Below are 72,089 nucleotides of genomic sequence, written 5' to 3'. Positions count from 1 at the left end.
ATGACAGAAGGTCAAGTTGAATGGCAGTGGGATATGCAAGCAATGCAAGGGAAGTACGAGATGAGCTGGCTGATTATGTTATGACTGAAGGTCAAGTTGCATGGCAGTGGGATATGCAAGCAATGCAAGGGAAGTACGAGATGAGCTGGCTGATTATGTTATGACTGAAGGTCAAGTTGAATGGCAGTGGGATATGCAAGCAATGCAAGGGAAGTACGAGATGAGCTGGCTGATTATGTTATGACAGAAGGTCAAGTTGAATGGCAGTGGGATATGCAAGCAATGCAAAGGAAGTACGAGATGAGCTGGCTGATTATGTTATGACAGAAGGTCAAGTTGAATGGCAGTGGGATATGCAAGCAATGCAAGGGAAGTACGAGATGAGCTGGCTGATTATGTTATGACAGAAGGTCAAGTTGAATGGCAGTGGGAAATGCAAGCAATGCAAAGGAAGTACGAGATGAGCTGGCTGATTTTGTTATGACAGAAGGTCAAGTTGAATGGCAGTGGGATATGCAAGCAATGCAAGGGAAGTACGAGATGAGCTGGCTGATTATGTTATGACTGAAGGTCAAGTTGCATGGCAGTGGGATATGCAAGCAATGCAAGGGAAGTACGAGATGAGCTGGCTGATTATGTTATGACTGAAGGTCAAGTTGCATGGCAGTGGGATATGCAAGCAATGCAAGGAAAGTACGAGATGAGCTGGCTGATTATGTTATGACTGAAGGTCAAGTTGAATGGCAGTGGGATATGGTTGTGTAAACATGTGGAGGCTGAAGTAAGTTAGGTGAAATGTAAATTGGGCCACAACCCTCTGACACACGTTACAGCCGAGAGGTTTGTTTTGTCAACGCTAAATATTAGTTTTCTACTTGACATACATTGTTTGAATTGCCACTATGATGGCTTGTATAAGAATTTCAAGTAATCACCAATACGTTTGTCAAAAACAAAGTACAATTAATTTTGGCAAATAACAGTTATTTTATTTTTATTAACCAGAAGGTGATGTGCATTACAAAATAAGTGCATAAAATATTGTTGAAAGTGTAAGAACCGGAGGAAAACATAAGAAATCAAAACCCCTTTATACATCATGGAGACACATTCCATATATGGAATTAATAACAGATCGCAGTACTAAATTCCTAACATGTCAAATAATGGATGAAAGATAATTTCCATTGTATGCGAGTCATATACCTCACACATGAAGCATTGATGAAATATGTATTTGCATTGGACTAAGCATGTTCGGAATAATTGTGCCTCATTTTCAAACTCACAATACATCAATATTTGCCCTTTCACTTCTGAACACATAGAAAAATGAACATTTATATTTGAACACAACTTGTGACAAGGTAATACTTCAGTTATCCGAAAATAAACAGATTTATAAAAACTGGATAATCTCTGAATGTTTTTTTCATTTTTATTTTTATTTGAAGGAGTAAATTATTTATTATGAAAGGAGCCATGAAGAACTTTCAGCTTTAAAGTGAATCTAGACTTGCTAAATGTAAAGATTTGTGAATCGGGACAGACTACTAATCAATCAAAAGACAAAATTATTTATTGAACATGCAAGGTAAGTACTTTACAATGAAATTGCTATGCCTCATTTTCAAACTGACACCCTATATTAGGGTTTGAATTCTTAATTTTAGTTCTTGTCTCCTTCTTAGGTTTTCTACTCTCTTTATTTCCAACCTAACTTGCTGTCCAAAAAGTAAATCAGGGTCATTTAAAAAGTCATTCTTTTTCCTGTTCTTTTGATCAATTAAACTCAAGGTCTTATGCATAAGACTTTCCATGTCTGAACCTTCTGTTGACCTTCGCCTTTTTGACACGTTTCCTGCACTCTCAAGACGGCAAGAATTCTGCAAATACAGAAAATGAAGTTTGTATTGTACATTAAAGTAAATCAATTTAAATCATTTTTTATTGTTTAGTTAAACATGTATCGTAAAAATTCTAAGTTTGGCTTGAATACTCTGGCACATATTTCAGGTCAGAGTTTTGTATTGTCAAGGCCAAATAGTTGTTTTCTACTTGACATATATTGTTTGAATCTTTAATAAGTATATATTAGATGTACAGATATAAGTATTGACAAATCACTCACTCTGTAACTTATTGAAAACACTAACCGCTTGACTGCAGCAATTGTCAGTGGAGGCTGTGGTGCACTCCGTGTTGCCTGTGCATTCAGTGTTGGTGTCAGTATCAGCATCATTGATGGGTGCTGCTCTGCTGGGGATGGACATTGTCAGTGGAGGCTGTGGTGCACTCCGTGTTGCCTGTGCATTCAGTGTTGGTGTCAGTATCAGCATCATTGATGGGTGCTGCTCTGCTGGGGATGGACATTGTCAGTGGAGGCTGTGGTGCATTCAGTGTTGGTGTCAGTATCAGCATCATTGATGGCTGCAGCTCTGCTGGGGATGGACATTGTCAGTGGAGGCTGTGGTGCATTCAGTGTTGGTGTCAGTATCAGCATCATTGATGGCTGCTGCTCTGCTGGGGATGGACATTGTCAGTGGAGGCTGTGGTGCACTCAGTGTTGGTGTCAGTATCAGCATCATTGATGGCTGCAGCTCTGCTGGGGATGGACATTGTCAGTGGAGGCTGTGGTGCATTCAGTGTTGGTGTCAGTATCAGCATCATTGATGGCTGCTGCTCTGCTGGGGATGGACATTGTCAGTGGAGGCTGTGGTGCATTCAGTGTTGGTGTCAGTATCAGCATCATTGATGGGTGCTGCTCTGCTGGGGATGTACATTGTCAGTGGAGGCTGTGGTGCACTCAGTGTTGCCTGTGCATTCAGTGTTGGTGTCAGTATCAGCATCATTGATGGGTGCTGCTCTACTGGGGATGTACATTGTCAGTGGAGGCTGTGGTGCACTCAGTGTTGCCTGTGCATTCAGTGTTGGTGTCAGTATCAGCATCATTGATGGGTGCTGCTCTGCTGGGGATGTACATTGTCAGTGGAGGCTGTGGTGCACTCAGTGTTGCCTGTGCATTCAGTGTTGGTGTCAGTATCAGCATCATTGATGGGTGCTGCTCTACTGGGGATGGACATTGTCAGTGGAGGCTGTGGTGCATTCAGTGTTGGTGTCAGTATCAGCATCATTGATGGGTGCTGCTCTGCTGGGGATGGACATTGTCAGTGGAGGCTGTGGTGCACTCAGTGTTGCCTGTGCATTCAGTGTTGGTGTCAGTATCAGCATCATTGATGGGTGCTGCTCTACTGGGGATGGACATTGTCAGTGGAGGCTGTGGTGCACTCAGTGTTGGTGTCAGTATCAGCATCATTGATGGGTGCTGCTCTGCTGGGGATGGACATTGTCAGTGGAGGCTGTGGTGCACTCAGTGTTGCCTGTGCGTTCAGTGTTGGTGTCAGTATCAGCATCATTGATGGCTGCTGCTCTGCTGGGGATGGACATTGTCAGTGGAGGCTGTGGTGCATTCAGTGTTGCCTGTGCATTCAGTGTTGGTGTCAGTATCAGCATCATTGATGGCTGCAGCTCTGCTGGGGATGGACATTGTCAGTGGAGGCTGTGGTGCATTCAGTGTTGGTGTCAGTATCAGCATCATTGATGGCTGCTGCTCTGCTGGGGATGGACATTGTCAGTGGAGGCTGTGGTGCATTCAGTGTTGGTGTCAGTATCAGCATCATTGATGGCTGCTGCTCTGCTGGGGATGGACATTGTCAGTGGAGGCTGTGGTGCATTCAGTGTTGGTGTCAGTATCAGCATCATTGATGGCTGCTGCTCTGCTGGGGATGGACATTGTCAGTGGAGGCTGTGGTGCATTCAGTGTTGGTGTCAGTATCAGCATCATTGATGGCTGCTGCTCTGCTGGGGATGGACATTGGTTCCCTCATCTGAATGAAATGTAAATTAACACAAATGGTAATTGGCAACATGATGATTATTGTTATTCATGAACATTTCATACAGACCACATTCACTGCTTCATAATCATTGTACATGGCAAGAAATAATACAATTTAAATCCAATTTGTTACTTGATGTGCTTATGTCACATTAGTTTTCAATTTGTCATGTGAACTTAATTTCCATATCTAATCAGAATAGATAAATATACTATGTTATTATCATATATAAATAAAGGAATTGCACAACCCTCTAAAATGCATCAAAACACCAGCCAGTGTATGGTTCCTTTCACTATTTATTCGGCATTTACTCAGATGAATCAAAGCCCAGAAACAGAAAATCACAAGCACCTTAAATTTATTATAGTTTGTATCATTGTTGCAAAACTTAAAGGCGTAGATCTATCATAATAACATCATTTTCGCCAAATCGAAATCGGTGACGTTTGGCGGAGGTGCCGGTTTTTAGCCTGCATATGCTATAGATCTAAATATGCTATGAAACAACTTAGGGAGACCACCAGATCACTGACAATTACCAGATTGTTAGCCGAAGGTCTTTGCTGCATGACATCTCAAGAATGGGTCGAGGACTGCGAAGAACTCCCACGGTGATTGATAAACGTCATCAACACCAGTTCCACCTCTCTCCGACTGCGTGATCTTACGTAGCTCACGGCCATAGTAAGTCCGAAGACTGGCAATTTTTGAAGCAACTTGTTCCACTGAAACACAAATTGTCAGACATTAGGAGGGTAAAGGAATTACTTACGGTTGTAAATCACTGCCAAAAATTTGTCATTATAATTTCATTACTCGTAGAGAAAACCTACAACCTGCATGTAAACAAAACGCACATGTCGTCTGCTAGGTCAGTGTGACCGTGGCTGAACTCACCTGCCATTTCGCTCCCGTGGCATGACATCTGCTGCGCGATCATTGACTGCGCCGCTAGCCTATTGTCCCGCTCGGAATAGGTGACATGTCGGACATTCCATAGGCAGTCCTGTGACAAGTAAAAGCTGATGAACCGTTCAGTTTCTTCTGTCGTGGCTCGGACATGATGTCAACACAAACAAAGGGACGTCACTCTGGGCGTCACAGATCTACGCGATTTGATTGGTAGAGAGCTTGCGACTTGTAGTAAGAATTAGGACAAGTTCCATGTCTTTAATTACTACTCGGCTTCAACTAGTTGTATGCGATTAAAATCGTTACGATTAGGGTGTTCAGACGTTGCAACTGTGTTGCATTCTACAAGTTGTTACTACAAATCGCACCGTGTGAACGCACCCCACGTCAACAATGATGAGTGTTTGACGTCAACAATGGTATATGACATCAAGAAAGGTGAATTTTTCACGTCATTTATGGCGAGCCTGTCACGTCAACAATTATGTGTGTATCAAGTCAACAGTGATGAGTGTTTGACGTCAACAATGGTATATACACGATATACGGCTTTTCCATTGGACGAGAGGTCGGTCACATAACCGCGAAATTGACGTTCATAAGTGCATGAACGACACAATTTGACGTTCACACGTTTTTAACGAGACCGTGTTCTGGAAATGACACTGTCGGACTACTTCCACATTCCTGGGGAAACCCCTGGGAATTCCCTACCACGAAAACATACATAAGCGTTCTTTCTGGTCATTTAGAAGCTTTATTTTATACATATGAATGAAATACTGGAATTTATCAGTGACGATAGATCCAGTTATCAGACACTAGTGACTGATATTTATAAACAAGGTGCCGGAACTACTTTCTCCTGAATCAAAACATTACGTTGACGTCAGATGCCGACTGTCTCAGCCGCGGGTGCATATATAACTTATCCTCAACTTTTTGACGAGTCTGATGTCTGGAAATAACATCTATGGCAATGTTAATATCACTCTTGCGCCGGACATGCTTCGCCAGACATTAGGCACAACTGGTGGCAGCGAGATGTACCGCCGCAGCGAGAAACGCCCGCTTGAATTTTCCGGGAATTGAACTCTCCTAATTTAATTCACGACAGCAAGCAACAATGTTTCAGTTAAAATGTTCGGGGTTCTATAAATATGTTTATGTCAACTTTCATACTTATCTGTGAGAAAATTTGATCAAATTTTGCGGATTTTGTAAGCCTGGAGAGCGCCCAGCTGATCGTTCGACATGGTCACAGTACTAACTGTTTATGTATTCCTACGCCAATAAGATAATCGCTGTTTGAAAATGATTCCTGTTTTCATTTTAAACAGGAATGTTTAATTATGACAAACAAAAATGTCCACGGAGCTTAATACTCGATATGAAATAATATATTTCGCATAACATATGTTAACAGGGCTATTTTATTCACGAACTATATTCTTTTCGCAAATCCCCTTTATACGGCGGTGGTAATGGGGCGACAGGGAGAACTTAGTAATTTATCAGACACTGTTTTCGAAAAAATATATAAATTGAAATTAATAAAAATAAAACATGTATATAATAAATAGAAAATTCAATGTGTTTTCTCAAATACCACTTTTATCTCATCTCGTGAAGTGGGGAGAGTCTAATATTTTCACGAGTGAAAATATTAGACTCTCCCCACTTCACTCGATGAGATAAAAGTGGTATTTGAGAAAACACATTAAATATCCTCTATTTATTCTTGGTCTCAGCGTTTCAGTATACATTGAGACATGTCAGAGAGCGTGACTGCATCATTGTTCACGAATATCCTCGCTACGGCCTATCCCAATGAACAAACGAAGAAATGCACATCTAAACTATCGTAGTATTGACTCGATCCATGTCTCGGCTGACTTTGACCGTCTCCAGCAATCTAGGAAGTTACCTTAGTGTCTGTTTGACGCATCTTTATTCACCTTTCAATGATCGGTCAGTTAATCAATGATGACTTACACATGTAACCGCCACAGGTTCATTAACAACTTCGGAAATCCTCCCGTCACGTTTATCGTGTCGGCCATTTTGACGTCTTGTACTTGATGTAAATGTATTACGACGCGCTGTCATTGTGACTGACTTACTGAGGTAGTTCTTTACAGACCTTTCTCATCTAATGGGGATGGTCACAATGCTGTCAAAAGTGTGAAATATGTTTATTACTCGCCCGCTGAAAATACCACTGTCCAATAACTATAAGCCCGTATTAAGCAGTGTTTACTTCCTAGGCGCGTGCTTATACCGCGGGAACTGGTTTTAGCGACAAATATTGTACAATTCTCAACATCCCTGAGCTCATTCAATGACATGTAGAGATTATATAGATCACTGAGAAATTACGTCATAGAGTATTGTGACGTGTTGGGTTAGGGTTAGACCCTGATTATGTTTCTAGGTTTGTCAGGACCATGCCCGTGCTCGTAGTAAACGTCTGAGACCTGCATCACTTCGGGCTTTCCTCCCACATTAAGCTGACACGCTGTGATGTAACTGTTAATAGTGGCGTTAAACCCAACTCACTCACTCACTTGTGATTTGGTTGCTTTACGTTCAACGAAACGAACAGATAGAAAAGAAATTACTATGATCTTGTTGAGGGCTACGCTTGCTCATAATAGGCGCATCAATATGGCCATATAGAAGTTGGTTGATTGATAAATATGCTCGAGTTGGTCCAAATTGAATGGTAGCGTTGCCGCGGGTCATGCAGTTCATAACCCGGGTCGGCAAAGTGCGAGGTGCACGTGCTTCATGAAGACTCGGGGAACATATTTCACGTGCTGCACACAGGGCCGTTTCACGCAGTGTTCACAGTTGGGCATATTCTGAATATCTTTGAAAATTCCTTTAACTAAACAATGTTTTTTAAGCATTTTAAGTGATATAAATGTTGGACATGGTTTAAGTATGGTAGACCACACGGGCCCCAGTGTCTAATCGTTGAAATGGTTAATTAAACGATTAGACACTAGGTTCTCGTGGTCAAACCTACACATATCACACGTGAATAATTAGTATAATTAACTCGCTCATCAAGATCCTACACAAAATACCCCGAATATCACATAAGTCTTCTGATCACAGGAAATATATACTGTGATCTATGTTTCTCGATGAATGCCAGGACACTGCCAGATCCGAGAAAGATGGCGGACACAGGGCGGTGTGTTGAAGACAGAGACCTACACGCCGTTCTCGCTTGCGGCTAAGAACTCGGGCGGCGAGAAATCAATATCGCTCCTGTACGTCGCATTACCACGTCAGCTATATTAAAACGTACTTCGAATAGCTGCATTAGTTATTAACGCAGTCGGCTTAATTGCGGGGGCGAGCTGGTGTGGATATGTGACCCCCTTCGTGACGTCATGTGACCCCTGAGTGACGTCGTGTGACCCCTGCGTGATGTGACCCCTGCATGACGTCGTGTGACCCCTGCGTGATGTGACCCCTGCATGACGTCGTGTGACCCTTGCGTGACGTCATAGGTTATCATTGGACGGTAGTGCCACTAGTATAGCCGTTTCGTAAATAAATAAGCACTTGGTGGTAAAAGCATGAAACTTGGCACTGTTGGTGGAAATAACATTCCAAATATTTTCAGAAATATTTTCGAAATTCAATATGGCCGCCATCGAGGAATGACACTCCAGACTTAAAGTATATCTCGTATGAAAATGACCCAGAACCTAAATATATATTATGGAAAATGAACATTTAGGAATGGATTTACCCAACGCTACATCTGTAAAGTAAATAACTATATTAAGGTAGACTATTTGTTTTGATTTAGGTAATCTAAAGTGTGAAAAACAAATTCCTTCTTTTTCAGCATGTCTTTAAGACATATTTCATTAAAGCCAATTAACTATACCAATATTGTTTTCTCATGTGCTAAATAACAGAATACACGGATTTAAAGAAAATTTGTATTTATTGAAAAATGCTTGTACATGGCTAATGTTTTGGTTGGCTAGTGACAATTAAATGTGATCACATTTGAAAAATGGTGTACTGATCAAATGTGGGCCCAGTGAAGATCCGGGGTAGAACAGGTCTTCAGAAACCCATGCTTGTCTCCCCAGTGAAGATCCGGGGTAGAATAGGTCTTCAGCAACCCATGCTTGTCTCCCCAGTAAAGATCCGGGGTAGAATAGGTCTTCAGCAACCCATGCTTGTCTCCCCAGTGAAGATCCGGGGTAGAATAGGTCTTCAGCAACCCATGCTTGTCTCCTCCGGTGAATATCCGGGGTAGAATAGGTCTTCAGCAACCCATGCTTGTCTCCTCCGGTGAATATCCGGGGTAGAAAGGTCTTCAGCAACCCATGCTTGCCTTAAAAGGCGACTGTGTTTGTAGCAGCGGATGTAGAGGAATAGAATCAACTAGTCAACCTTTGTCAGTGTAAGTCTTTGCGTGCCACGTCAACCTTTGTCAGTGAATAAGTCTTTGCGTGCCACGTCAATTTACTCTTGAACAGATACCGGCCCAATCATCCATTAAGACCACAAAACGCTGACTGCTGATGGTTGTTGTTTAACGATGCACCCAGCAATATTCCAGCTATATGGCGGCAGTCTGTGAATAATCCAGTCTGGACCAGACAATCCAGTCAATTGGGATACGATTACATGCATCAACCAAGTCAGCAGCCTGACCACCCGATCCTGTGATCGCCTCTTACGACAAGCATAGTCGCCTTTTACGGCAAGCATAGTCGCCTTTTACGGCAAGCATAGTCGCCTTTTACGGCAAGCATAGTCGCCTTTTACGGCAAGCATAGTCGCCTTTTACGGCAAGCATGGGCTGCTGACAAAACCACGGCCACGGAATCCGACAAGGACATCAATGTTTGCCAGTTCCAAACGTAGGTGAGCCATATCTGTTCTGTCAAACAATGCAATGACCAGGACAATGGCATCAGTATCAACTGTTCTGTCAAACAATGCAATGACCAGGACAATGGCATCAGTATCAACTGTTCTGTCAAACAATGCAATGACCAGGACAATGGCATCAGTATCAACTGTTCTGTCAAACAATGCAATGACCAGGACAATGGCATCAGTATCAACTGTTCTGTCAAACAATGCAATGACCAGGACAATGGCATCAGTATCAACTGTTCTGTCAAACAATGCAATGACCAGGACAATGGCATCAGTATCAACTGTTCTGTCAAACAATGCAATGACCAGGACAATGGCATCAGTATCAACTGTTCTGTCAAACAATGCAATGACCAGGACAATGGCATCAGTATCAACTGTTCGACTCCAACTCCTATCATGACCCTGTCTGGCAGTATGTGACGTGTGCAAAAAGACGAGAGAGTCGAAGTGTGACACGGCTTGTGAGGCGGTCCTCCATGGCCACATCTCGACAGGACGAGAGAGTCGAAGTGTGACACGGCTTGTGAGGAGGTCCTCCATGGCTACATCTCGACAGGACGAGAGAGTCGAAGTGTGACACGGCTTGAAAGACGGCCACCTCTCCCTGACAGTCGCTAACAGTCTCTATGGCTCATGGGCCGGTCTTGTAAACTTCCAGGAAACATTGAAGATGAATGATTGCAGATGAATGATTGCAGATGAATGAGTGCAGATGAATGATTGCAGATGAATGATTGAAGATGAATGATTGCAGATGAATGATTGAAGATGAATGATTGAAGATGAATGATTGCAGATGAATGATTGCAGATGAATGATTGCAGATGAATGATTGAAGATGAATGAGTGCAGATGAATGATTGAAGATGTATGATTGCAGATGAATGATTGCAGATGAATGATTGAAGATGAATGATTGAAGATGAATGATTGAAGATGAATGAGTGCAGATGAATGATTGAAGATGTATGATTGCAGATGAATGATTGCAGATGAATGATTGCAGATGAATGATTGAAGATGAATGAGTGCAGATGAATGATTGAAGAATGATTGAAGATGAATGAGTGCAGATGAATGATTGAAGATGAATGATTGAAGATGAATGAGTGCAGATGAATGATTGAAGATGAATGATTGAAGATGAATGATTGCAGATGAATGATTGCAGATGAATGATTGCAGATGAATGATTGAAGATGAATGATTGAAGATGAATGAGTGCAGATGAATGATTGAAGATGTATGATTGCAGATGAATGATTGCAGATGAATGATTGAAGATGAATGATTGAAGATGAATGATTGAAGATGAATGAGTGCAGATGAATGATTGAAGATGTATGATTGTAGATGAATGATTGCAGATGAATGATTGCAGATGAATGATTGAAGATGAATGAGTGCAGATGAATGATTGAAGAATGATTGAAGATGAATGATTGAAGATGAATGATTGAAGATGAATGAGTGCAGATGAATGATTGAAGATGAATGATTGCAGATGAATGATTGCAGATGCCAATAGGTGTGGACACATACAAGACTATACAATAACCGAATAACTGTGGACAATGTAACAAAATCATACAAACTACTAAATAACATAATAAAACATGTAAATAAAACCTACATAAGTCGTTCGTTAAAACTAGAGGTGCCGTTTCGCTGGGGTGCCCTTTTAGCCTTCACCCTCACCTGCAACTGTGCCAACTTGCCAAGTTTCATATTTTATCACAACGTGTACAATTGATCTAGGGCTGGGATGAGTCCAAATTTACTACCCGGGTACCCCCCCCCCCAAAAAAAAAAAATTTAAAAAAAATTAAAAATTATCCTACCCTACCCAGGTACCCACCGTAGGTCTCAAGAGATACAAAATGTCCGATTGGGAATAATTTTTACCACAGCACTTGCAAAACGTATTTAGATACATGTATTAAACGATCTGGTCATGCATACGCTGAATTTGACTTAAGTTATATCTATATTCAACAATAGGAAATGTCAGAAGGAATGGGTGCATAGTCAGCCATTAGTGACTTGTTGTGTAACTATAGAGTTCTAGATAATTTTTGTCATAAAACAATATATCACGTGACTAACCACGGATCCGGGTAGTCCTGTGGGTACCCACCCGACCCGGGTGACCGAGTTACCCGTCCCAGCCCTAAATTGACCATATGTCACGAAACGGCTCCACTACACCTAACGGTGACAAATAAAACACGTGACAGGTTCTTGCCAAGGATCAATTTGATCAACTACTGGCAACTTGGCAACCGCCGAACCACGTGTTCACTCAAGCGTGACGCCACACCTGCACCCAGGTGGGCTCGCTACAGGGTAGTAGTACAGGTTATCTCCTGATGACATTTTCAAATGTTCAAATGACAGATGTCTTCGTTTTGTCTAAATTTACCAACATCTGCCTTTTTATATACAGGGAGCTACATTAGCGATCATAACGTTTCCAGAGCGCTCTTCGCTTGACAGGTTTTGGTATTGAGGTCAAGGACGAATTACTTACTCTCCTGGAAAGGAGAGCACAAAACTGGGTAAAAATGGCGGCGGTATATTTTGATGTACCGTGGGTGAACGCAGTTGTATTAGCCGCACTATTGTAACACACGGAATACCGTTATCAACACAACCAACAAACGGGCGACATCTTCGTCGACGACTGTGGGCGACTGTCAGCAATGGAGTCGCCTGGAGCGGAGGTAGGTTCACATCAGTGTATCGTGATGTTATACAATGTTAGAACTGGACAGTGTTGCTCGCCTCGTTCTGTCGGCGAGTCGGACATGGTCATGGTGGGGAAGGCGGGGTACAGGGCACGTGCTGGCGGGGTACAGGGCACGTGCTGGCGGGGTACAGGGCACGTGCTTGCTACTGGCTCATGGTGTTTACTGTTGTTGTAATAAACACACGCATTCATATTTGTCAAACGGTAACACGCACGCACACAAACACCAACACACATACACACACCAGCACACACATACACACACATACACCAACACACATACACATACACCAACACACATACACATACACACACACACACACACATACACCATACACACTCACACCAGCTAACACACACAAACACCAACACACACACACCAGCACACACATACACCAACACATACACCAACACACATACACACACACACATACACCAACACACATACTCACACACACACACACATACACCAACACACATACACCAACACACACACACACACACACACATACACACACACACATACACCAACACATACACCAACACACATACACCAACACACACATACACCAACACACACATACACCAACACATACACCAACACATACACCAACACACATACACACACACACACATACACCAACACACATACACCAACACACATACACCAACACATACACCAACACACACATACACCAACACACATACACACACACACACATACACCAACACACATACACCAACACATACACCAACACACATACACCAACACATACACCAACACACATACACACACACACACATACACCAACACACATACACCAACACACACATACACCAACACACATACACACACACACACACATACACCAACACACATACACCAACACACACACATACACCAACACATACACCAACACACATACACCAACACATACACCAACACACATACACACACACACACACATACACCAACACACATACACCAACACATACACCAACACACATACACACACACACACACATACACCAACACACATACACCAACACACACACATACACCAACACATACACCAACACACATACACCAACACATACACCAACACACATACACACACACACACACATACACCAACACACATACACCAACACACACATACACCAACACACATACACACACACACACACACATACACCAACACACATACACCAACACACACATACACCAACACACATACACCAACACACACATACACCAACACATACACCAACACACACATACACCAACCCATACACCATACACACTCACACCAGCTAACACACACATACACCAACACACATACACACACATACACACATACACCAACACACATACACACACCAGCACACACACACATACACCAACACACATACTCACACAGACACATACACCAACACACATACACACACCGGCACACACACACATACACCAACACACATACTCACACACACCAGCACACACACACCAGCACACACACATACACCAACATACATACACACACATACACCAACATACATACACACACATACACACATACACCAACACTAACACATACTCACACACACCAGCACACACACACATACACCAACACACATACTCACACACACCAACACACATACTCACGCACACCAACACACATACTCACGCACACCAACACACATACTCACGTATACCAACACTCACACACTAACATACACCAGCACCATCACACACACCAACACACATACTCACGCATACCAACACCCATACTCACGCACACCAACACTCACACTAACACCTTTACACACATCAACACCAACACACATACTCACGCACACCAACACCCATACTCACGCACACCAACACACACACTAACATACACCAGCACCAACACACATACTCACACACACCAACACCCATACTCACACACACCAACACACACACTAACATACACCAGCACCAACACACATACTCACACACACCAACACCCATACTCACGCACACCAACACACACACTAACATACACCAGCACCAACACACATACTCACACACACCAACACCCATACTCACGCACACCAACACTCATACTCACGCACACCAACAAACACACTAACATACACCAGCACCAACACACATACTCACACACACCAACACCAACACACACACTAACATACACCAGCACCAACACACATACTCACACACATACTCACGCATACCAACACACACACTAACATACACCAGCACCAACACACATACTCACACACACCAACACCCATACTCACGCACACCAACACTCATACTCACGCACACCAACACACACACTAACATACACCAGCACCAACACACATACTCACACACACCAACACCAACACACACACTAACATACACCAGCACCAACACACATACTCACACACACCAACACCCATACTCACGCACACCAACACACACACTAACATACACCAGCACCAACACACATACTGACGCACACCAGCACCAATACTCACGCACACCAACACTCATACTCACGCACACCAACACACACACTAACATACACCAGCACCAACACACATACTCACACACACCAACACCAACACACACACTAACATACACCAGCACCAACACACATACTCACACACATACTCACGCATACCAACACACACACTAACATACACCAGCACCAACACACATACTCACACACACCAACACCCATACTCACGCACACCAACACTCATACTCACGCACACCAACACACACACTAACATACACCAGCACCAACACACATACTCACACACACCAACACCAACACACACACTAACATACACCAGCACCAACACACATACTCACACACACCAACACCCATACTCACGCACACCAACACACACACTAACATACACCAGCACCAACACACACACTAACATACACCAGCACCAACACACATACTCACACACACCAACACCCATACTCACGCACACCAACACACATACTCACGCACACCAACACACACACTAACATACACCAGCACCAACACACGCACTAACATACACCAGCACCAACACACATACTCACACACACCAACACCCATACTCACGCACACCAACACACATACTCACGCACACCAACACACACACTAACATACACCAGCACCAACACACACACTAACATACACCAGCACCAACACACATACTCACACACACCAACACCCATACTCACACACACCAACACCCATACTCACGCACACCAACACACATACTCACGCACACCAACACACATACTCACGTATACCAACACTCACACACTAACATACACCAGCACCATCACACACATCAACACACATACTCACGCATACCAACACACATACTCACGCATACCAACACTCACACACTAACATACACCAGCACCATCACACACACCAACACACATACTCACGCATACCAACACACACACTAAAATACACCAGCACCAACACACATACTCACACACACCAACACCCATACTCACGCACACCAACACTGACACTAACATACACCAGCACCATCACACATACTCACACACACCAACACCCATACTCACGCACACCAACACACACACTAACATACACCAGCACCAACACACATACTCACACACACCAGCACACACACACATACACCAACACACATACTCACACACACCAACACACATACTTACACACACCAACACAAATACTTACTCACACTAACACCTTTACACACATCAACACCAACACACATACTCACGCACACCAACACACATACTCACGCATACCAACACTCACACACTAACATACACCAGCACCATCACACACACCAACACACATACTCACGCATACCAACACACACACTAACATACACCAGCACCAACACACATACTCACACAAACCAACACCCATACTCACGCACACCAACACTCACACACTAACATACATACTCAAGCACACCAACACACATACTCATTCACACCAACGCACATACGCAAAGCACACTAACACACACACATCAACATACATACTCACTCATACCAACACACACATCAACACACACTCACACCAACACATGCACACGAACATACACAAACCAATACACACACACACACACACACACACACACACACACACACACACACACACACACACACACACACCAACATACAAACACCAACACACACACACACACCAACACACACACACACACACCAACACACACTCACACCAACACACATACTCACTCACACCAACACACACACATCAACACACATACTCACACCAACACACACACATCAACACACATACTCACTCACACCAACACACACACATCAACACACATACTCACTCATACCAAAACACACACCAACACACACACATCAACACACATACTCAAGCACACTAACACACACACCAACACACACTCACACCAACATACATACTCACTCATACCAACACACACACCAACACACATTCACACCAACACACACACACCAACATACACACACCAACATACACCAGCACCAACACACATACTCACACACACCAACACATACGCACCAACACACATACTCACTCACACCAACATACACACACCAACACACATACTCACGCACACCAACACTCACACACTAACATACACCAGCACCAACACACATACACCAGCACCAACACACATACTCACTCACACCAATATACACACACCAACCACATACTCACTCACACCAACATACATACACCAACACATACTCAAGCACACTAACACACACACCAACACATACGCACCAACACACATACACACACCAACACACATACTCAAGCACACTAACACACACACCAACACAAAACGTGATTTATTTCATGTTAAAACATTTTTCTTTGATGACATCATTGTGGAGAATCAAACATGCACCAGCAGCTAGATGACGTCATACGTGGGATGATGTTAGTTTATAGAGAGAAGTGTCTGGTGGGATGTTCCCCGTTGATGTAGCTGAACAACGTAGGTAAACGCAATGGCCGACCCACTGCACTAGAAGTGGGAGAGATATGACAATAAGTTTTGCGAGAGATGATCGATGTGAAAATGGGAAGAATATCCGAGAAACCAAACCTGATCTGTTTATAAATGGGCTTTGCTGAGGTCGGATTTTATTCAGGGAGTCATCATTATTGAAATACAAGTAAATATTTTTAAAGCATGTACATTTTATTAGCATCCTTAAAGAGGTTGTACATAATATTGATATCTCATGTAAGAATTTATTGTGCAATAAAACACTGCAGGGAGAAGAACCCACTCAGAGCTGCACCTCTGATGATGTATGGAGCTATCATACCTTCAGCATGTTCATGTCAGAATGATGAGATCTGACTGGTCCACATGATCTTGATAAAATACTATATCCCACCTTGGAGGGAGGTATCAGGGTTAGAAATTGGCACTAGTCCTGTAGTCCTGGCCAAACTGCCCAATAGTAAAGGTATCATAAGGACTAGTAGAAATTTGCCCTTTTTAAGGGTTTTGCTATATGTTATCATTATAAGGACTAGTGGACTGAAACTGTTAGTTTCTACCGCTGGGTATATTAGTCAGCGTGGAGTAAACTTTGTATGCCCTGCCATGGGCAAAACGGGCTGCACCTGGATTTCTGAGAGGCAGAATAAATCCTTTATACCTTGCTTCCAAGCTGCACGCGTGTCACAAGTCAGAAAGTAACGTGTCAGCACAAGTGAACCTCAGCTCAGTCCAACAGCTGTCATACTAAAACATGTCGGTAAGATACACTTGTTACAACTTATAATAATTATGTGATACAGATGTTTGATATGTAGTGATATATGTTACAATATACCAGTCCATGTTTGGCAGAAAGACTTTAATCATGTTAATAATCTGCTAAACCAACAGATGAACAAGGTGGCAACAGAGTAGAGTCTGGAGGTGGGGAGTTTCTCATCAATACATGTACATAGTACTACATTGACATGTACGTAGTCCTACATTTACTGATGGTGGACAGTGTCTGCAGCCTGATGACTTGCCATCAGAGATCACCTTTTGTGAAGTATCATACGCAATAGATAATCTGACAGTTGATGACCCTCCAGGAGATGATGGTATTCCCTCAGATGTCAAAGATACATGTATATTAATTCCATATCTCAAGGTGCTGTTTTACCAAGTATTGATCACAGGTAACTCTCCGAGTCCATTATACACCCATACATGGGGAAGGTATCACAGGTAACTCTCCGAGTCCATTATACACCCATACATGGGGAAGGCATCACAGTTAACTCTCCGAGTCCATTATACACCCATACATGGGGAAGGCATCACAGGTAACTCTCCGAGTCCATTATACACGCATACATGGGGAAGGCATCACCGGTAACTCTCCGAGTCCATTATACATCCATACATGGGGAAGGCATCACAGGTAACTCTCCGAGTCCATTATACACCCATACATGGGGAAGGCATCACAGGTAACTCTCCGAGTCCATTATACACCCATACATGGGGAAGGCATCACAGGTAACTCTTCGAGTCCATTATACACCCATACATGGGGAAGGCATCACAGGTAACGCTCCGAGTCCATTATACACCCATACATGGGGAAGGCATCACAGGTAACCCTCCGAGTCCATTATACACCCATACATGGGGAAGGCATCACAGGTAACCCTCCGAGTCCATTATACACCCATACATGGGGAAGGCATCACAGGTAACTCTCCGAGTCCATTATACACCCATACATGGGGAAGGCATCACAGTTAACTCTCCGAGTCCATTATACACCCATACATGGGGAAGGCATCACAGGTAACCCTCCGAGTCCATTATACACCCATACATGGGGAAGGCATCACAGGTAACTCTCCGAGTCCATTATACACGCATACATGGGGAAGGCATCACAGACGACCCTAATAACTACCATGACTACAGGGGAATCTCATTACTTACACCTTCTGGAAGATATTTACCTGATGTACTAAACAAGAGACTGACTACTTTCCTGGAAGATATTTACTTGATGTACTAAACAAGAGACTCACTACTTTCCTGGAAGATATTTACTTGATGTACTAAACAAGAGACTGACTACTTTCCAGGAAGATATTTACTTGATGTACTAAACAAGAGACTGACTACTTTCCTGGAAGATATTTACTTGATGTACTTAACAAGAGACTGACTACTTTCCTGGAAGATATTTACTTGATGTACTAAACAAGAGACTAACTACTTTCCAGGAAGATATTTACTTGATATACTAAACAAGAGACTGACTACTTTCCTGGAAGATATTTACTTGATGTACTAAACAAGAGACTGACTACTTTCCTGGAAGATATTTACTTGATGTACTAAACAAGAGACTGACTACTTTCCAGGAAGAAATTTACTTGATGTACTAAACAAGAGACTGACTACTTTCCAGGAAGATATTTACTTGATGTACTTAACAAGAGACTGACTACTTTCCAGGAAGATATTTACTTGATGTACTAAACAAGAGACTGACTACTTTCCTGGAAGATGAAGATATTATTGGAGAATACCAAGGTGGGATGACCAAACGCCATTCCACTGCAGACAACCAATTCATTTACTTGCATCAGAACAGAGACACATTACACAGGCAAAAGGTCAATTGTATTTGTGATTTAGACGATATGTATGACAGTCGTATCTTCCCGTATTCACCAAGTCTCACGTTCTGTCAGGGTGTGTGTAATATTCACCCACTCATGCAAGGATAATTCACTTCCTAAAGAATTGAAAGTAAAGATAGGTGTTGTATTCACTGGAGATTCTGACATATTATCTTCCTTGTGGTGAGTTGTGGATCAACCAATCACAGACAAGAGTGTACTTACCTGCCGATGTAGTTGGGATGTATCTGTGTGACTGATGTACGATATTCTATGGTGCACTTGTTGGGAGTGGCTAATATCATAACAAGATTTTCAGTATCTGCCACCGTGTATATTTCACTCACTCACTCACTCACTCACTCACTCACTCACTCACTCACTCACTCACTCACTCACTCACCCACTCACCCACTCACTCACTCACTCATTCACTCAATCACTCACTCACTCACTCACCCACTCACTCACTCATTCACTCAATCACTCACTCACTCACTCACTCACTCACTCACTCACCCACTCACCCACTCACCCACTCACTCACTCATTCACTCAATCACTCAATCACTCAATCACTCAATCACTCACTCACTCACCCTGTTACCACCTGCATTTATTAGGATGTTGAGTGTATGGGACTAATTAGACCATGGTTTGGGTCAGGTCGGCCTCCGTGCTGACAGTATCCTGACAATTGCCTCCCAGTCCGTGCTCCATCCCTGAAACAATGGCCTCCCAGTCTGCTTTCACAGGGGACCAGGGCCATTTCCATCATTGTCTGAAAATAACCTGTTCTGCTCCACTGGTGCTACAATGTTCCGCCTTGTTGCCATGGTAACATAAGACAGTTCTCATGATGATCGTACTCTTTGGCCCCTGGCTGCATCAATGAACGCTGAGTGCACGGCCCAGTGCATGCTGGGTACACGGCCCAGTGAATGCTGGGTACGTTACGCCTAACAAGCTCACAGTTGTATATCGACTCAACCCTGCTGACATCACCCTACTTTCTACAGCACGATACAGGATATATCTCTATACAGCACGATACAGGATATATCTCTGTACAGTTCTACAGTTATACACTCATACATTCCACCATGTAGGGTAATGACACAGTGTACAGTTTATACTGATACATTCCACCATGTAGGGTAATTACACAGTGTGTGTACAGTTTATACTGACACATTCCACCATGTAGGGTAATTACACAGTGTACAGTTTATACTGATACATTCCACCATGTGGGGTAATTACACAGTGTACAGTTTATACTGACACATTCCACCATGTGGGGTAATTACACAGTGTACAGTTTATACTGATACATTCCACCATGTAGGGTAATTACACAGTGTACAGTTTATACTGATATATTCCACCATGTGGGGTAATTACACAGTGTACAGTTTATACTGATACATTCCACCATGTGGGGTAATTACACAGTGTACAGTTTATACTGATACATTCCACCATGTGGGGTAATTACACTGTGTACAGTTTATACTGATATATTCCACCATGTGGGGTAATTACACAGTGTACAGTTTATACTGATACATTCTACCATGTGGGGTAATTACAGTGTACAGTTTATACTGATATATTCCACCATGTAGGGTAATTACACAGTGTACAGTTTATACTGATACATTCCACCATGTGGGGTAATTACACAGTGTACAGTTTATACTGATACATTCCACCATGTGGGGTAATTACACAGTGTACAATTTATACTGATACATTCCACCATGTGGGGTAATTACACTGTGTACAGTTTATACTGATACATTCCACCATGTGGGGTAATTACACAGTGTACAGTTTATACTGATATATTCCACCATGTGGGGTAATTACACAGTGTACAGTTTATACTGATACATTCCACCATGTGGGGTAATTACACAGTGTACAGTCTATACTGATACATTCCACCATGTGGGGTAATTACACAGTGTACAGTTTATACTGATACATTCCACCATGTGGGGTAATTACACAGTGTACAGTTTATACTGATACATTCCACCATGTAGGGTAATTACACAGTGTACAGTTTATACTGATACATTCTACCATGTGGGGTAATTACAGTGTACAGTTTATACTGATATATTCCACCATGTAGGGTAATTACACAGTGTACAGTTTATACTGATATATTCCACCATGTGGGGTAATTACACAGTGTACAGTTTATACTGATACATTCCACCATGTTGGGTAATTACACAGTGTACAGTTTATACTGATACATTCCACCATGTGGGGTAATTACACAGTGTACAGTTTATACTGATACATTCCACCATGTTGGGTAATTACACAGTGTACAGTTTATACTGATACATTCCACTATGTGGGGTAATTACACAGTGTACAGTTTATACTGATACATTCCACCATGTGGGGTAATTACACAGTGTACAGTTTATACTGATATATTCCACCATGTAGGGTAATTACACAGTGTACAGTTTATACTGATACATTCCACCATGTGGGGTAATTACACTGTGTACAGTTTATACTGATATATTCCACCATGTAGGGTAATTACACAGTGTACAGTTTATACTGATACATTCCACCATGTGGGGTAATTACACAGTGTACAGTTTATACTGATACATTCCACCATGTAGGGTAATTACACAGTGTACAGTTTATACTGATACATTCCACCATGTGGGGTAATTACACAGTGTACAGTTTATACTGATATATTCCACCATGTAGGGTAATTACACAGTGTACAGTTTATACTGATACATTCCACCATGTGGGGTAATTACACTGTGTACAGTTTATACTGATATATTCCACCATGTAGGGTAATTACACAGTGTACAGTTTATACTGATACATTCCACCATGTGGGGTAATTACACAGTGTACAGTTTATACTGATACATTCCACCATGTAGGGTAATTACTCAGTGTACAGTTTATACTGATACATTCCACCATGTAGGGTAATTACACTGTGTACAGTTTATACTGACACATTCCACCATGTAGGGTAATTACACAGTGTACAGTTTATCCTGATACATTCCACCATGTGGGGTAATTACACAGTGTACAGTTTATACTGATACATTCCACCATGTAGGGTAATTACACAGTGTACAGTTTATACTGATACATTCCACCATGTGGGGTAATTACACAGTGTACAGATTATACTGATATATTCCACCATGTGGGGTAATTACACAGTGTACAGTTTATACTGATATATTCCACCATGTTGGGTAATTACACAGTGTACAGTTTATACTGATACATTCCACCATGTAGGGTAATTACACAGTGTACAGTTTATACTGATACATTCTACCATGTAGGGTAATTACACAGTGTACAGTTTATACTGATACATTCCACCATGTGGGGTAATTACACAGTGTACAGTTTATACTGATATATTCCACCATGTTGGGTAATTACACAGTGTACAGTTTATACTGATACATTCCACCATGTGGGGTAATTACACAGTGTACAGTTTATACTGATATATTCCACCATGTAGGTTAATTACACAGTGTACAGTTTATACTGATACATTCCACCATGTGGGGTAATTACACAGTGTACAGTTTATACTGATACATTCCACCATGTGGGGTAATTACACTGTGTACAGTTTATACTGATACATTCCACCATGTGGGGTAATTACACAGTGTACAGTTTATACTGATATATTCCACCATGTGGGGTAATTACACAGTGTACAGTTTATACTGATACATTCCACCATGTGGGGTAATTACACAGTGTACAGTCTATACTGATACATTCCACCATGTGGGGTAATTACACAGTGTACAGTTTATACTGATACATTCCACCATGTGGGGTAATTACACAGTGTACAGTTTATACTGATACATTCCACCATGTAGGGTAATTACACAGTGTACAGTTTATACTGATACATTCCACCATGTAGGGTAATTACACTGTGTACAGTTTATACTGATACATTCCACCATGTGGGGTAATTACAGTGTACAGTTTATACTAACACATTCCACCATGTGGGGTAATTACACAGTGTACAGTTTATACTGATACATTCCACCATGTAGGGTAATTACACTGTGTACAGTTTATACTGATACATTCAAATTAGGGGGGTAATTACACAGTGTACAGTTTATACTGACATATTCCTCCATGTGGGGTAATTACACATTGTACAGTTTATACTGATATATTCCACAATGTGGGGTAATTATAGTGTACAGTTTATACTGATATATTCCACCATGTGGGGTAATGACACAGTGTACAGTTTATACTGATATATTCCACCATGTAGGGTAATTACACTGTGTACAGTTGATACTGATACATTCCACCATGTGGGGTAATTACACAGTGTACAGTTTATACTGATACATTCCACCATGTAGGGTAATTACACTGTGTACAGTTGATACTGATATATTCCACCATGTGGGGTAATTACACAGTGTACAGTTTATACTGATACATTCTACCATGTGGGGTAATTACAGTGTACAGTTTATACTGATATATTCCACCATGTAGGGTAATTACACAGTGTACAGTTTATACTGATATATTCCACCATGTGGGGTAATTACATAGTGTACAGTTTATACTGATACATTCCACCATGTTGGGTAATTACACAGTGTACAGTTTATACTGATACATTCCACCATGTAGGGTAATTACACAGTGTACAGTTTATACTGATACATTCCACCATGTGGGGTAATTATAGTGTACAGTTTATACTGATATATTCCACCATGTGGGGTAATGACACAGTGTACAGTTTATACTGATACATTCCACCATGTGGGGTAATTACACAGTGTACAGTTTATACTGATACATTCCACCATGTAGAGTAATTACACAGTGTACAGTTTATACTGATACATTCCACCATGTGGGGTAATTACACTGTGTACAGTTTATACTGATATATTCCACCATGTGGGGTAATGACACAGTGTACAGTTTATACTGATACATTCCACCATGTGGGGTAATTACACAGTGTACAGTTTATATTGATACATTCCACCATGTGAGGTAATTACACAGTGTACAGTTTATACTCATACATTCAAACTAGGGGGGTAATTACACAGTGTACAGTTTATACTGATACATTCCACCATGTAGGGTAATTACACAGTGTACAGTTTATACTGATACATTCCACCATGTGGAGTAATTATAGTGTACAGTTTATACTGATATATTCCACCATGTGGGGTAATGACACAGTGTACAGTTTATACTGATACATTCCACCATGTAGGGTTATTACACAGTGTACAGTTTATACTGATACATTCCACCATGTAGGGTAATTACACTGTGTACAGTTTATACTGATACATTCCACCATGTGGGGTAATTACACTGTGTACAGTTTATACTGATATATTCCACCATATGGGGTAATGACACAGTGTACAGTTTATACTGATATATTCCACCATGTGGGGTAATGACACAGTGTACAGTGTAATCTGATACATTCCACCATGTGGGGTAATTACACAGTGTACAGTTTATACTGATACATTCCACCATGTAGGGTAATTACACAGTGTACAGTTTATACTGATACATTCCACCATGTGGGGTAATTACACAGTGTACAGTTTATACTGATACATTCCACCATGTGGGGTAATTACACAGTGTACAGTTTATACTGATACATTCCACCATGTAGGGTAATTACACAGTGTACAGTTTATACTGATACATTCCACCATGTGGGTTAATTACACAGTGTACAGTTTATACTGATACATTCCACCATGTAGGGTAATTACACAGTGTACAGTTTATACTGATACATTCCACCATGTAGGGTAATTACACAGTGTACAGTTTATACTGATACATTCTACCATGTGGGGTAATTACACTGTGTACAGTTTATACTGATATATTCCACCATGTAGGGTAATTACACAGTGTACAGTTTATACTGATATATTCCACCATGTGGGGTAATTACACAGTGTACAGTTTATACTGATACATTCCACCATGTTGGGTAATTACACAGTGCACAGTTTATACTGATACATTTCACCATGTAGGGTAATTACACAGTGTACAGTTTATACTGATACATTCCACCATGTGGGGTAATTACACAGTGTACAGTTTATACTGATACATTCGACCATGTAGGGTAATTACACAGTGTACAGTTTATACTGATATATTCCACCATGTAGGGTATTTACAGTGTGTACAGTTTATACTGATATATTGAACCATGTAGGGTAATTACACAGTGTACAGTTTATACTGATACATTCCACCATGTAGGGTAATTACACAGTGTACAGTTTATACTGATACATTCCACCATGTAGGGTAATTACACAGTGTACAGTTTATACTGATACATTCCACCATGTAGGGTAATTACACTGTGTACAGTTTGTACTGATACATTCCACCATGTGGGGTAATTACACTGTGTAGAGTTTATACTGATATGTTCCACCATGTGGGGTAATTACACAGTGTACAGTTTATACTGATACATTCCACCATTTAGGGTATTTACAGTGTGTACAGTTTATACTGATATATTCCACCATGTGGGGTAATTACACAGTGTACAGTTTATACTGATACATTCCACCATGTAGGGTAATTACACAGTGTACAGTTTATACTGATACACTCCACCATGTAGGGTAATTACACAGTGTACAGTTTATACTGATGCATTCCACCATGTGGGGTAATTACACAGTGTACAGTTTACACTGATACATTCCACCATGTGGGGTAATTACACAGTGTACAGTTTATACTGATACATTCCACCATGTGGGGTAATTACACAGTGTACAGTTTATACTGATACATTCCCCCATATTGTTAAGGTACATGGCATGTAATAAGTTCCTATGGATATTGTTAAGGTACAAGGCATGTAATAAGTTGCTATGGATATTGTTAAGGTACATGGCATGTAATAAGTTGCTATTGATATTGTTAAGGTACATGGCATGTAATAAGTTGCTATGGATATTGTTAAGGTACATGGCATGTAATAAGTTGCTATGGATATTGTTAAGGTACATGGCATGTAATAAGTTGCTATGCATATTGTTAAGGTATATGGCATGTAATAAGTTGCTATGGATATTGTTAAGGTACATGGCATGTAATAAGTTGCTATGGATATTGTTAAGGTACATGGCATGTAATAAGTTGCTATGGATATTGTTAAGGTACATGGCATGTAATAAGTTGCTATGGATATTGTTAAGGTACATGGCATGTAATAAGTTGCTATGCATATTGTTAAGGTACATGGCATGTAATAAGTTGCTATGGATATTGTTAAGGTACATGGCATGTAATAAGTTGCTATGGATATTGTTTAGGCACAGGGCATGTAATTTGTTGCTATGGATATTGTTAAGGTACATGGCATGTAATAAGTTGCTATGGATATTGTTAAGGTACAAGGCATGTAATAAGTTGCTATGGATATTGTTAAGGTACATGGCATGTAATAAGTTGGTGTGGATATTGTTAAGGTACATGGCATGTAATAAGTTGCTATGGATATTGTTAAGGTACATGGCATGTAATAAGTTGCTATGGATATTGTTAAGGTACATGGCATGTAATAAGTTGCTATGGATATTGTTAAGATACATGGCATGTGATAAGTTGCTATGGATATTGTTAAGGTACATGGCATGTAATAAGTTGCTATGGATATTGTTAAGGTACATGGCATGTAATAAGTTCCTATGGATATTGTTAAGGTACATGGCATGTAATAAGCTGATATGGATATTGTTAAGGTACATGGCATGTAATTTGTTGCTATGGATATTGTTTAGGTACAGGGCATGTAATTTGTTGCTATGGATATTGTTAAGGTACATGGCATGTAATAAGTTGCTATGGATATTGTTTAGGTACAGGGCATGTAATTTGTTGCTATGGATATTGTTAAGGTACATGGCATGTAATAAGTTGCTATGGATATTGTTTAGGTACATGGCATGTAATAAGTTGCTATCGATATTGTTAAGGTACATGGCATGTAATAAGTTGCTGTGGATATTGTTTAGGTATATGGCATGTAATAAGTTGATATGGATATTGTTAAGGTACATGGCATGTAATAAGTTGCTATGGATATTGTTAAGGTACATGGCATGTAATAAGTTGATATGGATATTGTTAAGGTACAGGGCATGTAATAAGTTGCTATGGATATTGTTAAGGTACATGGCATGTAATAAGTTGCTATGGAAATTGTTAAGGTACATGGCATGTAATAAGTTGCTATGGATATTGTTAAGGTACATGGCATGTAATAAGTTCCTATGGATATTGTTAAGGTACAGAGCTATAAAGGAAGTCTACTAGAGGGCCTGATGTGATGTGTCTACATGCTATAATGTGTGTGATGTGTCTACATGTTATATCGTGTGTGATGTGTCTACATGTTATAACGCGTGTGATGTGTCTACATGCTGTAACGTGTGTGATGTGTCTACATGTTATAACGTGTGTGATGTGTCTACATGTTATATCGTGTGTGATGTGTCTACATGCTGTAACGTTTGTGATGTGTGTACATGCTATAACGTGTGTGATGTGTGTACATGCTATAACGTGTGTGAAGTGTCTACATGTTATAACGTGTGTGATGTGTCTACATACTATAACGTGTGTGATGTGTCTACATGCTATAACATGTGTGATGTGTCTACATGCTATAACATGTGTGATGTGTCTACATGCTATAACGTGTGTGATGTGTCTACATGCTGTAACGTGTGTGATGTGTCTACATGCTGTAACGTTTGTGATGTGTCTACATGCTGTATTGTGTGTGATGTGTCCACATGCTATAACGTGTGTGATGTGTGTACATGTTATAACATGTGTGATGTGTCTACATGCTGTATTGTGTGTGATGTGTCTACATGCTATAACGTGTGTGATGTGTCTACATGCTATAACGTGTGTGATGTGTCTACATGCTATAACATGTGTGATGTGTCTACATGCTGTATTGTGTGTGATGTGTCTACATGCTATAACGTGGGTGATGTGTCTACATGTTATAACGTGTGTGATGTGTCTACATGCTATAACGTGTGTGATGTGTGTACATGCTATAACGTGTGTGATGTGTGTACATGTTATAACATGTGTGATGTGTGTACATGCTATAACATGTGTGATGTGTCTACATGTTATAACGGGTGTGATGTGTCTACATGCTATAACGTGTGTGATGTGTCTACATGCTATAATGTGTGTGATGTGTGTACATGCTATAACATGTGTGATGTGTCTACATGTTATAATGTGTGTGATGTGTCTACATGCTATAACGTGTGTGATGTGTCTACATGCTATAACGTGTGTGATGTGTGTACATGTTATAACATGTGTGATGTGTGTACATGCTATAACGTGTGTGATGTGTGTACATGCTATAATGTGTGTGATGTGTCTACATGCTATAACATGTGATGTGTCTACATGTTATAACATGTGTGATGTGTGTACATGCTATAACGTGTGTGATGTGTCTACATGCTATAACGTGTGATGTGTGTACATGCTATAACGTGTGTGATGTGTGTACATGCTATAACGTGTGTGATGTGTCTACAAGCTATGACGTGTGTGATGTGTCTACATGCTATAACGTGTGTGATGTGTCTACATGTTATAACGTGTGTGATGTGTCTACATGTTATAACGCGTGTGATGTGTCTACATGCTGTAACATGTGTGATGTGTCTACATGTTGTAACGTGTGTGATGTGTCTACATGTTATATCGTGTGTGATGTGTCTACATGCTGTAACGTTTGTGATGTGTGTACATGCTATAACGTGTGTGAAGTGTCTACATGTTATAACGTGTGTGATGTGTCTACATACTATAACGTGTGTGATGTGTCTACATGCTATAACATGTGTGATGTGTCTACATGATATAACATGTGTGATGTGTCTACATGCTATAACGTGTGTGATGTGTCTACATGCTATAACGTGTGTGATGTGTGTACATGTTTTAACGTGTGTGATGTGTCTACATGCTATAACGTGTGTGATGTGTCTACACGCTATAACGTGTGTGATGTTTCTACATGCTATAATGTGTGTGATGTGTCTACATGCTATAACGTGTGTGATGTGTCTACATGTTATAACGTGTGTGATGTGTCTACATGCTATAACGTGTGTGATATATCTACATGCTATAACGTGTGTGATGTGTGTACATGCTATAATGTGTGTGATGTGTCTACATGCTATAACGTGTGATGTGTGTACATGCTATAACGCGTGTGATGTGTCTACATGCTATAACGTGTGTGATGTGTCTACATGCTATAACATGTGTGATGTGTCTACATGCTATAACGTGTGTGATGTGTCTACATGCTATAACGTGTGTGATGTGTGTACATGTTATAACGTGTGTGATGTGTCTACATGCTATAACGTGTGTGATGTGTCTACATGCTATAACGTGTGTAATGTGTCTACATGCTATAACGTGTGATGTGTGTACATGCCATAACGTGTGTGATGTGTCTACATGCTATAACGTGTGTGATGTGTCTACATGCTATAACGTGTGCGATGTGTGTACATGCAATAATGTGTGTGATGTGTGTACATGTTATAACGTGTGTTATGTGTCTACATGCTATAACGTGTGTGATGTGTCTACATGCTATAACATGTGCGATGTGTCTACATGCCATAACGTGTGTGATGTGTGTACATGTTATAACGTGTGTGATGTGTCTACATGCTATAACGTGTGTGATGTGTCTACATGCTATAACGTGTGCGATGTGTCTACATGCCATAACGTGTGTGATGTGTGTACATGTTATAACGTGTGTGATGTGTCTACATGCTATAACGTGTGTGATGTGTCTACATGCTATAACGTGTGCGATGTGTGTACATGCAATAATGTGTGTGATGTGTCTACATGCTATAACGTGTGATGTGTGTACATGCTATAACGTGTGTGATGTGTGTTCTTGCTGTAACGTGTGTGATGTGTCTACATGCCATAACGTGTGTGATGTGTCTACATGCTATAACGTGTGTGATGTGTGTACATGCTATAACGTGTGTGATGTGTCTAGATGCTATAACGCGTGTGATGTGTCTACATGCTATAACGTGTGTGATGTGTCTACATGCTATAACGTGTGTGATGTGTGTACATGCTATAACATGTGTGATGTGTCTACATGCTATAATGTGTGTGATGTGTCTACATGCTATAACGTGTGTGATGTGTCTACATGCTATAACGTGTGTGATGTGTGTACATGCTATAACGTGTGTGATGTGTCTACATGTTATAACGTGTGAGATGTGTGTACATGCTATAACGTGTGATGTGTCTACATGCTATAACGTATGTGATGTGTGTACATGCTATAACGTGTGTGATGTGTCTACATGCTATAACGTGTGTGATGTGTCTACATGCTATAACGTGTTTGGTGTGTCTACATGCTATAACATGTGTGATGTGTCTACATGCTGTAACGTGTGTGATGTGTGTATAACGTGTGTGATGTGTGTACATGCTATAACGTATGTGATGTGTCTACATGCCTTAACGTGTGTGATGTGTGTACATGCTATAACGTGTGTGATGTGTGTACATGCTATAACGTGTGTGATGTGTGTACATGCTATAATGTGTGTGATGTGTCTACATGCTATAATGTGTGATGTGTGTACATGCTATAATGTGTGTGATGTGTCTACATGCTATAATGTGTGATGTGTGTACATGCTATAATGTGTCTACATGCTATAACGTGTGATGTGTGTACATGCTATAACGTGTGTGATGTGTGTTCTTGCTGTAACGTGTGTGATGTGTCTACATGCTGTAACGTGTGTGATGTGTCTACATGCTATAACGTCTGTGATGTGTCTACATGCTATAACGTGTGTGAAGTGTCTACATGCTGTAACGTGTGTGATGTGTGTACGTGCTATAACTTGTGTGATGTGTCTACATGCTATAACGTGTGTGATGTGTGTACATGCCATAACGTGTGTGATGTGTCTACATGCTATAACGTGTGTGATGTGTGTATAACGTGTGTGATGTGTGTACATGCTATAACGTGTGTGATGTGTGTACATGTTATAACGTGTGTGATGTGTCTACATGCTATAACGTGTTTGGTGTGTCTACATGCTATAACGTGTGTGATGTGTCTACATGTTATAACATGTGTGATGTGTGTATAACATGTGTGATGTGTGTACATGCTATAACGTGTGTGATGTGTCTACATGCCTTAACGTGTGTGATGTGTGTACATGCTATAACGTGTGTGATGTGTCTACATGCTATAACGTGTGTGATGTGTGTACATGCTATAATGTGTGTGATGTGTCTACATGCTATAACGTGTGATGTGTGTACATGCTATAATGTGTGTGATGTGTCTACATGCTATAACGTGTGATGTGTGTAGATGCTATAACGTGTGTGATGTGTGTTCTTGCTGTAACGTGTGTGATGTGTCTACATGCTATAACGTGTGTGATGTGTGTACATGCTATAAGATGTGTGATGTGTCTACATGCTATAACGTGTGTGATCTGTCTACATGCTATAACGTGTGTGATGTGTGTACATGCCATAACGTGTGTGATGTGTGTACATGCTATAACGTGTGATGTGTCTACATGCTATAACGTGTGTGGTGTGTCTACATGATAAAACGTGTGTGATGTGTCTACATGCTAATACGTGTGTGATGTGTCTACATGCTATAACGTGTGTGATGTGTCTACATGCTATAACGTGTGTGATGTGTGTACATGCTATAACGTGTGTGATGTGTCTACATGCTATAACGTGTGTGATGTGTCTACATGCTATAACGTGTGTGATGTGTCTACATGCTATAACGTGTGCGATGTGTGTACATGCTATAACGTGTGTGATGTGTCTACATGCTATAACGTGTGTGATGTGTGTTCTTGCTGTAACGTGTGTGAGGTGTCTACATGCTGTAACGTGTGTGATGTGTCTACATGCTATAACGTGTGTGATGTGTGTACATGCTATAACGTGTGTGATGTGTCTACATGCTATAACGTGTGTGATGTGTGTTCTTGCTGTAACGTGTGTGATGTGTCTACATGCCTTAACGTGTGTGATGTGTCTACATGCTATAACGTGTGTGATGTGTGTACATGCTATAACGTGTGTGATGTGTCTACATGCTATAACGTGTGTGATGTGTCTTCATGCTATAACATGTGTGATGTGTCTACATGCTGTAACATGTGTGATGTGTGTACATGTTATAACGTGTGTGATGTGTCTACATGCTATAATGTGTGTGATGTGTCTACATGCTATAATGTGTGTGATGTGTGTACATGCTCTAACGTGTGTGATGTGTCTACATGCTATAACGTGTGTGATGTGTGTACATGCTATAATGTGTGTGATGTGTGTACATGTTATAACGTGTGTGATGTGTCTACATGCTATAACGTGTGTGATGTGTCTACATGCTATAATGTGTGTGATGTGTCTACATGCTATAACGTGTGTGATGTGTCTACATGCTATAATGTGTGTGATGTGTCTACATGCTATAACGGGTGTGTTGTGTGTACATGCTATAACATGTGTGATGTGTCTACATGCTATAACGTGTGTGATGTGTCTACATGCTATAACGTGTGTGATGTGTCTACATGCTGTAACGTGTGTGATGTGTGTACATGCTATAACGTGTGTGATGTGTGTACATGCTATAACGTGTTTGATGTGTGTACATGCTATAACGTGTGTGATGTGTCTACATGCTATAACGTGTGTGATGTGTCTACATGCTATAACGTGTGTGATGTGTCTACATGCTGTAACGTGTGTGATGTGTGTACATGCTATAACGTGTGTGATGTGTGTACATGCTATAACGTGTTTGATGTGTGTACATGCTATAACGTGTGTGATGTGTCTACATGCTATAACGTGTGTGATGTGTGTACATGCTATAACGTGTGTGATGTGTCTACATGCTATAACGTGTGTGATGTGTGTACATGCTATAACGTGTGTGATGTGTCTACATGCTATAACGTGTGTGATGTGTCTACATGCTATAACGTGTGTGATGTGTCTACATGTTATAACATGTGTGATGTGTGTACATGTTATAACGTGTGTATGTGTGTACATGCTATAACGTGTGTGATGTGTCTACATGTTATAACATGTATGATGTGTGTACATGTTATAACGTGTGTGACGTGTGTACATGCTATAACGTGTGTGTTGTGTGTACATGCTATAACGTGTGATGTGTGTACATGCTATAATGTGTGTGATGTGTCTACATGCTGTAACGTGTGTGATGTGTGTACATGCTATAACATGTGTGATGTGTGTATAACGTGTTTGTTGTGTGTACATGCTATAACGTGTGATGTGTGTACATGCTATAACGTGTGTGATGTGTCTACATGCTGTAACGTGTGTGATGTGTCTACATGCTATAACGTGTGTGATGTGTCTACATGCTGTAACGTGTGTGATGTGTCTATATGCTATAACGTGTTTGGTGTGTCTACATGCTATAACTTGTGTGATGTGTCTACATGCTATAACGTGTGTGATGTGTGTACATGCTATAACGTGTGTGATGTGTCTACATGCTATAACGTGTTTGGTGTGTCTACATGCTATAACGTGTTTGGTGTGTCTACATGCTATAACGTGTGTGATGTGTCTACATGCTATAACGTGTGTGATATGTCTACGTGCTATAACGTGTGTGATGTGTCTACATGCTGTAACGTGTGTGATGTGTCTACATGCTATAACGTGTGTGATGTGTCTACATGCTGTAACGTGTGTGATGTGTCTATATGCTATAACGTGTTTGGTGTGTCTACATGCTATAACGTGTGTGATGTGTCTACATGCTATAACGTGTGTGATGTGTGTACATGCTATAACGTGTGTGATGTGTCTACATGCTATAACGTGTTTGGTGTGTCTACATGCTATAACGTGTTTGGTGTGTCTACATGCTATAACGTGTGTGATGTGTCTACATGCTATAACGTGTGTGATATGTCTACGTGCTATAACATGTGTGATGTGTCTACATGCTATAACGTGTGTGATATGTCTACGTGCTATAACGTGTGTGATGTGTCTACATGCTATAACGTGTGTGATATGTCTACGTGCTATAACGTGTGTGATATGTCTACGTGCTATAACGTGTGTGATGTGTCTACATGCTGTCACATATATCTGGGGGTGTAGTAGTGTCTACATGCTATAACGTGTGTGATGTGTCTACATGCTATAACGTGTTTGGTGTGTCTACATGCTGTCACATATATCTGGGGGTGTAGTTGTGGGTATCAGATATCTGATGGTATACCTGTGCAGTGTGATGGATCCCTCTGTTGCGTGTTCTAATATCATTATCATTGATCAGATTGCTCCCGTTGCCTTGGCGTACCTCATAAACAATTTACTAGTCTCTAATTGTTCATGTTCTCACATTCAGACTCTATCAGCTGCTTACCACGTCCCAAAGGGTTGGTTCACCTCTATATATAGCCAGACCCCCTAGTGGATCTCCTTTATAGCCAGACCCTTTAGTGCATCTCCTTTATAGCCAGACCCTTTAGTGGATCTCCTTTATAGCCAGACCCTCCAGTGGACCCCCTTTATAGCCAGACCCTCTAGTGCATCTCCTTTATAGCCAGACCCTCTAGTGGATCTCCTTTATAGCCAGACCCTCCAGTGCATCTCCTTTATAGCCAGACCCTCTAGTGGATCTCCTTTATACCCAGACCCTTCAGTGCATCTCCTTTATAGCCAGACCCTCCAGTGCATCTCCTTTATAGCCAGACCCTCCAGTGCATCTCCTTTATACCCAGACCCTCCAGTGCATCTCCTTTATAGCCAGACCCTCCAGTGGATCTCCTTTATAGCCAGACCCTTCAGTGCATCTCCTTTATAGCCAGACCCTTCAGTGCATCTCCTTTATACCCAGACCGTCTGGTGCATCTCCTTTATAGCCAGACCCTCCAGTGCATCTCCTTTATAGCCAGACCCTTCAGTGCATCTCCTTTATACCCAGACCGTCTGGTGCATCTCCTTTATAGCCAGACCCTCCAGTGCATCTCCTTTATAGCCAGACCCTCTAGTGGACCCCCTTTATAGCCAGACCCTCCAGTGCATCTCCTTTATAGCCAGACCCTCCAGTGGATCTCCTTTATAGCCAGACCCTCCAGTGCATCTCCTTTATAGCCAGACCCTCTAGTGCGTCCCCTTTATACCCAGACCCTCCAGTGCGTCCCCTTTATAGCCAGACCCTCCAGTGGACCCCCTTTATAGCCAGACCCTCTAGTGGATCCCCTTTATAGCCAGACCCTCTAGTGCATCTCCTTTATAGCCAGACCCTCTAGTGGATCTCCTTTATACCCAGACCCTCCAGTGCATCTCCTTTATACCCAGACCCTCCAGTGGATCTCCTTTATAGCCAGACCCTCCAGTGCATCTCCTTTATACCCAGACCCTCCAGTGGATCTCCTTTATAGCCAGACCCTCTAGTGGATCTCCTTTATAGCCAGACCCTCCAGTGCATCTCCTTTATAGCCAGACCCTCCAGTGGATCTCCTTTATAGCCAGACCCTCCAGTGGATCTCCTTTATAGCCAGACCCTCCAGTGCATCTCCTTTATACCCAGACCCTCCAGTGGATCTCCTTTATAGCCAGACCCTCTAGTGCATCTCCTTTATAGCCAGACCCTCCAGTGCATCTCCTTTATACCCAGACCCTCCAGTGGATCTCCTTTATAGCCAGACCCTCTAGTGGATCTCCTTTATAGCCAGACCCTCTAGTGCATCTCCTTTATAGCCAGACCCTCCAGTGCATCCCCTTTATAGCCAGACCCTCCAGTGCATCCCCTTGATAGCCAGAGTTGCATGACATCCAATAAACTGTGGTGTTTATCACAAGGCCTACAATAAACATGATTTATTACAAGGCCTCCAATAAACAGTGTTTATTACAAGGTCTCCAATAAACAGTGTTTATTACAAGGCCTCCAATAAACAGTATTTATTACAAGGCCTCCAATAAACAGTGTTGATCACAAGGCCTCCAATAAACAGTGTTTATCACAAGGCCTCCAATAAACATTATTTATTACAAGGCCTCCAATAAACAGTGTTTATCACAAGGCCTCCAATAAACAGTATTTATCACAAGGCCTCCAATAAACAGTATTTATCACAAGGCCTCCAATAAACAGTGTTTATCACAAGGCCTCCAATAAACAGTGTTTATCACAAGGCCTCTGATAAACACTGATATTGAACATAAGGTCTCCAGTGTTTATTACATACCAAAACTTTCAATAAACATTGACATTCATCCCATAAGACCTTCAATAAACAATTGTGTTTATCATGTACCAAGGCCACCAATAAACACGGTATGCACACCGGCTTGCACGTATATACCTCCGAAAACACAAAACAGTATTGAAGTCACTACTTGATTGTATGGTATGAGACACCAGTAAGAGACTGTGGTATAGCGAGGTTCCCTGTATGATACTTACAGCAGTATAGTGAGGAGTGGCTCTCAGTGGGAGACTTCAGTATGCCAGAAGGGAGTCCCATTCATAATCAGGCTTCACAAATATTCTCTTTCTCTGAATGTGATATGGGGGGACTTTTCTGTTTCTCTGTGAGAGGGGGTGTGCTGTGATTGGCTGCACCTGGGTTCATGGGTAACTGGGTCATGACTGAGATACAGTAGAAGCAGGTGACATGGAGAAAGGCACACTAGCATCTTGTAGCTACCTTGAGGTAAGCCAACCCCCCTCTGACACCGACACAGGTGTAGTTTCCCCCCTCGCCTCCCCCCCTGGGGTGACAGTCAGGTAGACGCCATGGTGTCTGTGCTACTGCTCTGCTGTGCAGGTATTGGGAGAGTCTCTCTGCCGGTCTGCTGCCGGTCTGCTGCCGTAATAGTGATGGCACAATCAATAGGTCGAGTGTAAGCCACTTGTTAACCTCACAAGCTCTTGAAGTAGTTCGACTCTGTCATGTGTAGCATGGCTATATATATGGAGATCTGTATGATATATATTACAAGCAGCACATATGTGTGATATAGATATAGATTATGTGCAGCACCTGCTGTGTGATATAGATTATATGCAGCACCTGCTGTGTGATATAGATTATATGCAGCACATATGTGTGATACAGATTATATGCAGCACATATGTGTGATATAGATTATATGCAGCACATATGTGTAATATAGATTATATGGAGCACTTGCTGTGTGATATAGATTATATGCAGCACCTGCTGTGTGATATAGATTATATGCAGCACATATGTGTAATATAGATTATATGCAGCACCTGCTGTGTGATATAGATTATATGCAGCACATATGTGTGATATAGATTATATGCAGCACATATGTGTGATATAGATTATATGCAGCACCTGCTGTGTGATATAGATTAGGTGCAGCACCTGCTGTGTGATATAGATTATATGCAGCACATATGTGTGATATAGATTATATGCAGCACCTGCTGTGTGATATAGATTATATGCAGCACCTGCTGTGTGATATAGATTATATGCAGCACCTGCTGTGTGATATAGATTATATGCTGCACCTGCTGTGTGATATAGATTATATGCAGCACCTGCTGTGTGATATACATTATATGCAGCACCTGCTATGTGTGACATTTGGGGTCTGTCTACTAGAGTATTGATGAATCGGGCCTTGAGTATTGATGACTCGGGCCTTGAGTATTGATGACTCGGGCCTTGAGCATGTTGAGTATTGATGACTCGGGCCTTGAGTATTAATGACTCGGGGCTTGAGTATTGATGACTCGGGGCTTGAGTATTGATGACTCGGGGCTTGAGTATTGATGACTCGGGCCTTGAGTATTGATGACTCAGGCCTTGAGCATGTTGAGTATTGATGACTCGGGGCTTGAGTATTGATGACTCGGGGCTTGAGTATTGATGACTCGGGGCTTGAGTATTGATGACTCGGGCCTTGAGTATTGATGACTCGGGGCTTGAGTATTGATGACTCAGGCCTCGAGCATGTTGAGTATTGATGACTCAGGCCTTGAGCATGTTGAGTATTGATGACTCGGGCCTTGAGTATTAATGACTCGGGGCTTGAGTATTGATGACTCGGGGCTTGAGTATTGATGACTCGGGGCTTGAGTATTGATGACTCGGGCCTTGAGTATTGATGACTCAGGCCTTGAGCATGTTGAGTATTGATGACTCGGGGCTTGAGTATTGATGACTCGGGGCTTGAGTATTGATGACTCGGGGCTTGAGTATTGATGACTCGGGGCTTGAGTATTGATGACTCAGGCCTTGAGCATGTTGAGTATTGATGACTCAGGCCTTAAGTATTGTTGACTCGGGCCTTGAGTATGGATGACTCGGGCCTTGAGCATGTTGAGTATTGATGACTCGGGCCTTGAGTATTGATGACGCAATTTGGACTCAAACGACAAAAAACGGCAATGAACAATTTCTCCAAATCATGCTCGTTCATCAGGACAGCGTCCCGATCCACAGAACATGGCTCTTACGATTTTGAACTGATACAGCTGAATCTGTTATGACATAGTCACGATTGTAATCCGACTAGAACCAGATTATCCAACAAATACACACACACGTGTTTCCTCCCTGATCAGTTGTGTGGCACAAATACACACACGTGTTTCCTCCCTGATCAGTTGTGTGGCACAAATACACACACACACACGTTTCCTCCCTGATCAGTTGTGTGGCACAAATACACACACACATGTTTCCTCCCTGATCAGTTGTGTGGCACAAATACACACACACGTGTTTCCTCCCTGATCAGTTGTGTGGCACAAATACACACACGCACACACGTTTCCTCCCTGATCAGTTGTGTGGCACAAATACACACACACGTGTTTCCTCCCTGATCAGTTGTGTGGCACAAATACACACACACGTTTCCTCCCTGATCAGTTGTGTGGCACAAATACACACACACGTTTCCTCCCTGATCAGTTGTGTGGCAGAAATACACACGCACATGTTTCCTCCCTGATCAGTTGTGTGGCACAAATACACACACACACGTGTTTCCTCCCTCATCAGTTGTGTGGCACAAATACACACACACGTGTTTCCTCCCTGATCAGTTGTGTTGCACAAATACACACACACGTGTTTCCTCCCTGATCAGTTGTGCACAAATACACACACACATGTTTCCTCCCTGATCAGTTGTGTGGCACAAATACACACACACACATGTTTCCTCCCTGATCAGTTGTGTGGCACAAATACACACACACACATGTTTCCTCCCTGATCAGTTGTGTTGCACAAATACACACACACGTGTTTCCTCCCTGATCAGTCGTGTTGCACAAATACACACGCACACACGTTTCCTCCCTGATCAGTTGTGTGGCACAAATACACACACACGTGTTTCCTCCCTGATCAGTCGTGTTGCACTTTGTACATGCACCTTCAAAGTGTATATATAAAGTGTATGAATATATCATTCCTACTTAAATAGTTTCAGGTACAATGAATCTTCCAATCCTTGCATCAAAATTCTCTATGGGTTCTCATCAGTGTTGTCAGTCTATGGGTTCTCATCAGTGTTGTCAGTCTATAGGTTCTCATCAGTCCTCCCAGTGTATGGGTTCTCATCAGTGTTGTCAGTCTATAGGTTCTCATCAGTCCTCCCAGTGTATGGGTTCTCATCAGTGTTGTCAGTCTATGGGTTCTCATCAGTCCTCCCAGTGTATGGGTTCTCATCAGTGTTGTCAGTCTATGGGTTCTCATCAGTGTTGTCAGTCTATAGGTTCTCATCAGTGTTGTCAGTCTATGGGTTCTCATCAGTGTTGTCAGTCTATGGGTTCTCATCAGTCCTCCCAGTGTATGGGTTCTCATCAGTGTTGTCTGTCTATGGGTTCTCATCAGTGTTGTCAGTCTATGGGTTCTCATCAGTGTTGTCAGTCTATGGGTTCTCATCAGTGTTGTCAGTCTATGGGTTCTCATCAGTGTTGTCTGTCTATGGGTTCTCATCAGTGTTGCCAATCTATGGGTTCTCATCAGTGTTGTCAGTCTATGGGTTCTCATCAGTGTTGTCTGTCTATGGGTTCTCATCAGTGTTGTCAGTCTATGGGTTCTCATCAGTGTTGTCTGTCTATGGGTTCTCATCAGTGTTGCCAATCTATTGGTTCTCATCAGTGTTGTCAGTCTATGGGTTCTCATCAGTGTTGCCAGTCTATGGGTTCTCATCAGTGTTGTCTGTCTATGGGTTCTCATCAGTGTTGTCAGTCTATGGGTTCTCATCAGTGTTGTCAGTCTATAGGTTCTCATCAGTGTTGTCTGTCTATGGGTTCTCATCAGTGTTGTCTGTCTATGGGTTCTCATCAGTGTTGTCTGTCTATGGGTTCTCATCAGTGTTGTCAGTCTATGGGTTCTCATCAGTGTTGTCATCAGTGTTGTCAGTCTATGGGTTCTCATCAGTGTTGTCATCAGTGTTGTCTGTCTATGGGTTCTCATCAGTGTTGTCAGTCTATGGGTTCTCATCAGTGTTGTCATCAGTGTTGTCAGTCTATGGGTTCTCATCAGTGCTGTCTGTCTATAGGTTCTCATCAGTGTTGTCAGTCTATGGGTTCTCATCAGTGTTGCCAGTCTATGGGTTCTCATCAGTGTTGTCAGTCTATGGGTTCTCATCAGTGTTGCCAGTCTATGGGTTCTCATCAGTGTTGCCAGTCTATGGGTTCTCATCAGTGTTGTCAGTCTATGGGTTCTCATCAGTGTTGTCTGTCTATGGGTTCTCATCAGTGTTGTCAGTCTATAGGTTCTCATCAGTGTTGTCTGTCTATGGGTTCTCATCAGTGTTGTCTGTCTATAGGTTCTCATCAGTGTTGTCTGTCTATGGGTTCTCATCAGTGCTGTCTGTCTATGGGTTCTCATCAGTGTTGTCTGTCTATGGGTTCTCATCAGTGTTGTCAGTCTATGGGTTCTCATCAGTGTTGCCAGTCTATAGGTTCTCATCAGTGTTGTCAGTCTATGGGTTCTCATCAGTGTTGTCTGTCTATGGGTTCTCATCAGTGTTGTCTGTCTATGGGTTCTCATCAGTGTTGTCTGTCTATAGGTTCTCATCAGTGTTGTCTGTCTATGGGTTCTCATCAGTGCTGTCTGTCTATGGGTTCTCATCAGTGTTGTCTGTCTATGGGTTCTCATCAGTGTTGTCAGTCTATGGGTTCTCATCAGTGTTGCCAGTCTATAGGTTCTCATCAGTGTTGTCAGTCTATGGGTTCTCATCAGTGTTGTCTGTCTATGGGTTCTCATCAGTGTTGTCTGTCTATAGGTTCTCATCAGTGTTGTCTGTCTATGGGTTCTCATCAGTGTTGTCTGTCTATGGGTTCTCATCAGTGTTGTCTGTCTATGGGTTCTCATCAGTGTTGTCAGTCTATGGGTTCTCATCAGTGTTGCCAGTCTATGGGTTCTCATCAGTGTTGTCTGTCTATGGGTTCTCATCAGTGTTGTCAGTCTATGGGTTCTCATCAGTGTTGCCAGTCTATGGGTTCTCATCAGTGTTGTCAGTCTATGGGTTCTCATCAGTGTTGCCAGTCTATGGGTTCTCATCAGTGTTGCCAATCTATGGGTTCTCATCAGTGTTGTCTGTCTATAGGTTCTCATCAGTGTTGCCAGTCTATGGGTTCTCATCAGTGTTGTCAGTCTATGGGTTCTCATCAGTGTTGTCAATCTATAGGTTCTCATCAGTGTTGTCTGTCTATGGGTTCTCATCAGTGTTGTCAGTCTATGGGTTCTCATCAGTGTTGCCAGTCTATGGGTTCTCATCAGTGCTGTCTGTCTATGGGTTCTCATCAGTGTTGTCAGTCTATGGGTTCTCATCAGTGTTGTCAGTCTATGGGTTCTCATCAGTGTTGTCAGTCTATGGGTTCTCGACAGTGTTGTCAGTCTATGGGTTCTCATCAGTGTTGCCAGTCTATGGGTTCTCATCAGTGTTGTCAGTCTATGGGTTCTCATCAGTGTTGCCAGTCTATGGGTTCTCATCAGTGTTGTCTGTCTATAGGTTCTCATCAGTGTTGTCTGTCTATAGGTTCTCATCAGTGTTGCCAGTCTATGGGTTCTCATCAGTGTTGCCAGTCTATGGGTTCTCATCAGTGTTGTCAGTCTATGGGTTCTCATCAGTGTTGTCAGTCTATGGGTTCTCATCAGTGTTGCCAGTCTATGGGTTCTCATCAGTGTTGTCTGTCTATGGGTTCTCATCAGTGTTGTCTGTCTATGGGTTCTCATCAGTGTTGCCAGTCTATGGGTTCTCATCAGTGTTGTCAGTCTATGGGTTCTCATCAGTGTTGTCAGTCTATGGGTTCTCATCAGTGTTGTCTGTCTATGGGTTCTCATCAGTGTTGCCAGTCTATAGGTTCTCATCAGTGTTGTCTGTCTATGGGTTCTCATCAGTGTTGTCAGTCTATAGGTTCTCATCAGTGTTGTCTGTCTATGGGTTCTCATCAGTGTTGTCAGTCTATGGGTTCTCATCAGTGTTGCCAGTCTATAGGTTCTCATCAGTGTTGTCAGTCTATGGGTTCTCATCAGTGTTGTCAGTCTATGGGTTCTCATCAGTGTTGTCTGTCTATGGGTTCTCATCAGTGTTGTCAGTCTATAGGTTCTCATCAGTGTTGTCTGTCTATGGGTTCTCATCAGTGTTGCCAGTCTATGGGTTCTCATCAGTGTTGTCTGTCTATGGGTTCTCATCAGTGTTGTCAGTCTATGGGTTCTCATCAGTGTTGTCAGTCTATGGGTTCTCATCAGTGTTGCCAGTCTATGGGCTCTCATCAGTGTTGTCATCAGTGTTGTCAGTCTATGGGTTCTCATCAGTGTTGTCAGTCTATGGGTTCTCATCAGTGTTGTCAGTCTATGGGCTCTCATCAGTGTTGTCATCAGTGTTGTCAGTCTATGGGTTCTCATCAGTGTTGCCAGTCTATGGGCTCTCATCAGTGTTGTCATCAGTGTTGTCAGTCTATGGGTTCTCATCAGTGTTGTCTGTCTATGGGTTCTCATCAGTGTTGTCAGTCTATGGGTTCTCATCAGTGTTGTCAGTCTATGGGCTCTCATCAGTGTTGTCATCAGTGTTGTCAGTCTATGGGTTCTCATCAGTGTTGCCAGTCTATGGGCTCTCATCAGTGTTGTCATCAGTGTTGTCAGTCTATGGGTTCTCATCAGTGTTGTCAGTCTATGGGTTCTCATCAGTGTTGCCAGTCTATGGGTTCTCATCAGTGTTGTCTGTCTATAGGTTCTCATCAGTGTTGTCAGTCTATGGGTTCTCATCAGTGTTGTCAGTCTATGGGTTCTCATCAGTGTTGTCAGTCTATGGGTTCTCATCAGTGTTGTCAGTCTATAGGTTCTCATCAGTGTTGTCTGTCTATAGGTTCTCATCAGTGTTGTCTGTCTATAGGTTCTCATCAGTGTTGTCTGTCTATAGGTTCTCATCAGTGTTGTCTGTCTATGGGTTCTCATCAGTGTTGTCTGTCTATAGGTTCTCATCAGTGTTGCCAGTCTATGGGTTCTCATCAGTGTTGTTAGTCTATAGGTTCTCATCAGTGTTGTCAGTCTATCGGTTCTCATCAGTGTTGCCAGTCTATGGGTTCTCATCAGTGTTGTTAGTCTATAGGTTCTCATCAGTGTTGTCAGTCTATAGGTTCTCATCAGTGTTGTCAGTCTATAGGTTCTCATCAGTGTTGTCAGTCTATGGGTTCTCATCAGTGTTGTCAGTCTATAGGTTCTCATCAGTGTTGTCTGTCTATCTATAGGTTCTCATCAGTGTTGTCAGTCTATCGGTTCTCATCAGTGTTGCCAGTCTATGGGTTCTCATCAGTGTTGTCAGTCTATAGGTTCTCATCAGTGTTGTCAGTCTATCGGTTCTCATCAGTGTTGCCAGTCTATGGGTTCTCATCAGTGTTGTCTGTCTATAGGTTCTCATCAGTGTTGTCAGTCTATCGGTTCTCATCACTGTTGCCAGTCTATGGGTTCTCATCAGTGTTGTTAGTCTATAGGTTCTCATCAGTGTTGTCAGTCTATGGGTTCTCATCAGTGTTGTTAGTCTATAGGTTCTCATCAGTGTTGTCAGTCTATGGGTTCTCATCAGTGTTGTTAGTCTATAGGTTCTCATCAGTGTTGTCTGTCTATGGGTTCTCATCAGTGTTGACAGTCTATGGGTTCTCATCAGTGTTGTCAGTCTATAGGTTCTCATCAGTGTTGTTAGTCTATAGGTTCTCATCAGTGTTGTCTGTCTATGGGTTCTCATCAGTGTTGTTAGTCTATAGGTTCTCATCAGTGTTGTCAGTCTATGGGTTCTCATCAGTGTTGTTAGTCTATAGGTTCTCATCAGTGTTGTCTGTCTATGGGTTCTCATCAGTGTTGTCAGTCTATGGGTTCTCATCAGTGTTGTTAGTCTATAGGTTCTCATCAGTGTTGTTAGTCTATAGGTTCTCATCAGTGTTGTCTGTCTATGGGTTCTCATCAGTGTTGCCAGTCTATGGGTTCTCATCAGTGTTGTCTGTCTATGGGTTCTCATCAGTGTTGTCAGTCTATAGGTTCTCATCAGTGTTGTTAGTCTATGGGTTCTCATCAGTGTTGTCTGTCTATAGGTTCTCATCAGTGTTGTTAGTCTATAGGTTCTCATCAGTGTTGTCAGTCTATGGGTTCTCATCAGTGTTGCCAGTCTATGGGTTCTCATCAGTGTTGTCTGTCTATGGGTTCTCATCAGTGTTGTCAGTCTATAGGTTCTCATCAGTGTTGTCTGTCTATGGGTTCTCATCAGTGTTGCCAGTCTATGGGTTCTCATCAGTGTTGTCTGTCTATAGGTTCTCATCAGTGTTGTCAGTCTATCGGTTCTCATCAGTGTTGCCAGTCTATGGGTTCTCATCAGTGTTGTCTGTCTATGGGTTCTCATCAGTGTTGCCAGTCTATGGGTTCTCATCAGTGTTGTCAGTCTATGGGTTCTCATCAGTGTTGTCTGTCTATGGGTTCTCATCAGTGTTGTCTGTCTATGGGTTCTCATCAGTGTTGTCAGTCTATGGGTTCTCATCAGTGTTGTCAGTCTATGGGTTCTCATCAGTGTTGTCAGTCTATGGGTTCTCATCAGTGTTGTCAGTCTATGGGTTCTCATCAGTGTTGTCAGTCTATGGGTTCTCATCAGTGTTGCCAGTCTATGGGTTCTCATCAGTGTTGTCTGTCTATAGGTTCTCATCAGTGTTGTCAGTCTATCGGTTCTCATCAGTGTTGCCAGTCTATGGGTTCTCATCAGTGTTGTCTGTCTATGGGTTCTCATCAGTGTTGCCAGTCTATGGGTTCTCATCAGTGTTGTCAGTCTATGGGTTCTCATCAGTGTTGTCTGTCTATGGGTTCTCATCAGTGTTGTCAGTCTATGGGTTCTCATCAGTGTTGTCAGTCTATGGGTTCTCATCAGTGTTGTCTGTCTATGGGTTCTCATCAGTGTTGTCAGTCTATAGGTTCTCATCAGTGTTGTCTGTCTATAGGTTCTCATCAGTGTTGTCTGTCTATGGGTTCTCATCAGTGTTGCCAGTCTATCGGTTCTCATCAGTGTTGTCAGTCTATAGGTTCTCATCAGTGTTGTCTGTCTATGGGTTCTCATCAGTGTTGCCAGTCTATGGGTTCTCATCAGTGTTGTCTGTCTATAGGTTCTCATCAGTGTTGTCAGTCTATGGGTTCTCATCAGTGTTGTCAGTCTATGGGTTCTCATCAGTGTTGTCTGTCTATGGGTTCTCATCAGTGCTGTCAGTCTATGGGTTCTCATCAGTGTTGCCAGTCTATGGGTTCTCATCAGTGCTGTCTGTCTATGGGTTCTCATCAGTGTTGTCAGTCTATGGGTTCTCATCAGTGTTGTCTGTCTATGGGTTCTCATCAGTGTTGTCAGTCTATGGGTTCTCATCAGTGTTGTCTGTCTGTCTATGGGTTCTCATCAGTGTTGCCAGTCTATGGGTTCTCATCAGTGTTGTCTGTCTATGGGTTCTCATCAGTGTTGTCTGTCTATGGGTTCTCGACAGTGTTGTCAGTCTATGGGTTCTCATCAGTGTTGCCAGTCTATGGGTTCTCATCAGTGTTGTCTGTCTATGGGTTCTCGACAGTGTTGTCAGTCTATAGGTTCTCATCAGTGTTGTCTGTCTATGGGTTCTCATCAGTGTTGCCAGTCTATGGGTTCTCATCAGTGTTGTCAGTCTATGGGTTCTCATCAGTGTTGTCAGTCTATGGGTTCTCATCAGTGTTGTCAGTCTATGGGTTCTCATCAGTGTTGTCAGTCTATGGGTTCTCATCAGTGTTGTCAGTCTATGGGTTCTCATCAGTGTTGTCAGTCTATGGGTTCTCATCAGTGTTGTCAGTCTATGGGTTCTCGACAGTGTTGTCAGTCTATGGGTTCTCATCAGTGTTGCCAGTCTATGGGTTCTCATCAGTGTTGCCAGTCTATGGGTTCTCATCAGTGTTGTCAGTCTATGGGTTCTCATCAGTGTTGTCAGTCTATGGGTTCTCGACAGTGTTGCCAGTCTATGGGTTCTCATCAGTGTTGTCTGTCTATGGGTTCTCATCAGTGTTGTCTGTCTATGGGTTCTCGACAGTGTTGCCAGTCTATGGGTTCTCATCAGTGTTGCCAGTCTATGGGTTCTCATCAGTGTTGTCTGTCTATGGGTTCTCGGCAGTGTTGTCAGTCTATGGGTTCTCATCAGTGTTGCCAGTCTATGGGTTCTCATCAGTGTTGCCAGTGTATAGGTTCTCATCAGTGTTGTCTGTCTATGGGTTCTCATCAGTGTTGTCTGTCTATGGGTTCTCATCAGTGTTGCCAGTCTATAGGTTCTCATCAGTGTTGTCTGTCTATGGGTTCTCATCAGTGTTGTCAGTCTATGGGTTCTCATCAGTGTTGCCAGTCTATAGGTTCTCATCAGTGTTGTCTGTCTATGGGTTCTCATCAGTGTTGTCTGTCTATGGGTTCTCATCAGTGTTGCCAGTCTATAGGTTCTCATCAGTGTTGTCTGTCTATGGGTTCTCGACAGTGTTGTCAGTCTATGGGTTCTCATCAGTGTTGCCAGTCTATGGGTTCTCATCAGTGTTGCCAGTCTATAGGTTCTCATCAGTGTTGTCAGTCTATGGGTTCTCATCAGTGTTGCCAGTCTATGGGTTCTCATCAGTGTTGTCAGTCTATGGGTTCTCATCAGTGTTGCCAGTCTATGGGTTCTCATCAGTGTTGTCTGTCTATGGGTTCTCATCAGTGTTGTCAGTCTATAGGTTCTCATCAGTGTTGTCTGTCTATGGGTTCTCATCAGTGTTGTCTGTCTATGGGTTCTCATCAGTGTTGCCAGTCTATGGGTTCTCATCAGTGTTGTCTGTCTATGGGTTCTCATCAGTGTTGTCTGTCTATGGGTTCTCATCAGTGTTGCCAGTCTATGGGTTCTCATCAGTGTTGTCTGTCTGTCTATGGGTTCTCGACAGTGTTGCCAGTCTATGGGTTCTCATCAGTGTTGTCAGTCTATGGGTTCTCATCAGTGTTGCCAGTCTATGGGTTCTCATCAGCGTTGTCAGTCTATGGGTTCTCATCAGTGTTGTCTGTCTATGGGTTCTCATCAGTGTTGTCTGTCTATGGGTTCTCATCAGTGTTGTCTGTCTATAGGTTCTCATCAGTGTTGCCAGTCTATGGGTTCTCATCAGTGTTGCCAGTCTATAGGTTCTCATCAGTGTTGTCAGTCTATGGGTTCTCATCAGTGTTGCCAGTCTATCGGTTCTCATCAGTGTTGTCTGTCTATGGGTTCTCATCAGTGTTGTCAGTCTATGGGTTCTCATCAGTGTTGCCAGTCTATCGGTTCTCATCAGTGTTGTCAGTCTATAGGTTCTCATCAGTGTTGCCAGTCTATGGGTTCTCATCAGTGTTGTCAGTCTATGGGTTCTCATCAGTGCTGTCTGTCTATGGGTTCTCATCAGTGTTGTCAGTCTATCGGTTCTCATCAGTGCTGTCTGTCTATGGGTTCTCATCAGTGTTGTCAGTCTATCGGTTCTCATCAGTGTTGTCTGTCTATGGGTTCTCATCAGTGTTGTCTGTCTATAGGTTCTCATCAGTGTTGTCTGTCTATGGGTTCTCATCAGTGTTGTCAGTCTATGGGTTCTCATCAGTGTTGCCAGTCTATGGGTTCTCATCAGTGTTGTCAGTCTATCGGTTCTCATCAGTGCTGTCTGTCTATGGGTTCTCATCAGTGTTGTCTGTCTATAGGTTCTCATCAGTGTTGTCTGTCTATGGGTTCTCATCAGTGTTGTCAGTCTATGGGTTCTCATCAGTGTTGTCAGTCTATGGGTTCTCATCAGTGTTGTCAGTCTATGGGTTCTCATCAGTGTTGTCAGTCTATGGGTTCTCATCAGTGTTGTCTGTCTATGGGTTCTCATCAGTGTTGCCAGTCTATGGGTTCTCATCAGTGTTGTCAGTCTATAGGTTCTCATCAGTGTTGTCAGTCTATAGGTTCTCATCAGTGTTGCCAGTCTATGGGTTCTCATCAGTGTTGTCAGTCTATAGGGTCTCATCAGTGTTGTCAGTCTATGGGTTCTCATCAGTGTTGTCAGTCTATGGGTTCTCATCAGTGTTGTCTGTCTATGGGTTCTCATCAGTGTTGTCATCAGTGTTGTCAGTCTATGGGTTCTCATCAGTGTTGTCAGTCTATGGGTTCTCATCAGTGTTGTCAGTCTATAGGTTCTCATCAGTGTTGTCATCAGTGTTGCCAGTCTATGGGTTCTCATCAGTGTTGTCAGTCTATGGGTTCTCATCAGTGTTGTCAGTCTATGGGTTCTCATCAGTGTTGTCTGTCTATGGGTTCTCATCAGTGTTGTCAGTCTATGGGTTCTCATCAGTGTTGTCAGTCTATGGGTTCTCATCAGTGTTGTCTGTCTATGGGTTCTCATCAGTGTTGTCAGTCTTTAGGTTCTCATCAGTGTTGTCAGTCTATAGGTTCTCATCAGTGTTGCCAGTCTATAGGTTCTCATCAGTGTTGTCATCAGTGTTGCCAGTCTATGGGTTCTCATCAGTGTTGTCATCAGTGTTGTCAGTCTATGGGTTCTCATCAGTGTTGTCAGTCTATGGGTTCTCATCAGTGTTGTCTGTCTATGGGTTCTCATCAGTGTTGTCAGTCTATGGGTTCTCATCAGTGTTGTCAGTCTATGGGTTCTCATCAGTGTTGTCTGTCTATGGGTTCTCATCAGTGTTGTCAGTCTATGGGTTCTCATCAGTGTTGTCTGTCTATGGGTTCTCATCAGTGTTGTCAGTCTATGGGTTCTCATCAGTGTTGTCAGTCTATGGGTTCTCATCAGTGTTGTCAGTCTATAGGTTCTCATCAGTGTTGTCAGTCTATAGGTTCTCATCAGTGTTGTCAGTCTATGGGTTCTCATCAGTGTTGTCAGTCTATAGGTTCTCATCAGTGTTGCCAGTCTATGGGTTCTCATCAGTGTTGTCATCAGTGTTGTCAGTCTATGGGTTCTCATCAGTGTTGTCATCAGTGTTGTCAGTCTATGGGTTCTCATCAGTGTTGTCATCAGTGTTGTCAGTCTATGGGTTCTCATCAGTGTTGTCATCAGTGTTGTCAGTCTATGGGTTCTCATCAGTGTTGTCAGTCTATGGGTTCTCATCAGTGTTGCCAGTCTATGGGTTCTCATCAGTGTTGTCAGTCTATGGGTTCTCATCAGTGTTGCCAGTCTATGGGTTCTCATCAGTGTTGCCAGTCTATGGGTTCTCATCAGTGTTGTCAGTCTATCGGTTCTCATCAGTGTTGTCAGTCTATAGGTTCTCATCAGTGTTGTCAGTCTATGGGTTCTCATCAGTGTTGTCAGTCTATGGGTTCTCATCAGTGTTGTCAGTCTATGGGTTCTCATCAGTGTTGCCAGTCTATAGGTTCTCATCAGTGTTGTCTGTCTATGGGTTCTCATCAGTGTTGTCAGTCTATGGGTTCTCATCAGTGTTGTCTGTCTATGGGTTCTCATCAGTGTTGCCAGTCTATGGGTTCTCATCAGTGTTGCCAGTCTATGGGTTCTCATCAGTGTTGCCAGTCTATGGGTTCTCATCAGTGTTGTCTGTCTATGGGTTCTCATCAGTGTTGTCAGGCTATGGGTTCTCATCAGTGTTGTCTGTCTATGGGTTCTCATCAGTGTTGTCAGTCTATAGGTTCTCATCAGTGTTGTCAGTCTATGGGTTCTCATCAGTGTTGCCAGTCTATGGGTTCTCATCAGTGTTGTCTGTCTATAGGTTCTCATCAGTGTTGTCAGTCTATGGGTTCTCATCAGTGTTGTCAGTCTATGGGTTCTCATCAGTGTTGCCAGTCTATGGGTTCTCATCAGTGTTGCCAGTCTATGGGTTCTCATCAGTGTTGCCAGTCTATGGGTTCTCATCAGTCTTGTCAGTCTATGGGTTCTCATCAGTGTTGCCAGTCTATGGGTTCTCATCAGTGTTGCCAGTCTATGGGTTCTCATCAGTGTAACTGAGATCTGTCTGCAGTGTTGTCGGTCCAGATCAAGTTCTGTTAATTTTGTGATCCCGACATTTAGAACTCTAGCATGACATAAATCGATTTGACTTTCTCAAATATCGCTTGACATTTGGAAGTCCATTAACTTACTTTATTGTTGACAAATCCTTCCTGACTCTAGGAGTTACTGTTTCTCTCTTCTCCTGTTGCTAGGCAACCATGTATTATGAAATCATGATGACTTGTGACTTGATATTGGAAACAGCTGCAACATTTGCTTTCTGTTAAAGTGATTGTCTGTCTGGAGATAAATGACAGTTATCCACTACAGATTGTCCGTCTGGAAATAAATGACAGTTATCCACTACAGATTGTCTGTCTGGAGATCAAGGACAGTTATCCACTCCCGATTGTCTGTCTGGAGATAAATGACAGTTATCCACTACAGATTGTCTGTTCTGGAGGTAAATGACAGTTATCCACTACAGATTGTCTGTCTGGAGATAATTGACAGTTATCCACTACCGATTGTGTCTGGACATAAATGACAGTTATCAATTATAGATTGTCTGTCTGGAGATAAATGACAGTTATCCACTACAGATTGTCTTTCTGGAGATAAATGACAGTTATCCACTACAGATTGTCTGTCTGGAGTTAAATGACAGTTATCCACTACAGATTGTCTGTCTGGAGATAAATGACAGTTATCCACCACAGATTGTCTGTCTGGAGATAAATGACAGTTATCCACTACAGATTGTCTGTCTGGAGATAAATGACAGTTATCCACTCCCAATTGTCTGTCTGGAGATAAATGACAGTTATCCACTGCCGATTGTCTGTCTGGAGATAAATGACAGTTATCCACTACAGATGGTCTGTCTGGAGATAATGACAGTTATCCACTACAGATTGTCTGTCTGGAGATAAATGACAGTTATCCACTACCGATTGTCTGTCTGGAGATAAATGACAGTTATCCACTACCGATTGTCTGTCTGGAGATAAATGACAGTTATCCACTGCCGATTGTCAGTCTGGAGATAAATGACAGTTATCCACTACAGACTCAACCCAGATTCTTGTACTTTGCCGAATGGGACTCAGACCCAAAAACAGAGCTAGAATCTGTACTTGACGGATAAAGTGTTTTTCTCAAACTTAACATTTGTAACATTTGACCACTTTCTGAATGGTATTGTGTAATCATAGATAACACTTGTTCTGCTTCCTCAGACCAGTCAATATGACAAATACTGTACAGACACATTCTAACTTACCGTGCATTATTATTTAATGCATTTACTGCTTTCTTTTTACACAAATATGGAGCTGTGTGAGGTCCAGATGAAGAAGAAGCTATTCTAACCAGTTGTGAGGCAGACCCTCCCCAATCTTGCCCCACCCACCACGCACACCAGTCTCGAACCCTACTCAATCTTGCCCCCCCTCCCCAACACACACACCAGTCTCGCCCCACCTCAATCTTGCCCCACCCCAATCTTGCCCAACCCCAATCTTGCCCAACCCCAATCTTGCCCCACCCCCATCACACCCACCACTCTCGCCCAACCCCTGTCTTGCCCCACCCCAATCTTGCCCCCCCCCCCCCCACCCCCAACACACCCACCAGTCTGGCCCCACCCCTGTAGTTCCCTGCAGGAAGACTTCTCTGTGGTTGAGATAGCCACACGGGAGGGAGACGACAACCTGGTGGAGTATTGATCAGTGCCGCTGCAGCTGGTGCACACAACTCTCCGACCTTCACCTCCCTATGACCCCCTTATCCTCTGACCACATCCCTTAATCAGGGTGTGGATATTTGGAGGTACAGATGCAGACATGTATTGATCTCCCTGCTTGCTGTGTTCAGAATCACGTTTACATGAGGGTGTCATCAGACTTGGGTGTCTGTCTCCGGCGGTCATGTGATCAGTGCCGACATAGATCTCATTTGACTCCTGTGTGTAATGAGAGGAAAACACTGCTACACAGTTATACCACACTGTAACACAGTTATACCACACTGTAACCACACTGTAACACAGTTATACCACACTGTAACCACGCTGTAACACAGTTATACCACACTGTAACCACACCGTAACACAGTTATACCACACTGTAACACAGTTATACCACACTGTAACACAGTTATACCACACCGTAACACAGTTATACCACACTGTAACCACACCGTAACACAGTTATACCACACTGTAACACAGTTATACCACACCGTAACACAGTTATAGCACACCGTAACACAGTTATACCACACCGTAACACAGTTATACCACACTGTAACCACACTGTAACCACACCGTAACACAACTATACCACACTAACACAGCTATACCACGCTGTAACACAGTTATACCATACTAACAGTTATACCACACTGTAACACAGTTATACCACACACTAACACAGCTATACCACACTGTAACACAGCTATACCACACCGTAACACAGTTATAGCACACCGTAACACAGTTATACCACACCGTAACACAGTTATACCACACTGTAACCACACTGTAACCACACCGTAACACAGTTATACCACACTGTAACCACACTGTAACACAGTTATACCACACTGTAACACAGTTATACCACACTGTAACCACTACGTAACACAGTTATACCACACCGTAACACAGTTATACCACCCACCGTTACACAGTTATACCACATTGTAACATGGCTATGTCACACTGTAACACAGTTATACCACACTGTAACCATACCGTAACACAGTTATACCACACCGTAACACAGTTATACCACCCACTGTTACACAGTTATACCACATTGTAACATGGCTATGTCACACTGTAACACAGTTATACCACACTGTAACCATACCGTAACACAGTTATACCACACCGTAACACAGTTATACCACCCACCGTTACACAGTTATACCACATTGTAACATGGCTATGTCACACTGTAACACAGTTATACCACACTGTAACCATACCATAACACAGTTATACCACACCGTAACACAGTTATACCACACTGTAACCACACCGTAACACAGTTATACCACACCGTAACACGGTTATACCACACCGTAACACAGTTATACCACACTGTAACACAGTTATACCACACTGTAACATACATACACATACTACACTGTAACACAGTTATATCACACTGTAACATACATACACATACTACACTGTAACAGTTATATCACACTGTAACATACATACACATACTACACTGTAACACAGTTATATCACACTGTAACATACATACACATACTACACTGTAACACAGTTATATCACACTGTAACATACATACACATACTACACTGTAACACAGTTATATCACACTGTAACATACATACACATACTACACTGTAACACAGTTATATCACACTGTAACATACATACACATACTACACTGTAACACAGTTATATCACACTGTAACATACATACACATACTACACTGTAACACAGTTATATCACACTGTAACATACATACACATACTACACTGTAACACAGTTATATCACACTGTAACATACATACACATACTACACTGTAACACAGTTATATCACACTGTAACATACATACACATGCTACACTGTAACACAGTTATATCACACTGTAACATACATACACATACTACACTGTAACACAGTTATATCACACTGTAACATACATACACATACTACACTGTAACACAGTTATATCACACTGTAACATACATACACATACTACACTGTAACACAGTTATATCACACTGTAACATACATACACATACTACACTGTAACACAGTTATATCACACTGTAACATACATACACATACTACACTGTAACACAGTTATATCACACTGTAACATACATACACATACTACACTGTAACAGTTATATCACACTGTAACATACATACACATACTACACTGTAACACAGTTATATCACACTGTAACATACATACACATACTACACTGTAACACAGTTATACCACACTGTAACATACATACACATACTACACTGTAACAGTTATATCACACTGTAACATACATACACATACTACACTGTAACACAGTTATATCACACTGTAACATACATACACATACTACACTGTAACACAGTTATATCACACTGTAACATACATACACATACTACACTGTAACACAGTTATATCACACTGTAACATACATACACATACTACACTGTAACACAGTTATATCACACTGTAACATACATACACATACTACACTGTAACACAGTTATATCACACTGTAACATACATACACATACTACACTGTAACACATGGCTGTCCGTCAGCTCCCCTGTACGATGCGTGAATAATGTATTGACGACCAACTCTCTCACAGGGCAGCACTATTGAATGCCTCTTGTATTAACCTGAATTCTCCTTTATGGTGTGGGCTGCCGGCAGTCGATACACAGATATACAGCAAGTGCTAGTAGGTTGCACACAAGGAGGACGTATCATTGTCAGATGTGTGTCGAACAGTCAGATGTGAGTCGAAACGTCATATGTGTTGCGAACAGTCAGATGTGTGTTGAAAAGTCAGATGTGTGTCAAAAGTCAGATGTGTGTCAAAAGTCAGATGTGTGTCAAACAGTCAGATGTGTGTCAAACAGTCAGATGTGTGTCAAACAGTCATGTGTGGCTAACATATGGGACAGCCGGTAGATGGGATCGGCCAACGTGTGAAGTCAAGCGGAACGCCATGTAAACTGTGTGTGAGGGTGTTGTGACAGCTGGCCACGCTTCACTGGCTGCATTCCCTCCGCGGTAAACAAGATGGATTATACTAACGTCATGCTGTATGAAACCTGGGACGTTGACATGGCCTCCACGGCAAGTACCCCTGCTGGCTGTAGGTTAACTGAAGACATGGATAATGATAATGTTGATGATAGTCAGTAATGATAACTAATCCTTTCATGGTAGTCCGTAACTCAAACCTACACACTTGACAGGCATAGTGACATACCACGATGGGGCAATGTCAGTAATGATAACTAATCCTTTCATGGTAGTCCGTAACTCAACCCTACACACTTGACAGGCATAGTGACATACCACGATAGGGCAATATACAGTGTGTGATATACCAAGATAGGGCAATATACAGTGTGTGATATACCATGATAGGGCAATATTCAGTGTGTGATATACCATGATAGGGCAATATATGGTAGGTTATACCATGAAAGGGCAATATACAGTAGGTTATACCATGATAGGGCAATATTCAGTGTGTGATATACCATGATAGGGCAATATATGGTAGGTTATACTAACAACGCGTGTCGGTCCGACGTTGATTAATGAACGATTTGCACACTCGTATATGCAAGGGGCCGACGTATGGTTCTCAGTAGGAAGTGACAACTTGGAGACGATGGCTTGCGGTATATACAGTTTTACTTTATACATGTAGATATATACATACAAAAGACACTATGTGTCAGGTCAGCACATAGTGGTAGTGGTTGTTGTCTAGGTGCCCCGGAAGCACCCAGCCTAACCCTAGCTAGGCTAAGGGTAAGACCTTTCTTTTCCTCTCCTCTCCTCTCAATCATTCTGGACCAAGGCTTATATAGCCAAGGTCACCTGACATTTAGTAAGTAATAAATATAAATGTAAACAGTAAATCATCAGTGACATACTTGCACATCCTGTTCAGGATGGCAGACGGTCGATGTACACAAAAATGGGGATTAACAATTAGGATTAGCATCTTATAAATAACAGCAATTAAATGTTTCAAGGCATATAGATGTCATGGCTCCAGGGTAATGAGCCTTTGCAATTAAATGTTCTTCAGACAATGGGTGTCGTAAATCAGTCGCCATGACAACTTCCCTCCTTTACGTGAAGCTTGGACCCCAAGCTTATATGAGTCCAAATTGATATGTGTGAGTTTTTTCACCAATGAAAACGACCATGCAAATGTGAACAAAATCAGTGACATGAAATCCTTATGCAACAAATATATCTATGCAATGGCGGTATGAAAGTGATCATCTAGCCAATTTGAATTAGTGCCAGTTTGAAAACTAACCAAGTGATCTTTGTAATGTGCAATTTCACTACAAGGTAATTACTGCTTTGCACAGATTCAATAAATATATCACTGAAGGTTCTTTGAATTCAGGAGTCTAGTTTGGCAGTGCGACTCAGTACCGAATAATGATAATGAGTAATGTCATAAAAAGTACAAATTAAACATCTCAGCAAATATTTCACATAAAGAAATTTGAAACCAGGAGTCTAGCTTTACCGCGTGACTCAAACGGTACTTGTGGGTACTATTGCCCTTTTAAGTACAATGGGTGCTCTTCCCGTGTCTTTGACGGAGCTTGCCCAGATATTGTGGGTGCGATGCCCAAGAAAAAAAAATCCTTAATTCCGACATCAAAACTCTGAAATGCTGAATACTGCTGTGCTGTTAATTACTTAATACTGACATACAATAAACATATGTGTGGGGGTGGCTCACCCATGAATATCCCTAATCTGAATTCAAAGTCCTAGACAATACATTCAATTTTGTACCAAACTGTGCACATTAATTACTTGTAACAAATGACAAATTTTGTCGTTTAGATTTTTGAAATTACGAGTCGAGCTTTAAGGTGTGACTCGATAACCCTACAGCTTAGGTTTGTCTGGGCCCTAGCTGTAACTATATGTCTGGCGTGGCCTGGAGACATTTCAAAGATTCCCTACACAATAACTTCAAAGATCTAGCTTGACTAAAGATGTAATTTGGAGTATATTGCACATATATAAAACTGAATTTTTGAAAGACACATTTTGGCATTAATATACTGGCTTTGATTAAACATACCTGGTTGCAATATTCAACAGTCACACAATATATATCCTTGATTGAGTCCATGTAAGTAAACACAAATTAATAAGTCCCCATGAGATATCTTGTACACAGTGTCCATCTTGTAGGTGCCCGTGAGGCGGTTTCTGTATTGTGCAGGGTCTGCATGATGATGGATGGCTGTGGTCGGATCTCTGTGGGATAGGCGTGTATACTTCTTTCCTTTGGTCCTGTACAGTGTGCAGGAACGACATCTTGAAGGGGAAGTCTTAGCAGTGTTGCTTAGATATTTGAGCAGGGAAGGTTTGGGATCGGAGAACTTGTCCTTGATCGGAGAGGTTCTCGTTCTTTCTTCAATCTTGTTAAAGGCCATTTCTTCGTTCTTGGTGACTGGCCTCCAGGAAGGTAGTATATCCTTTTAAAAAGAGACTGTCACTTCCTACAGTTTTGTGAACCATATGCCATGCTGCAAAGAGGTACAGGAAAGGACAGACTAAGAAGTCTGTCATACCCGATAGCTCCACCAAAGTAACAACACGTGTCGGTCCGACATTGATTAATGAACGATTTGCACACTCGTATATGCAAGGGGCCGACGTATGGTTCTCAGTAGGAAGTGACAACTTGGAGACGATGGCTTGCAGTATATACAGTTTTACTTTATACATGTAGATATATACATACAAAAGACACTATGTGTCAGGTCAGCACATAGTGGTAGTGGTTGTTGTCTAGGTGCCCCGGAAGCACCCAGCCTAACCCTAGCTAGGCTAAGGGTAAGACCTTTCTTTTCCTCTCCTCTCCTCTCAATCATTCTGGACCAAGGCTTATATAGCCAAGGTCACCTGACATTTAGTAAGTAATAAATATAAATGTAAACAGTAAATCATCAGTGACATACTTGCACATCCTGTTCAGGATGGCAGACGGTCGATGTACACAAAAATGGGGATTAACAATTAGGATTAGCATCTTATAAATAACAGCAATTAAATGTTTCCAGGCATAAAGATGTCATGGCTCCAGGGTAATGAGCCTTTGCAATTAAATGTTCTTCAGACAATGGGTGTCGTAAATCAGTCGCCATGACAATACCATGAAAGGGCAATATACAGTATGTTATACCATGAAAGGGCAATATACAGTATGTTATACCATGATAGGGCAATATACAGTGTGTGATATACCATGATAGGGCAATATACAGTATGTTATACCATGAAAGGGCAATATACAGTATGTTATACCATGAAAGGGCAATATACAGTATGTTATACCATGATAGGGCAATATACAGTATGTTATACCATGATAGGGCACTATACAGTATGTTATACCATGAAAGGGCAATATACAGTATGTTATAGCTATACCACACTGTAACACAGTTATACCACACTGAAACACAGCTATACCACACTGTAACAGTTATACCACACTGTAACACAGCTATACCACACTGTAACACAGTTATACCACACTGTAACACAGCTATGCCACACTATTACAGTTATACCACACTGTAACACAGCTATACCACACAGTAACACAGTTATACCACACTGTAACACAGTTATACCACACTGTAACACAGCTATACCACACTGTAACACAGTTATACCACACTGTAACACAGTTATACCACACTGTAACACAACTATACCACACTAACACAGCTATACCACGCTGTAACACAGTTATACCATACTAACAGTTATACCACACTGTAACACAGTTATACCACACACTAACACAGCTATACCACACTGTAACACAGTTATACCACACTGAAACACAGCTATACCACACTAACACAGTTATACCACACTGTAACACAGTTATACCACACTGTAACACAGTTATACCACACTAACACAGTTATACCACACTGTAACACAGTTATACCACACACTAACACAGCTATACCACACTGTAACACAGCTATACCACACTGTAACACAGTTATACCACACTGAAACACAGCTATACCAGACTAACACAGTTATACCACACAGTAACACAGTTATACCAGACTGTAACACAGCTATACCACACTGTAACACAGCTATACCAGACTAACACAGTTATACCACACTGTAACACAGTTATACCACACTGTAACACACCTTTACCACACTGTAACACAATTATACCACACTAACACAGTTATACCACACTGTAACACAGTTATACCACACTGTAACACAGTTATACCACACTGTAACACAGTTATACAAGACTGTAACACAGCTATACCACACTGTAACACAGTTATACAACACTGTAACACAGCTATACAACACTGTAACAGTTATACCACACTGTAACACAGCTATACCACACTGTAACACAGTTATACAACACTGTAACACAGCTATACAACACTGTAACAGTTATACCACACTGTAACACAGCTATACCACACTGTGACAGTTATACCACACTGTAACACAGCTCTACCACACTGTAACATAGCTATACCACACTGTAACAGTTATACCACACTGTAACACAGCTCTACCACACTGTAACACAGCTATACCACACTGTAACACAGTTATACCACACTGTAACACAGCTATACCACACTGAAACACAGTTATACCACACTGTAACACAGCTCTACCACACTGTAACACAGCTATACCACACTGTAACACAGTTATACCACACTGTAACACAGTTATACCACACTGTAACACAGCTCTACCACACTGTAACACAGCTATACCACACTGTAACACAGCTATACCACACTGTAAGACAGTGATGTGTGTTGGACACCATAAGGCCCGTGCAGATCTGAGTGAGAATAGGTTATTTATATAGGTTATTATTTACAGACCCCCATGATATAGCTAGAATATTACTGAGTGCGGTGTTGAACAAACTAACAAACAAACAGACAGCTCGATGTGTGTCCTGTGTCAGACGATCTGCTGATTCTGTCTGTTGTAGGACTGTGGGCAGCTGTCGGACGCCTCGATGTGTGTCCTGTGTCAGATGATCTGATGATTCTGTCTGTTGTAGGACTGTGGGCAGCTGTCGGACGCCTCGATGTGTGGCGACCCCACGGTGTCTTCCATGTCCGGCAGTAAGAAGGACAAGACCTGCTTGGTGTGCGGAGACCGCGCCCTTGGCTACAACTTCAACGCCATCTCCTGCGAGTCTTGTAAGGCTTTCTTCAGAAGGAATGCACACAAGGTGAGAGAGTGACTGAACACACATGAACACAGGTGAGAGAGTGATTTAACACACATGCACACAGGTGAGAGAGTGACTTAACACACATGAACACAGGTGAGAGAGTGATTTAACACACATGAACACAGGTGAGAGAGTGACTGAACACACATGCACACAAGGTGAGAGAGTGACTTAACACACATGAACACAGGTGAGAGAGTGACTTAACACACATGCACACAAGGTGAGAGAGTGACTTGACACACATGAACACAGGTGAGAGAGTGACTTAACACACATGCACACAAGAGGAGAGAGTGACTTAACACACATGAACACAGGTGAGAGAGGGACTTAACACACATGCACACAAGAGGAGAGAGTGACTTAACACACATGAACACAGGTGAGAGAGGGACCTAACACACATGAACACAGGTGAGAGAGTGACTTAACACACATGAGCACAGGTGAGAGAGTGACTTAACACACATGCACATAAGAGGAGAGAGTGACTTAACACACATGCACACAAGAGGAGAGAGTGACTTAACACACATGAACACAGGTGAGAGAGGGACCTAACACACATGAACACAGGTGAGAGAGTGACTTAACACACATGAACACAGGTGAGAGAGTGACTTAACACACATGCACACAGGTGAGAGAGTGACTTAACACACATGCACACAGGTGAGAGAGTGACTTATCACACATGAACACAGGTGAGAGAGTGACTTAACACACATGCACACAGGTGAGAGAGTGACTTAACACACATGAACACAGGTGAGAGAGTGACTTAACACACATGCACACAGGTGAGAGAGTGACTTAACACACATGAACACAGGTGAGAGAGTGACTTGACACACATGAACACAGGTGAGAGAATGACTTGACACACATGAACACAGGTGAGAGAGTGACTTAACACACATGCACACAGGTGAGAGAGTGACTTAACACATGAACACAGGTGAGAGAGTGACTTAACACACATGAACACAGGTGAGAGAGTGACTTAACACACATGAACACAGGTGAGAGAGTGACTTAACACACATGAACACAGGTGAGAGAGTGACTTAACACACATGAACACAGGTGAGAGAATGACTTGACACACATGAACACAGGTGAGAGAGTGACTTGACACACATGAACACAGGTGAGAGAATGACTTGACACACATTAACACAGGTGAGAGAGTGACTTAACACACATGAACACAGGTGAGAGAGTGACTTAACACACATGAACACAGGTGAGAGAGTGACTTAACACATGAACACAGGTGAGAGAGTGACTTAACACACATGAACACAGGTGAGAGAGTGACTTAACACACATGCACACAGGTGAGAGAGTGACTTAACACACATGCACACAGGTGAGAGAGTGACTGAACACACATGAACACAGGTGACAGAGTGACTTAACACATGAACACAGGTGAGAGAGTGACTTAACACACATGAACACAGGTGGGAGAGTGACTTAACAAACATGAACACAGGTGAGAGAGTGACTTAACACACATGAACACAGGTGAGAGAGTGACTTAACACACATGAACACAGGTGAGAGAGTGACTTAACACACATGAACACAGGTGAGAGAGTGACTTAACACACATGAACACAGGTGAGAGAGCGACTTAACACACATGCACACAAGGTGAGAGAGTGACTTAACACACATGAACACAGGTGAGAGAGTGACTTGACACACATGAACACAGGTGAGAGAGTGACTTAACAAACATGAACACAGGTGAGAGAGTGACTTAACACACATGAACACAGGTGAGAGAGTGACTTGACACACATGAACACAGGTGAGAGAGTGACTTAACAAACATGAACACAGGTGAGAGAGTGACTTGACACACATGAACACAGGTGAGAGAGTGACTTAACACACATAAACACAGGGTGAGAGAGTGACTTAACACACATGAACACAGGTGACAGAGTGACTTAACACACATGTTGATGTTGCAGAGAGTGATACATGATGTTGATGTTGCAGAGACCGACACATGATGTTGTTGATGTTGCAGAGAGTGACACATGATGTTGTTGATGTTGCAGAGTGACACAAGATGTTGCAGAGAGTGACACATGATGTTGATGTTGCAGAGAGTGACACATGATGTTGTTGATGTTGCAGAGAGTGACACATGATGTTGTAGAGAGTGACACATGATGTTGATGTTGCAGAGACCGACACATGATGTTGTTGATGTTGCAGAGAGTGACACATGATGTTGATGTTGCAGAGTGACACATGATGTTGTTGATGTTGCAGAGACCGACACATGATGTTGTTGATGTTGCAGAGAGTGACACATGATGTTGTTGATGTTGCAGAGAGTGACACATGATGTTGTAGAGAGTGACACATGATGTTGATGTTGCAGAGACCGACACATGATGTTGTTGATGTTGCAGAGACCGACACATGATGTTGTTGATGTTGCAGAGAGTGACACATGATGTTGTTGATGTTGCAGAGAGTGACACATTATGTTGTTGATGTTGCAGACAATCCGGGGCCGGTGTGAAGGCAAGTGTGATGTGAACATTGAGTCGCGGTCGTTCTGCAAACGCTGCCGGCTGGCCAAGTGCTACACTGTGGGCATGAGGAAGGACATGATCCTCAGTGAGTTACCTCCCCTGCCTGGGCTGTGCTGTGTCTGTGAACCACATTCATATAATACCTTTCTAGTTTATATAGTTTATATATGATCAGTGTCATTTGACCAACGTGAAGTTTTAGTCTGTTGCGTTTACGAGTATTGCTTCTCATTAGTCGGGTGTCTACGCTTCAAGTGGTGATCTGTGAGAGTTAGTATGGTTTTACGCCGCCTTTAGCAATATTCCAGCAATATCAGAGCGGGAAACACCAGAAATGGGCTTCACACATTGTACCCATGTTCGGGAATCGAACCCAGGTCTTCAGCGTGACGAGGGAACGCTTTTAACCACTAGGCTACCCAACCGCCCCTGATCTGTGAGAACTGACACAGTGCTTCTGGTCGTGTTGCAGGTGACGAACAAAAGAAGATGAGGAAGACCAAGATCATCATGAACAAACTGCGTCGCCAGGGTCAAATGGCGCCAGAAGACACATACTCGGCATCGGAGAGTGACCTGACAGGGTCGCCCCGGGGCGTGGTGACCCGAGCCGACTGCTGGCCAGAGTCATCCAAGGACTTTGAGAAATACCGGAAACTCAAGGTGGAGGATAGCCCGGGTGCTTGTTCTCACGGCAGCAGTCAGGACGAGCACGTCATCAAGTATCCCCCATGGGCGGAGTGTACCGAGGTGGTCGATGGCGCCATCAAGCAGATGAAGGAGGCTGACAGGAGTCTGCTGCAGGAGCTGATGAAGGCTCACGAGAGTAGCCAGTTTCTGTCTGGCACCAGCACCAGTCTCAAACTCATTCCATCAAATCCCACAGAGTTTGTGAACGTAGCAGAAGGGTTTGTTCGCCGTGTAATCAAGGTTGCAAAAAATATTGCTTTCTTTAAGGAACTGTGCAAAGACGACCAGATTGCGTTGTTGAAGGGGTCGGTTGTTGATATCATGATGTTGCGGTCCGCAGTCAATTATGATCCCTTCACAGAATCCTGGAGTCTGAGCACCATGAACTGCCTCATCCAGGGCAGCACCAGCGACAACATCGGCGACCGCATCAGCGCTGAGGTCCTGAAGATGGGCAGCTCGGAGTCCGCCAGCCTCTTCTTCACGTATTCCAAGTTCATCAAGTCTCTGATGAGCACGATCCACGGCGACCTCCTCGTGTTGAAGGTCCTCATCATCATGTCCCTGTTCTCGGCCGACCGCGGCTCCCTCGTCAACCAGGATCAGGTGCACGGCTTTCAGGAACAGTACGCTCACATCCTGCAACAATACATCCTCATCAGGTTCCCAGACGAGAAGACGCTGTTTGCACGCGTTGTTATGAAGCTCACCGACCTTCGCAACATCAATGAAGTTCACACCAAAATGTTGCTTAAAATGAAAGTGGAGGATATCGAACCACTTCTTCTGGAGATATTTGATCTGCCGTTGTGATGAGAAGAAAGATATTGAATCTTTTCTTCTGGAGGTTTTTGATCTGCCCTTGTGCTGGGCAGGATATTGAACGACTTCTGGTGGTTTTGGATCTGCCTTTGTGCTGGGCAGGATATTGAACGACTTCTGGAGGCTTTTGATCTGCCTTTGTGCTGGGCAGGATATTGAACGACTTCTGGTGGTTTTGGATCTGTCTTTGTGCTGGGGGCAGAGGAGGGGCACCTGTGAATCAGGGTTAGTGACGTGTAGTGAGGGGCACCTGTGAATCAGGGTTAGTGACGTGTAGAGGGGGGCACCTGTGAATCAGGGTTAGTGACGTGTAGAGGGGGGCACCTGTGAATCAGGGTTAGTGACGTGTAGTGAGGGGCACCTAGGGGTGGGCTGGGTGGGTTGTGTAGGGCTGGGCAAAGCCCAGTGACAGGGCAGTCTAGAAGAAATGAATCGGTAGCAGGGTCGCTATAACCCTGACCCTGATCCTCATCCTCATCCTGACCCTGACCCTGACCCTGACCCTGATAGGTAGCGATGTGTTGTGAGGCCCAGCAACTGCTTGGAACACTCTGCTGGTTGCAGGGATCATCCCTGTGTGTTTACGCTGGGGCAGTGAGGACTAATTGTTACACTGGAGATGACAGCACATAGAACCCCAATCTGCCTTTCAGTGATCGATGCTCAAGCTCATCTTGCCTGGACGACAGCTGAGATGGCAAACCTACAGGAGAGCTTAGATCTTAGGAAGCTGAGATGGGAGGTCTACATGACCGTGTATATAAGTGATATGTTGGGGTACCAGTTTTCCTGGGACGTCCGCCTCATTTTGCCATACAGTTATCCGTCGATTGTGGTTGTATTTTCTGGGAAATATGTAAATAGTGTTTCTGTGGAAGAAGACGGGTCATACAGGTGGAGTTTGGAAGTTTTTTCATTCCTCATTGACACAAATGGCCAGATTAGATTATTTTTTGTTTATTCCGGGAGAAGGTACCACAAAATATTGCAGAGTCTGGTCTCGTCAGTCGTTCTGTTACAAGTGTTGTATGCACAATAGACTTGCAGTAACTTGCCTTACTACAGCTCACACAGAGGTCAATACCTCAAGCTGTTCACATTAAGGTTCCAATTTTCTTGAAAAGTGTCATATCACACGGCTGGTGTACAGATATCACACATGTATAGTCGTGTATATCTACCGGGTAGGTATGTTATTGGGCTTACTCTTGCCAGGCCAGAATCCTTCAACTGAAAGAGACGATGGTTGTTCTTCTATCTCTGCTATGCATGCAGCAGACCGAGGGAGGATGTAAATACATGATTGCCATCACACTAGTGCCATGTCTTATAACCAATACTGTGCCATGAGATATATATATATATATATATCCTAATACTTGTTACATACTTAAAAGTTTACCATTGTTGATTTGTTCGGCTTAATGAATTATATATGTCAGGGGCTAGTGATATTTGTTTGGTGTCCATATCAAGGGTATTATCTCCCCTTTGTGTAGTGAAGTTGTTCGCTGTGTTATCCCCGTCAGTCGTCACAGATACAGCTAAGGGAGACAACTTTGCTGCGCAAATGCCCCCAACAAGGGAAGGCAAATGAGATTGCTTTATTTTAACCTCCATCAAAACGACACTAGATTCAAAACAGATTTTCCCTCAACCAAGTGGAGACAACTCAGGTTCCTATAGATTTTTCGTCATGAAGGGGAGACCACTCTTACTTATCCCCTTACATCATGTTTTATTGCAAGATTTTCATGTCAATTTGTGTTGACTGGTAATTCAGAATATTTTTTTTTCTGATTTTCTAATTTTTGTTGACTCATCTTGTTGTTTCTGCATTGGCCAATGAAATCACTACCCAGGAATGTATTGTGGTGTAGACAACGAAGAGTGAGATCCTGGACAGCAGTGTCGTGCTACTTGGCAAGTCCAGCAATATCACTTCATGTTAAGAAAACACTACCGGTCAAAACGGTGGTCACTCGTCCTTGACCTGTCAAATTAGTGGTCACTGGTCCCGACCTGTCAAATCAGTGGTCACTGGTCCCTGACCTGGCAAATCAGTGGTCAGTGGTCCCGACCTGTCAAATCAGTGGTCAGTGGTCACTGGTCCTGACCTGTCAAATCAGTGGTCAGTGGTCACTGGTCCCTGACCTGTCAAATCGGTGGTCACTGGTCCTGACCTGTCAAATCAGTGGTCAGTGGTCACTGGTCCCTGACCTGTCAAATCGGTGGTCACTGGTCCTGACCTGTCAAATTAGTGGTCACTGGTCCTGACCTGTCAAATCAGTGGTCAGTGGTCACTGGTCCCTGACCTGTCAAATCAGTGGTCACTGGTCCCGACCTGTCAAATTAGTGGTCACTGGTCCTGACCTGTCAAATCAGTGGTCAGTGGTCACTGGTCCCTGACCTGTCAAATCAGTGGTCACTGGTCCCGACCTGTCAAATTAGTGGTCACTGGTCCTGACCTGTCAAATCAGTGGTCAGTGGTCACTGGTCCCTGACCTGTCAAATCGGTGGTCACTGGTCCTGACCTGTCAAATCAGTGGTCAGTGGTCACTGGTCCCTGACCTGTCAAATCAGTGGTCACTGGTCCCTGACCTGTCAAATCAGTGGTCACTGGTCCCTGACCTGTCAAATCAGTGGTCACTGGTCCCGACCTGTCAAATCAGTGGTCACTGGTCCCGACCTGTCAAATCAGTGGTCACTGGTCCCTGACCTGTCAAATCAGTGGTCACTGGTCCCGACCTGTCAAATCAGTGGTCAGTGGTCCCGACCTGTCAAATCAGTGGTCAGTGGTCCCGACCTGTCAAATCAGTGGTCAGTGGTCACTGGTCCCTGACCTGTCAAATCAGTGGTCACTGGTCCCTGACCTGTCAAATCAGTGGTCACTGGTCCCTGACCTGTCAAATCAGTGGTCAGTGGTCCCGACCTGTCAAATCAGTGGTCAGTGGTCACTGGTCCCTGACCTGTCAAATTAGTGGTCACTGGTCCCGACCTGTCAAATCAGTGGTCACTGGTCCCGACCTGTCAAATCAGTGGTCACTGGTCCCGACCTGTCAAATCAGTGGTCACTGGTCCTGACCTGTCAAATCAGTGGTCAGTAGGAGCATTGACTACCTAGTCCAGTTCCCACAAGTTGAGGGGGGGCACGGGTGGCACAGTCATCAAAGGCGCCTCAATTCACTGAACACGCCAGAAACCTATGATTCTGGGTTCGAATCCCAGTTCGTCCCGATTATATTTCTAGGTTTGTCAGCACCATACCCATGCTCAGCACGTGGGTTTCGCCGAAGTGGTAAGCGTCTGAGACCTGCATCACTTCGGGCTTTCCTCCCACATTGAGCTGACATGCCGCGATACAACTGTAATACTGTTAAAAGCGGCATTAAAGCCACTCACAAGTTAAAGGTGTGCATCCACATTGGTGCAACGATGTTTCTTTGTATTGTATTTGTGGTTTCTGTAATGGTGTTAATTGTTTCTAACTTGAAATATTATTTTCTTAGAATTTATATTATAACTATTTTATACTTGAGTTACACACTAACATTCCCCATGTAGTCTCACAAACTAGAAAACCATTGATCTGTCCGGAGCCCACGCTGATGGGGAGCCCTGGTAACTCACCATTCATCGATCTGTCCGGAGCCCACGCTGATGGGGAGCCCTGGTAACTACCAGTCATCGATCTGTCCGGAGCCCACGCTGATGGGGAGCCCTGGTAACTCACCAGTCATCGATCTGTCCGGAGCCCACGCTGATGGGGAGCCCTGGTAACTCACCAGTCATCGATCAGTCCGGAGCCCAGGCTGATGGTGAGCCCTGGTAACTCACCAGTCATCGATCAGTCCGGAGCCCACGCTGATGGGGAGCCCTGGTAACTACCAGTCATCGATCAGTCCGGAGCCCAGGCTGATGGTGAGCCCTGGTAACTCACCAGTCTGTTCTTTGTACAGACTCACCATGCTCTGTCTGCAGGTCGACCTCCCTGTTACTGCATCCTACTTCTTGGTCTTATTCTCACTGGAGGGACCTTTGTATTAATTTACATGAAAATACGTTAGTTAGAAAGTACTTTTGTTACGGGAGACGTGAGTGGGTATTTATTGCCTTTGTTTCATGACATTGTCCTTTGTTTGTTTGTTAATGACCTGTTATTTAATGATGCTTTGTTTCCTTCACTTTGTTCAGTATTTTCATGTGTGATGACACATTGAATATTCCTCTGAAGATCAGGACATATTGATTGGTTGTCCTAGCAGAGTCCATAAAACACAGGCTTAACCTGGTTACGTGTAACCCCACAAAACCCTCCCCTAGCAATGTGTAACCCCACGAAACCCTCCCAGAGCAACGTGAAACCCTACGAAACCCTCCCCGAGCGACGTGTAACCCCACGAAACCCTCCCCAAGCGATGTGAAACCCCACGAAACCCTCCCCGAGCGATGTGTAACCCCACGAAACCCTCCCCCAGCGATGCCTAACCCCACGAAACCCTCCCCCAGCGATGTGTAACCCCACGAAACCCTCCCTGAGCGATGTGAAACCCTACGAAACCAGTTGGACGCTTTACATACTCCTATATGACCCTTATTTTACATTTTTGGTAGGTGCAGTTTCTTTTTGTGGTTAGTCGTGGAACAATGACTCTCTGTGGAACACTTCTGACATGCAGTCAATTTGTCCTGCTGGTAATAACTGTTGCCTGTGTGCAGAGTTCATTGTGATGGCGGCACAAACTTGCTCAACCTTTGCCAGTCATGCAGGTCGGCTTCCAGTACTGGGTACCTGTATTCTCCGTACTGGAGGTCTGCTTTCCGGTTATTGGCTTAAAATAGATTTCACCTGTTTGTTGTTTCAGTTGTGCTAGCCTGTAGATACACATGATATTTATTGTGTGTGACAGTGGATGTGTGGGGGCAGTCAGGCTTGTATCATGTGTCTACCAACTGGGTTCATCCACTGCATATAGTCAGGGTCGTTCTAAATACCATGGACCCATTTGTGGAACCCACTTCATACTTGACTCAGACATTACCAGAACCAGTAGGGAATAATGTTCCATATCACCAGAACCAGTCGGGAATAATGTTCCATATCACCAGAACCAGTAGGGAATAATGTTCATACCACAACTGATCCAACAAGGGGAGGCAACTCAAGTATGTTGGAATGATTTCAGGTACAGGGTTCTTCTTTCCGAGCAGTGTTTGAAATAATTTTATGATGGAACAAAGACAGTCGGGCATTTGACCCATGAGTGTTGCCTGCCCACGTTCAGACATCATAAACACTGAAAAATAAGAGAAAAATTGCGTCTTGATTCAGTTGAAATAATGCACACAATTTGAGTATCTACAAGGAGTTATAATAAAGCGGAATATCTAAGTAGGCTAAAAGTGATCAGCCGCAGTATTTCTGACAGTGATTCAGAGACAGGATGACAGGCTACTCGTGGAGGAACAAGCAATGTGGAACTGTGCCTCTACCATCCCAGTACAAGCCTGTCAGTCACATATCACAGATCCCATTACTAGCCTGTCAGTCACATATCACAGATCCCATTACTAGCCGGCTACAACAATTCTTCCAGAGTCTACCAGCCTGGGCGTGTCTGCCCCCAGTGTGTGAGTGAGTGAGTGAGAGTTGTGTGATGGGTTACTCCATGTTGCCTGAATTCCGTGACAGCTGTGTCTAAATCATCAGGGTGTGTCTAAATCATCAGGGTGTGTCTAACAATCACTTTTCTTCACTTTGTCAGTAGAGCATTAAAATGTCAGTAGCCAGTCTTCTTGTGTCCTAAATCACCAGCGACCCGTGAAGATCCGGGTTAGAAAAGGTCTTCAGCAACCCATGCTTGCCATAAAACGCGACCAACAGGATCGGGTGGTCAGGCTCGCCGACTTTGTTGATGCATGTCATCAGTCCCAATTGCGTGGATCGATCCTCATGATGTCAATCACTGGATTGTCTGGTCCAGACTTGATTATTTACAGACCGCCGTCATAAAGCTGGAATATTGCTGAGTGCATCGTTAAACAACAAACAAACAACATCACCCGATCCACTCCGGACAAGGG

At 42.8% G+C, this 72,089-nt stretch overlaps 1 protein-coding gene across 3 annotated transcripts; it reads left to right on the top strand.

Annotated features, from left to right (window-relative positions):
* Positions 1–12,060: 12,060 nt before the first annotated feature.
* LOC124128445 (nuclear hormone receptor HR96-like) lies at positions 12,061–71,795 on the top strand. 3 transcript variants are annotated; one of them, XM_048382854.1, is made up of 4 exons: positions 12,061–12,463; positions 61,753–61,926; positions 64,461–64,578; positions 64,966–71,795. In XM_048382854.1, the coding sequence occupies exons 1-4, from the start codon at positions 12,443–12,445 to the stop codon at positions 65,994–65,996; spliced, it is 1,344 nt and encodes a 447-aa protein (XP_048238811.1). In that variant the 5' UTR covers positions 12,061–12,442; the 3' UTR covers positions 65,997–71,795. The 3 variants fall into 3 exon arrangements, with proteins under 3 accessions (XP_048238811.1, XP_046347822.2, XP_046347823.2); XM_046491866.2 differs by lacking the exon at positions 12,061–12,463 and adding an exon at positions 56,300–56,738; XM_046491867.2 differs by lacking the exon at positions 12,061–12,463 and adding an exon at positions 56,300–56,757.
* The last annotated feature ends 294 nt before the right edge of the window (positions 71,796–72,089 follow it).

Source organism: Haliotis rufescens, unplaced genomic scaffold (assembly GCF_023055435.1).
Source record: "Haliotis rufescens isolate VD_foot unplaced genomic scaffold, xgHalRufe1.0.p SCAF_41, whole genome shotgun sequence".
Taxonomy (NCBI): Eukaryota; Metazoa; Mollusca; class Gastropoda; order Lepetellida; family Haliotidae; genus Haliotis; species Haliotis rufescens.
Note: the sequence above shows the minus strand (reverse complement) of the source record. Positions and strands in the feature narration are given on the sequence as shown.

Bases quoted from the DNA above. Each gene is read 5' to 3' on its own strand.
- LOC124128445 (XM_046491866.2), top strand. From the start codon at position 56,682: ATGGATTATACTAACGTCATGCTGTATGAAACCTGGGACGTTGACATG. The intron at 61,927-64,460 runs GTGAGAGAGTGA...TTGATGTTGCAG, and splicing joins TCAGAAGGAATGCACACAAG to ACAATCCGGGGCCGGTGTGA. The intron at 64,579-64,965 runs GTGAGTTACCTC...GTCGTGTTGCAG, and splicing joins GAGGAAGGACATGATCCTCA to GTGACGAACAAAAGAAGATG.